Genomic DNA, 69,724 nt, shown 5'->3' with positions numbered 1-69,724 from the left:
TACTTAATGTTTCATAATAATCTATGAGTGCTTTAATCTTTTGTATTTGTGTTTTCCTGGAAATCAGAATTTTAAGATGTCTTCTGGTTGATTTCTAATGTAAAGTGATCTTTTGCCCAGTGAACATACCTTGTAAGAGCTTTAATTGTGAGCATTTTTTAAGGCTTTTTGAGTATCTATGGAAGCATTGCAGAGTACAGTTTTTGTTAAGTGAGATTAAGATAAGGTCAGCACCATTTCTGCCTCCTCTCCAGTCTGGCTCTGCAGACACTCTCTGGGCCCTAGTGGTTGCCTCCTTTGACCCGACTGAGGATGCCTGGTGGCTCTACTTAGTGACAGGCCTGACTCCTCATTTTGCTGCCTCTGTTTTCGACTCCTCTTCACAGTTCTGTATGACTGTTCTGGTGGTCCCTGTATTTTGTACCACCCAACTTCCACCCTTTATGATTACTGGTCCCGGCGCGATGTTGCCACACCCCACCGTCCACCAGGAGCCTGTCACCGCCCTCACCATCTCTGCCCTGTTCACCCTTGGCCTTGCGGGCACCGGTACGCGCATCACCACCATGACCTCACAGCACTCCGGTTTAGCTACACTTCGTGTCGCCGTGGATACCGATTTAGAGCGCCTTGAAAAATCCATCTCTCACCTCGAGGATTCGCTAACATCGGAGATTGCCCTTTAAAACCACCCAGGACTGGACTTGCTCTTTATGAAAGAGGGGGGATTGTGTGCTGCCTTGGGGGAGGAGTGTTGCTTTTATGTTAACCACAGTGGAGTGATTAAAAACTCCATGATTGAACTAGGGAAGGTTTGGAGCGGAGACACTGGCAACCTGAGTCTTCTAGCTCTGGGCGGGCCCTGCACACTCTACTTCCTTACTTGTTGCTACCCTTGAGTCCCCTGACTGCCCTTTTATTGATTGCTACAGTTGGCCCCTGCATTTTTAACCGAATTATCGCTTTTGTTAGACAACAGATAGCTTCTCTATCTACCAACCCCATATAGGTGCACTATATTCAGCCAGGCTATGGAAGATGCTAGGCTGTCACAGGCCTCCGCTGGGTCAGTTGAGCTCTCCCACCTGTCTATCGAATGGACCTTCCTGTCGCGGGAGTAGTGGCGTCGGACCCGCTCCCTGCACCCCCTTTTTTTTCTTTTTGGAGCCCGTCAGTTGCAAGGCAAAGCACTGCAAGGGATGGCCCTGTGGCCAGTTTCCGACTCCCTGAGAGGCATGCTGGGTCTGCATGGAGGTTCCTCTGTCCCTGCCTTTTTCCACAGTTCCCTTCTAGCAAGGAGAATTGAGGGATGGGCATCTCATCCTCCCCTCCACAAAACAGAGGTATTTTGCAATCTCGGGGGAACCCAGCCACTACCTCCCTGAACGAGGCTTTTATATAATATCGAAGGGGGAGATGTGGGAAGCCAAGAGCCCTCTCATAGACCCTGGCCATGGTTCCCATGTTAGGAACTGCTTGGGACAGACATTGGTGACAGTCTCCCAGGACTTCCTGATCTCAGCAGATACCTGATCTATAGCCACACATCAGGCTGACAGCTTATCTGGCCTTATCTATAGTAACCTACAGGATGCATCTACTCCCTAAGACCCTTTGATATACAAATGTAAAGCTCAGGATGCACCTACTGCCACAAGACCCTTTGATGTGCAAATGTCTACCTTGAATGTTAGGTAAAGCTCTTGTTGCTGACCTTACCGTATATGGTTATATTGCCTCTGCTCCTGACTGAGCTGCCCGGACCCTATATAAACAGCCTGTATCCCTCAATAAAGCCTGTCCCTTTTTCTCTCTGTTTCTAAACTGTACTCTGTCTCTTGTGTCTCGTGTTCATTCGGTTGGTCCCTCCTTGCACCATCGGATCAATCCTCGGGCCACCTCCGCGGGCCGGAGAGTGGTTACCGGGGCCCCCTGCAATATATGACCCAGCAACTGCCACAGTTCATGGGCTCTAATCCCATGGCTGAGGGTCCCCAGGTCTTCAAGAGGGGCACCAAGAGACTCTGGTCGGGAGCCAGTTTCAAAGATGGACTCGTGGGTAGGCAGCAAAGGCCGTTTTCTCACAACACTCAGTCCACTGGCCTCTTCCTCTCCTCCCCGCCCCTGTCTCTGCCAATTTAAGAGACAGTACAGCAGGAGGAAGCCCACATAGGCACACGTGCACACACACACACACACACACACACACACACACGGAGTCCAGGAATCCATTCGCGCACACACTTGTGAGAGATCTTTCCCAAGAAGACCCACTCGACAACCATAAGCCTCCCCTCCACTTCCAAATCAGACTACGGTGCAAGAAAACACCGAGGAAGGCACCAACAGGTGGTGTGACTCCTTCCTCGGGGTCTGAAACCAAACGGACAAAGCGAAACTCGGAAACAGCACACCAGGGAGGGCGCTGGCACCCAAACCCCACCAGGAGTGGCCCCTGAGCGCGGGGCCAGGAGGAAGCCCTGCGTCCCGCCAGGTGTGGCCTCAAGCCCAAACAAAAACAAATTACTCCTGAATGGATTCCTGGGCCCAGTGTCACTGTGAGCGTAGGGGTGTGTGCATGTGTGAGTGCGTGCCTGGACATGCAAACGTGGCTATGCGTACGTGCAGGGGTGTGCGTACATCCCTGCCCATGTGCATGTGTGCGTGTGTGTACATGTAGGGCCTTTCTCAAACCACCGCCACAGGGTTCTCCCAGACACCTGGCAACTGGCCAGCTGAGGATTCACCCATGGGGTGCGGCGCGTTCCCGGTGACCAGCTCAGGGCCCCGAGGCCACTCCAACCCCCACTTTAGATTCCCGGGGCCCGGGCAACTGACCGGGGACAAACTTTCCTGGACCCCTTTGGGTACAGGCAAATAATCAAACACCAGAAGCTTGACAAGAAAAAGAACTGCATCCTTAGCTGTGCACGGCGGCAACTCACGGGAAACGCGGCAAGACGGAGCGAGCCAAAGAGAGTGGCCGCCGGGGCTGAGGCCACTCAGGGCACAGCCAGAGGAAGCGTGCACACGCACGTGAGTGTGAGTGCACGTGGGTCCGAGTGTGTGTGCGAGGACGAGTATATGTGAGTGCACTATGGGTGTGCACGGGTGGATAAGAGTGTGTGTGACCATTTGAGAACATGTACAGGAATGTGAGTGTGTGTGTGTGTGTGTGTGTGTGTGTGTGTGTGTGTGTGACAGGGAGGGGCACCAGGAAAGGCACAAGGGGCAGTGAACGAGCACTCACCTTCCCTGCCTTAACCCCTACGTGGCCAGTTGAGGTGATGGCTCCAGCCAGAACTATCTTGGCGGTACATGGCGCACTACACGGGGCGGGCGAGGAGATTCTCCTGCACCCCTGTAAAGAGACCCTGCAAAGGCAGCCCTGCCGGCAGGCAGACAGCCCTAAGGATTGAAGCACGTCTGTTGCATGTCCCCGGCTCCATTCCATCTCTGCAGGGTCCTCTGAGCACCTCGGGGAGTCACCCCCCAAACTATTAGCTATAGGCAACGCCGCCTGGCCTTCAGAGCCCTTCCCGTGAAAGGTTATGTCAGAGGCATATTTGGGGGGCCCTGAGAGAGAACACACGGGTGAGGCACTTGCCTTGCCCACCAGGAACCCTGGTTCGATCAGCAGTGCCCCATAGGATTTCCAGAACCCGGCCAGGAGTACGTCCTGAGCACCACTGGGTGTGACCCCCAAATGAAAAATAAAAAAACCCACACGACACCCAGAGTGCAGCCCACCTGCTCAGTGCCCTGTAGGATGGAGCTGGAACCTTCAAGGGCAAACCCAACCTCCTCCGAAACCCACACCACAGCCCCGCCCCCCTCCCTCGGCACAAGGACACCCCTGACCCGAGAGGGCACCCACCGAGCAGGGCCCGGCTCCTTCCCAGCCTCTCCAGGCTTCTCCCCACCCCCCACCCGCACCCGCAACTTCACGTAGGGTAGTGAAGCGCCCACAGCTTCTGTAGCAGCCAACAAACCTTCTGTAGCAACGCACCGGGGTTGGGTACCTAAGAGTGGGGAACAGCAAGGCCGTGGGGGATGGAGAGAGAGTCCGGCACGCGGCTGGCCAAGCTCAGTCACTGGCATCCTGTACGGTCCCTGAGCACAGCTGGGTGTGGCCTAAAAGCAAATCAAAAACTAAGACTTTGGACTCAAACTCACTCTCACTGCCCTCCCGTTGTTCATTGATTTGCTCGAGCGGGCCCAGTAACGTCTCCATTGTGAGACTTGTTGTTACTGTGTTGGCTGAAGCAATAGCACAGCAGGTAGGGCGTTTGCCTTGCATGCGGCCAACACAGCCGACCCAAATTCGATTCCTCCGCCATTCTTGGAGAGCCTGGCAAGCTACCAAGGGTATCTCGCCCGCTCGGCAAAGCCTGGCAAGCTACCCGTGACGTACTCAAGATGCCAAAACCAGTAACAACAAGTCTCATAATTTGTTGTGAGACATTACTGGTGCCCGCTCGAGCAAATCAATGAACAACAGGAGGACGGTGGCAGTGACAGTGTTTGGCATATCAAATACGTCACGGGGAGCTTGCCAGGCTTTGCCATGTGGGTGAGATACTCTGGGTAGCTTGCCGGGCTCTCAGAGAGGGACAGAGGAATCGAACCCTGGTCGGCCCGGTCAGCCACGTGCAAGGCAAACGCCCTACCTGCTGTGCTATCGTCGCTCCAGCCCAAACTCAGGGGAGCACTACTTTGGACCCTCGCCTTCTCACGACAAACAGTGTTTTCTGGCTTTAATCTTGTGTTGCGTCTGTTTTTGGTTTGGGTACCTCACCAGGCAGTGCTCCGGGCCTACTCCTGGCTCTGGGCTCAGGGATCACTCCTGGCGGGGCTTGGGGACACGTGCAGAACTAGAGACCCCCACATGCAACAGACGTGCTTCAATCCAGACCCCAACCAGCGCGGCGGCCGGCAAAAGAAGTGCCTCAACCCCTGTACTTTCTCCCCAGCCCCCTGATTTTAATTTTAAATTCGCAATACAGGCTTGAAGCGAGACATCAACAACCACAGTCGTGGAGGACTTAAACACCCTCGTCTCACCAATGGAAAGACCAACTGGAAAAGAAAACCCACAATTCCTTGGATATCAACAGCCTTCGAGAAGGGCTTGAGACAGATGGGCTTCACTGACATTTGCAGGGTCCACCCCCTGAGAGAGGAATACCCGCTCTCCTCAAGCACATGTTCTACAGGAAGATTTCCCCGCCGTGCTTCATGGTGCAAATTTCTAGATACAGAGAATAGAAAAAGAACCACAGTGCAGAGAGTACAGCAAGTGAGGGCCTAGGGGCTTGTCTTGCATGTGCCAGTCAGGGTTCAATGCCCTGAGCAGAGTCCTGTAAACATCAGAGGGTGTGGCAGAAAAAATAAATAAATAAGTAAAGGCATGTAAGAATCCCAGTTGAACAATCTACACCCATCACCCTCCCAAAGCCAACATCCTGCTGTCTCGGCAGAACCCCTTTTATGGGCTCAATTTATTGCCGTCCTTTATCTCACCTGGTGACTAAAGCAGGTTCTATGCGCTTTACGGATGAGGAAAGGAGGGCCTCCCAGGGTCACCAAGTGCCCAGGAGCGTGTGCACCTGAAGCGGGCAGAGCCTGTGCCAACTGACTCACCCTGGCTGGGGCAGTGGGGGGTGAGGGGGTGGGAGTGGAGCGGGGGAAGGGAGCCGGCCTGAGCACAGAATCCCGGTGCGCCGCGTCCGTGAGACGCTTCCAACAACGTCAGCAGAACGCGAGCTGGGTGAAATCGTGGGAAAAGCAAGAGAAAGGCTTTCTGCCCCCCACCCGCCCCCCGGGGTCATCCCCGAGGAATCCGGAGATGGGAACCCCCACCTCCCCGCCCGCTGCCCCCACTGCTTCCTGGCCGGGTTAGTCACCGTTTCCTGCCCAGTCCGCCCTGCCCCCAGGAGCCCCTCTGCGCCCCGGCACGTGCCCAGGGACGAGGACCCCCGGGGAAAGCCCAGTCCCCCACCTGCGGGGCTCCCAGCGCGGGCACCGCCACCGGCCCACGCTCCCCGGCGCGCGCGTGGAAGGAAGCCCACCAAGGGTCCGCCCCGACCCCCCACGCTCCTCTCCCTCCCCCGCGGCCAGGCGGCGCGGCTCGGGGAGGGTGGTCTCGCCGCCCACACCCACACCCCGGGTCCTCGGGCGCCCGGGTGAGTCACCCGGCGGCACCGCCCCCGCCGCAGTTCCGCACGTAACCGTTGCGACGCGGCCAGCCCGCGCGGGTGCCAGCCCCGCCGGGGCACCCTCGGCACCGCCCCCCGCCCCCCAGGACGGTGGCGCCACCTTCTCCGCGCGAACGTGGCGCTGGGGGGCGGGGGCTCGCCGGGGGGCGCGGGGCCGAGCCCACCTGCTGGACCCAGAGGCGAGGTCGGCGCGCCCGAGACCCGACCCCCACGCGGCCCCGGGACGCCGTCGGGGCGCGCTCGGCTCTCCGGGACGCCCCCCGCGCTGGGCCGCGGCCGGCCCGGGTTCCGGGGCGCAGGGTGGGCGCCCCGGCGCGGCGCACACGTGTCCCGGGGGCCCCGGCCCCGCCAGCGCCTCCCGACTCCCAGGCTCTGGGCGCTTCCATCGCACCCACGGGCGGGGGGGGACGCGTCCCCGCGCGGCGGCTCGCCGGGCTCAGCGCGGCTCGGGACCCCCGCGGCCTCCCGGCGCCCGCCCGCCCGGGGGTCCGCGCCCATCGCCGGGGAGGGACCGGCGGGCATCGGGGCCCCCGCGCGCGCCCACCGCGGGCGCCGGGATCCCGCGCGCCCCCCGCGCCGCGCCGCCGCTGGTAGCGCCCGCCCGGTCGGCGCGCGGCCCGCGACCCGCCCGCGGCAGTCGGTGCCGCCGCCCGAGCCGCCGCGCAGCCCCCCGGGACCCGCGCCCGGAGCCCCCGAGCCCGGCCGCGGCGGTTGGCGCGGCGGCGCCCGCCCGGCATGTTGCAGAGCCCGCGGCGCCTGTGCTCCGCGCTGCTGCGGCCCGACGCGCCGCGCCCGCGCCGCCGCCCGCCCGCCCGCCGCCCGCCCGCCGCGAGCGCCGCCGCCCCGCCAGGTGAGCCGCGCGGCCGGGGCCGGGATGGGGGCGGCGCGCCGGGGGTCGGGGCCGGGATGGGGGCGGCGCGCCGGGGACCGGGGCCGGGATGGGGGGCGGCGCGCCGGGGACCGGGGCCGGGATGGGGGGCGGCGCGCCGGGGACCGGGGCCGGGATGGGGGGCGGCGCGCCGGGGACCGGGGCCGGGATGGGGGGCGGCGCGCCGGGGACCGGGGCCGGGATAGAGGCGGCGCGCCCCGGGCAGGGGACCGGGATGGGGAGGGCGACGTGCCGGGAACCGGGTCCAGGATGGGGGGCGGCGCGCCGGGGACCGGGACCGGGATGGGGGCGGCGCGCTGGGGGACGGGGACCGGGACCGGGTTGGAGGGCGGCGCGCCGGGGACCGGTCCAGGATGGGGGGCGGCGCGCCGGGAGCCGGGGCCGGGATGGGGGCGGCGCGCCGGGGACCGCGCGCGGGTCGGGATGAAGGGCGCCGCGCCGGGGGGACGCGGTGCGGTCCGGGCCCGGGTGGACGCGGCGTGGGCCGGATGGACGCGATCCGCCCCGGGCGGGGGACGCGGTGCGGGCCCGGGTGGACGGGCCCGGGCGGATCCCCCCTGCATCCGGGACGCTTCTGACCTTCCTTCCATCCCCGGGTCCTGCCGGGACCCTCGGGGCTTTTAGGTGGTTTCGTTTGGTTGGTTTGTAACTGATTGAGTTACATGGGGGCGAATTTTTCTTTTTAAAAATATGGGGGGAAAAATATCAGGGCCGGAGCGATGGTCCGGCGGAGAGGGCGCTTGCCTTGCACCCGGCCCACCCGGTTCGACCCCGGAGCCCCACGAGGAGGGATCCCTGAGCACTCCCGGGGTGGCGGGGAATGGGTAGAGGGGTCTTGGGGGTGGGTGCAGTGAGGCTTCCACACCGCCCGCTGAGCGGCTGAGAATCAGCGACCATGTCCTTTGCATTTTCTTCTCAAGTTCTAATGCACTCACTCGTTTGGCGTGTACGTGGTGGGGGTGAGGGTGGGTCTTGCATGCCGGTGTTTTGTTGGGGGCCACCCCTGGTGGTGCTCAGGCAAGCGCCTCTTGCTCAGTGCCCTGGGGTCTCACCCGGAGGAGTAGCGAGTTTCCTGTCTTTCTCAATGCCCAGGACACTGTATGCCCTGGGGAGTCGGTTAGGGTCTGGCCAAGGCAGGACAGCGCCCCTGTGCCCAGCCAGCTGTATGCATCATGGGCTCCCTTCCCCTGTTTTCTCCACCTCGTTTGAGGTGCAAAATTACTTTGTGGGTTACTCAGGCTCTTAAAGGTGAGAAACAGTTTCTCTTTCAGAGCCCTTAGTGGCTTGGTTGATGGGATGACACGACTGGGGGGGCGGGGGGGGGGGCAGTTGGTGGGTGTAACACCTAGGTTTGTGCTCAAGCGGAGCGTTTGCGGGGACTTTTCTAGATTATAATGGTTGCATTTTGCTCTACAATATTTGAATTCCTTTTTTATTGATGAAGACTAAGCAGCAGAAAGAGTATAAGGCACTTTTTTTTTTGCATGATAAATGTGATCATTCAAGGGGCTGGAGAGATAGTCCTGTGTGTAGGGCACTTGCCTTGCAAGCAGCCAGCCCAGGTTTGATCCCTGGCACCCCATAGGGTCTCCCATGCATCGCCAGGAGTAACCCCTGAGCATCACCGGGTGTGGTTCCCCCCAAAAAAAATAAAAATAAGAAAAACGTGAGCATTCAAAATGGAATTGAAGCGGTCACTTGGAACTGTCCAGCTGTTGGGTCTGCTGTGCGCAGCGTGAGCGGGGCCTGCCAGCTTCTATCTCAGGTTCCCCCAGGCTGAACGCACCGCAGGGGGTGTGGGATGCAGATACTGAGAGCTGCAGTCAGTGAGGTGGGCCCGCCTGATAGCCCGCCTGCCCTGAGAGGGTTGGAACGGGGAAAGTGTTTCAGCGACAGATTAAAAGAAATGGGGGGCGGGGGAGGCCTTGAAGGATCTCAAGCCACTGTAAATCCTCCCTGCAACTCCAGGCTGGCTGCTTGCGGTTCTGCTGTTTATTTTTGTTTGTTTCCACTGGCTTCGGTGCTGGGGGGGGGGGGGGTGGTTGCCGCCTGCTGTTCTTGGGGAACCCGGTGGGGCTGGCACTCTACCCCAGGCAGGGTTCGTGGAGCTGTCACCTCTCCAGCCCACCGCTGTGCCTTTAGAAGGGACTGCTCAGTCTCCAGGCCAGTTCCGGGGCATACTTAGGTTTTAGGTGCGGGCTGTTTGAGGGTTTTGTTTTGGTTCGGGGGGGCCACACCCTACGGAGCTCAGGAATTACTCCCGGCTCTGTGCTCAGGGGTCTCTCCTGGTAGGCTCCAAGGCTCAAAACCGGGCCAGCTTCATGCAAGGCACATGCCCTCTCTGCTGTGCTGTGGTTCCTGCCCCCCCGTTTGGGTGTGGTTTTTTTTGGGGGGGTCATACCTGGCGATGCACAGGGGTTACTCCTGCTTGTGCACTCAGGAATTACTCCTGGCGGTGCTCAGGGGACCATATGGGATGCTGGGAATCGAACCCGGGTTGGCCGCGTGCAAGGCAAACACCCTTCCCACTGTGCTGTCGCTCCAACCCCTTGGGTGTGTTTTTGATCTGGAGGGCAAAGACAGTGTGAAGGCGCTTACAGGGCGGCAGGGGCGGGGAAGATTCTCCGCAGGCCGTCAGTGGGTGCTTCACGACACCCCTTTTGTGCACTCAGTAGAAGCTTCCTTGGGCACTGGCTGTGCCGGTGTTTTCAGGCTGGAGTTGGACTGGGACGGAGGAGGCGAAGGTGTGTTTGGACAGCGCTGAGTGGGCGTGGGGAAGCACCTGGCGGGTTCCCTGGGCTCAGACGGGGCCTGCGAGGGACAGACCAGGCGCTTCTGTTTCCCTCCGCCCAGGAAGCAACCTCTGGATCCTTTTGGTTCGGAGCCGCACGCTGGCTCTGCACTCGGGGGTCACTCCTGGCGGGGCTCTGGGGAGTGTATGGGCTGCCGGGGCTCGAACCCGAGTTGTTTGTGTGCAGGGCCAGCGCCCTAACCCTGGACTGTCACTCCCCATTACAGTGGGTTCTGCATCATCCTTTCCCTACCCCTCACGCTCTCTGGGCTGTGGGGGGGGGGGGGGGAGGCGTCCCCCGGCCTGCACTCAGTTCCCGGGTGCCCTGACCGCAGTCCGTGTCAGGCCATTGCCCTTCACAGTGATGGAAAAGTCGCTGCTGCCTCCCGGGGTCGTGGCCTGCCCCGGGGGAAGAGTCTCGGGGAGGGGACTAGGCCTAAGTGCCCCCCAGGGAGGGGACGACACGTCAGTGCTTTTGCTTCCGCCTCCCCTGTCGTGGGAGGGCACCAAGCCCTTGAGTGACTCTCCGGGGCTGGTGGCCTCAGCCTGGCATCTCGCTGCATGCGCGGGGGCTCCTCGGGCCTGCTGCAGTTCCTTTCCGGGGCCCCTTCCTGCGGGCCCTGGCCGGTCTGATGGGGCCGCGGTTTCTGCTTCCTCCAGCTGCCACATGCGGGCACTTCTCTAATGCTGGAAAGGTGTGAGAGCCACAGGGGCCCTGCCTCCCCTGACCCACCCCTGCACCTCCAGACCCTCCCCTGCGCTGACCTCCTGACTCACCCCTGCCTCTCCCTGGACTACTCGCAGGATAGCAGGGAGAACAGCTCTCGGAGGCTCTCTGGGCTCTCCCAGCCCGAGGCCACTGCCCCCTGCGGGCCCAGTCCTCCTGCCCTCTGCCCTCGTTTCACTGCGTTCCAGGAAGCCCCCCATCCAGGCTTGGGGTTCGGAGCCTGTTCTGGGGGGTAGCTCTGCATTCTGGCCGGCGGGGACACTGGAAGAGGCCGAGTAGCAGCAGGGAAACCGAGGCCGGCAGCACCCCGAGGAGAGACAGTCCAGGGGGCCCCCACTTCATCCCTTGCAGCCCTGTGGGCCTGAGCACAACCGGCCCCCCACCCGCTGAAAGAAGAGCAGTTGCAGTACAGTGGCTGTGGGGGTCTCCTGCCGCACGGGGCCCCCACGAGGCTGATTGCTCAAAAGTGGAGAAAGCAGTGTGGCTGGGTTTGTGGGGGCCACAAGGGCGTGAGCGGGAGAGTGAAGAGGAAGGAAGAAGGCGGGCGTAGTGACACCAGGACACAGTGCTCCAGGACGGGCGCCCCCGGGGAGGAAGAGGCACTTCTAGAATCTTCCAGGAGGTTGGGTACAGCGCAGACTCCTGCTGTCCTGGTAGAAGCCTGGGGAAGTGTCCCTGTAACCAGAGACCCCAGTAACTTTGGAAAGCTGGGCCGAGGCCAGGGGGCTGGGGGTGAGGGGGGCAGGCTTTGGACCGACACGCCTCCATAGCACAGGAGAAGGTTCTGGAAGGTTCTGGAAAGTAAAGATCTGAGCTGGGAGTCAGGGTTCGGGTTGCCCTGAGCATTCACCTGAGCAGAAGTGGCCTCTCCGGCCCAGAGCACCTGGCGGGGGGGGGGGGGGGTAAGGGCGGGGCAGGGTGGGGTGGGGTGGTGCAGTGGGCCGGTGTTGGGTTTGGTCCAGGCGCTGTTACTTTATCTGCTTCCTCTTCCTCCTTTTCCCCGAGAAGCGTGACATGGGCCAGGGCTGCCAGGAAGCCCGGGTTACTGTTGCTCAGGTGACCCAGTTTAAGGACCGGGCAGGTGGTGTGGCCCGGTGTCAGCCCAGGTGTCTGTGGGTCTTGGGGCGCTTGCCACGGCGACACGGCAGCTCCTCTCCTGGGCCAGACCGGGGGGACCCAGTGCCCTGCGGGCGCCGAACCTGGGTCAGCCGCGTGCGGGCAAGGGCCTGGGCCCGCGCTCCGGCTCTGTTCCTGGGAGCTCTGTGCTGTCACCCGGCCTGCCGGAAAGGTCGCCCGTTCGTCCACACACCCAGGTGCTGGTATTTTTAGCCACCTTGGTGCCAGTGGTGACCTTCAGGGAGCTCAGGAGGGCCAGCACGTGGCTCGCTGAGCAGCTGGACATGCTGTCCGTGACAATGACGTCAGCAGCAGGACTGGACTTGGGCCTTGGCCTGACCCTGTGTCCCGGGGCCTGCCCCGGGTGCTGCCAGGCAGTGTCCACAGGATAGCCCCGGCCTCGCAGACACCCCCGCCCGGCTCTCACCCCAGCGCCCCCCGACGGCCACCACGCAGCCCAGCGCTGGCCCTGACTGAAGTGACAACCACATCACTGCAGCGTGGCCCCGAGGCCCTGTGGGAGCCGTTCTGGGGACAGGGGTGGGGGCTGCCTGGCGTCCGTCCGCCCCTCTGTCCGTCCATCCATCCCAGACCTGTACCTCGTGTCTCACCTGGGGGAATGAGCACCTCAGGGGGCCTCTTGAGGTCCCGACACCCAGCACGTGGGTGGGGGCCCCCAGGATCCTGCTGAGTGCACCGGCCAGCAGGTGGCAGTGTGGGGCTGCCGTGTCCGCAGAGCGGCGTTCTGTGTGCTGGGGGTGCAGCGGGTGGCCCCCTCAGGAGAGCCTGGGCCGGACTCCAGGTGGGGGAGCTCACGCGGGGGCTCCACGATAAGGGACTCCTGGCGGCCGTTCCCTGGACAAGTCCCCAGAGCAGCTGCAGCTTCAGCCACCCCTGGGACTGCTGGGAGCACTTGGGGGTCTGGGGAGCACTGGGGGCCTGGGCCTGGGAAGCATGCGGGGGCCTGAGCTGCTTCCCGACAGGCTGCATCTGCTGTTGCTGTGGGTCCTGTTCCAGCCACCCGGGAGTCACATGCCCACCCCAGTGGTCACCGCAGGGAGATGGTGACAGTGAGCCGAGTGTCTGAGATTGTTCGTCCGTGTGTTTGTGAGCCCGTGTGGACGCGCTTGTGTATGTGCCCGTGTGCGTGCACACTTCACACCCCTTTCAGACTCCTTCTGGCTTGAGCGGGCAGGGCCCGTGGCTGTCCCCAGCAGCTGCCCTTCCCATAGTTTCTGTGCCGTGGGCGGATGCGGGTGCCGGGGACACAGGGAGTGCTCGGTAACCACAGTCCTCAGGCACAGCCTCAGGGCCAAGCTGCCCTGCCCTGTCCCCTGTCCCCCTGTGCGATGCCCCCCTGTCCCGTTTCCCGCCGACACGGAGGAGGTGGGCAGGGGGCTCCCTCCGGGGGTCTCCTGGCCTGGCTCAGGCCGGGGAGTCGGGGCGGTGGCGGTGGGGAGGGCCCTTTGCCGTGCCCGTGGAGGGACGTGAAGGCCCCGCCGGACGTGGCCCCCGGTGACCCACTCTTCCTCTCCGCAGTCACTCCCATGGGCAGCGGCACGAGCCGCCTGTACAGCGCCCTCGCCAAGAGCCTGCCCGGCGCGGCAGCCCAGCACCCGGCCTACCTGGTGGCGCCCGAGCCGGAGCCGCCGGAGCCGCTGGAGCCGCAGGAGCTGCTGGCCGAGTGCAGGGCCGTGCTGCAGGGCCGGCCGCCCCGCTGCCGGAGGGACTTCGTGGCCGCGCGGACGGACAGGCCCAGCCGGCACCCGCCCATCCGCGTCATGCAGTGGAACATCCTGGCACAAGGTGGGCCGGGCACCGAGGGGGGCAGCCGGGCGTGGGGTCGGGCCCCCCACCCCCAGACCCTGGTCCTGAGGGCGCCGTGTGCAGTCTCTTTATGGAGAGGCTTGGCTGTCCGGGGGGAGAAGACCATTGCCTGGTCCGTGGGATCGAGGTGCAGTTGAAATCGTCTTGCTTTAAGAAAAGAGACGTTTGGGGCTGGAGCGATAGCACAGTGGGGAGGGCGTTTGCCTTGCACGCGGCTAACCCGGGTTCGATTCCCAGCATCCCATATGGTCCCCTGAGCACCTCCAGGAGTAATTCCTGAGTGTATGAGCCAGGAGTAACCACTGAGCATCACCGGTGTGACCCAAAAAACAAAACAAAACAAAAAAAGGAGACGTTTGTCGCTGCCCTGGTCGGTGCCGGGCACCACAGCACAGGAACAGGAACAGGCATCCTCTGTCCTCCTGGCTCTGAGCATCACGGTGCTCACAGGGCTTGGCCCTCCCTCAGAGACGCCGCCCCAGCTGTCCAGGCGCAGTGAGACCGTCCATGGCAGGCTAGGAGCGCTGGTCCCTCCCGTACACGGCCCCCGGCTGCCTGCGGAGAACCACGTGGGGTCCTTCAGGGTCGGGTCCCAGCAGGAGTCCCTGGAAGCCACGCCTGGGAGACACGTCAGGGGCTGCTCCCTCCAGGGAGGGGGGTGTTTGCACAGAGCCCGGGAGGTGGAGGAGGGGTCTCCGGGGCTGAGACCGCTGACCACTGTCCTGCTCTCCAGGGCTGTGGGGGCTGAGCTGTCCTGGTCCCCGGGGCCGCGGGGGCTGACCGCTGTCCCGGTCCCCGGGGCCGCGGGGGCTGACCGCTGTCCCGGTCCCCGGGGCCGCGGGGGCTGACCGCTGTCCCGGTCCCCGGGGCCCCAGGGGGCCGAGGTCGCAGGCCACCGCCCCACCCCTCCTGACGGGCCGTTCCGTTGCAGCGCTCGGGGAAGGCAAGGACAACTTCGCACAGTGCCCGCTGGAGGCGCTGCGTTGGGAGGAGCGGAAGTGCCTCATCCTGGAGGAGATCCTGGCCTACCAGCCGCACATCCTGTGCCTGCAGGAGGTCGACCACTACTTCGACACCTTCCAGCCGCTGCTCGGCCGCCTGGGCTACCAGGGCACCTTCTTCCCCAAGCCCTGGTCCCCGTGCCTGGACGTGGAGCACAACAACGGCCCCGACGGCTGCGCCCTCTTCTTCCTGCAGAGCCGCTTCCGGCTGCTGGACACGGCCAACATCCGGCTGACGGCCATGACCCTCAAGACCAACCAGGTGGCCATCGCGCAGACCCTGGAGTGCAAGGAGTCCCGGCGGCAGTTCTGCGTGGCCGTCACCCACCTGAAGGCGCGCACGGGCTGGGAGCGCTTCCGCTCGGCCCAGGGCTGCGACCTCCTGGAGAACCTGCAGGCCATCACGCAGGGGGCCAAGCTGCCACTCATCGTGTGCGGGGACTTCAACGCCGAGCCCAGCGAGGAGGTGTACCGGCACTTCGCCTCGTCCAGCCTCAACCTGGACAGCGCCTACAAGCTGCTGAGCGCCGACGGGCAGTCGGAGCCGCCCTACACCACCTGGAAGATCCGCACGTCGGGCGAGTGCCGGCACACGCTCGACTACATCTGGTACTCGCAGCAGGCCCTGAGCGTGCGGGCCGCGCTGGCCCTGCTCACCGAGGAGCAGATCGGACCCAACCGCCTGCCCTCCTTCAACTACCCCTCGGACCACCTGTCCCTGGTCTGCGACTTCAGCTTCAACGACGAGCCCAGCGGACGCCTGTAGGCGCCCGCGCCCGGCAAGACCCGCGCCTCCCTCCGGGAGCCTGGCGGGCTTGGGGGGCCCCCCCGTCAAAACCGTTGCCATTAAAGCCTCCGGCTCCTGACGCGGGCCTGGCCCTCCGGGTGTGCGTGCTTTGTGTCCTCTCTCGCGGGGCCGCCTGGGGGTCCCCGGCGGGCTCCTCCCACGCTTCGTGTGTGAGCTGCCCCCCCATCCCCCACCCCGCGTGCCGACGCCCCATCCAAAGAGGTGCCTGCCCACGTGCCCCCCACCTCAGCCCGGCCTGCCCGCGTCTCTCGGTGGGGTTGGGGAATGTCAACCAGACACGCATGGCGATATTTATTTTTTATATCCTCGTGTAAAAAATTAAAGAAACTAGCATCATGAACACTGGAGAGCCACGCGGAACCCGAGGTGCAGAGTGATCTGTGGAGGCCCGCCCGCTCTCTCCCGGGAGCTCTCTCTCAGCAGCCCCGAGCGGGCCCAGAGGGGTGCGTTTGCTCCTCCGAGGGGACTCTGTCTTGGGGTAACCTCATCTGCCTTTCCTAAGTCGTCGTCATCGTCGAGCTCAGGCACCCCCCGTGTCCACGTACGGCCACACAGATCACAGGGAATTGGGTTCCGGCCCGTGAGCGTGTACAGTCTGACACTAATAAATGACCCCTTCAAGCTCGAGCATTGAGTGTTTTGTCTGTGAGTCGGCGAATCCGGGAGCAGGTACTTCACTCAGACCTACGGGCCCTGCACCCCGGCCTCAGCGCTGAGGCGGGGACACTCTGGAAAGAGTGTGCGGACACGGTGCGCGCGCCACCCAAAGGCGCCCTCCGCGTCCTCGCCTTGACTGAGCACAAAGCAGAGACTGGCGCTGGCTGGGGAGAGATCGCGTCGGAGGAAAGGGACCCCCACGAGCCACGTTGGGGCCGGCTGCTGTGCCCCCCAGCCCTGAGCTGTTGGCAGCTTATTGGGAGAGAAACACTAAGAGGTGCTTGGTGTTGCAGACGGGTGCCCGGGCGCAGCTGCCGTGCCTCTGAATCATTTTTGAAGCATCCAGGATTTTACGATGAAGATGTCTTATCTGCCGAGGTCAGGTTGCAGGCTGTCAGACTGGATGCTAATTTTAGTAACGAGAGAGAAATGCTTGCGTGAGGCGCTGAAGTGGGTGGGGTTGGGGTAGGGGTGCGGTGCTCAGGGGACCATAGTGCGGAGCTGGGTCTTGAATTGGTGCCGGGGGTGCCAGAGCCGCTGCCCCCGCGGCAAATGCCTCACCCCATAGCATCAGTGCAACTGCATGGATTTTGTTTTGTTCCCGGGGGGCGGGGGGATGATGAGAATAACGCCCAGTTGCACTCGGGGGTCCTTTGGGGATTGAACCTGGGCCAGCCGCGTGCACGGCAAGTGTGTCACCAGCTCCAGCTCATGGGTTCTTCCTGAGTGTGCCCTAGGCAGGCTTTTTATTTCCATGGGTGAAGTGCTGAAGGGCTCAGGCCTGCTTGGCAGTGGGGAAGGACTGGGGCCCAAGTGGACACAGGGCGACAGGGACGCTTTCCACACCTCCGGCCTGTTTCCCGTCAGGCAGAGCCGCCCCTGGCCGGTGCCCCCTCTCCCCCCAGAAATGTTTATCAAGTGCCGTAAATTGTGACGCATCACTGACGTGAGCAAAGGCACACCCTGTACTTCTCTGCCTGTGGCCAGCCTCCACCCTCTCTAGGGGACCCCCCTCATCCCCAAGGAAAGAAACTCAAGGGTAGGAGGGGACCAGTCCCATCTGTCTGAGGGACCGTAAGAAAAACCCCAGGCGGACGAAGGGCATAGGATGACAATTTGCTTCCTAAACTTTTTGTGGTCGTGTACCCCGGGTCCTGCCTCTGGTCCAGATGTCCATGTTCTGTGGGGTCCACAAAGTCCCAGAAACTTTAAAAATCCCACCCAGGTACTTAACAATGCTGGAGAGAGTGGGGAAGGCGTTGGCTTTGCATGTGCACATCCGATCCCCGCATCATATACGGCTCCCTGAGCGCAGAGCCAGGAGTAAGCCCTGAGCATGACCTGAGGAGGCCCAAACACCAGAAAAATAATAAAGCAGACACAGCCAGAGGCAGGGCAGCCCCGAGGCTCAAGGAGGGGGTCACAGGTTGGCTCAGTGGCCAGACACTCCAAGCCCCACGGTAGCGCTCACCTGACCGAGTTGTCTCAGCCGGGCTGTTTTCCTTTGCCTCGTCTTCTTGGACTCGTTTCACTGGACTGGGTTACTTTCACTTATTCTTCCAACAACTTGAAATTTTTGCGAGTTACACAGGTCTAGAACGTTAGCCTAACCTGACAGGTGCTGGGCCAGAAGCGGGACCATACGCTGGTGGATTCTGGATTTGGGCGTCCGGGTCGGCAAACCTGAAGGGATCATGGGGAGACCCCGAAGCACCCACAGCCCTGGCAACACTCGGGTCATTTATTCCGAGACTATTCTTCCCTCTCCCCACACTCCTTTTTGGAGGTTGGGGCTAAAGTTTAACTGCCCGCAGGGGCCGAGTTCTGTTTCTATGTTGAGTCCAGAGTCTTGCTGAGAAGTTCTTGTTCCTAACACAAGGAACAGTGCAACGGATTCTTAAAACGGTCCAATTCTGATTTGTGCTTCAGAACCAGAGTTTGTTTCAACTGCTCCAAACCTCTTGGAACTGCTTCCCTGTACCCGGGTGGGTTTTCTAGATGTGTCTCGTCAAACTAAGTATGGCATGATTCGCATCAGTGAGCCTCAGGTGACTTGGCCATTTCTAAAACTACAATCTTCTTCTGAGCAAACTGGGGTCGATTCAGTCCGTTTAAGGCGGTAGATTGAGTGAAGGCAGATCGATCCCCAGCACCATACATGGTCCCCCCAGAAACTGCCAGGGGTCACTCCTGAACGCAAGGCCAGGAATAGCCCCTGAGCACCAGCGGGTCTGGCCTCATATAGGTTCTGTTCTGGGAAATAAGCCAGGTGTTTTTAAATGATGGCAGCACTGTTGGAACTATCGTACGGAACCTCCGCAAGCTATCTAAAGACAAGGCACAGTGATGTGGGATTTCACTAGACTCATTCCAGAGTTTCATGTGAGGGAAAAAAAGGCCAGAGTCAAGGATGGGTACAGGATGTGTTTTTAAGTCGTTGGTAGTAACACAACACTCAGTCTGAGCAGAGAAGTCGCCTGAAGTGGAGGGCCGTGCCATGCCCTGATTTAACTGGCCCAAGTACAAACTGGGCCGTGGGGGTGTGACATCTCTCTGGGGGGCCCTGGTATGCAGCAAGGTAGCCGTTCCTGTCCAACTCAGAAGCACCTTCATTGACACGGAGGGCGTTCTGGCTCCGGATCTCCTGAAAGCACCAGAAATCCGTGTTCCCGAGGACACCCAAGCTAAAAGGCTGCGGGGGTCCCAGGGGCAGCTGTGGGGGCTCAGGCTAGCACAGAGGGAGGCACGTGCTGTGGAGGGGAAACTGGTGGCCTCCACCTGGCAGTGAGGGACCCGGGGACCCCAACTCACACATTGGAAGCGCGAACAGAAAAGGAGGTGCTAGAAGGCTGTGAGGTTGGGAGCGTGGGAAATGGTACTGTGTGGGGAGTCGTGGCTTCCGCGGCGGGAGCACCTGAAGACACAGTGAGCAGAGGCCAGCTGCTGGACCCCAACAGTGTCCACAGCAGCCCCGAGGTGACGCTGCTGTCCCTGCCGCCACCTGCCCCGCACTGCTAGTCCCCAAGGAAATTTCTCCCCAAAGGCCACCTCACTTCCACTGCACTTCCCAAACCTATTTCTGAAACTTGTGTTCTGAGGCGCGGTCACCTCCAAGAGCAAACTCCAGTCCACGACAAAGAACGGTCCAGAAAGATGCACCAGCAGAGCTGGGCCGGCGAGGACTGGAAGAACAAAGGAAGCACCCCGCCCGCGTCAACTCTTGGCATCTCAGAAGGTTCCTGGGGAGGGAGGCAGCAGCCACTGTGGAGTGGCGGGCTTCAGGCAGGGGGGGCCTGGGAGAGGGTCTGAGCCACAGGCTCTGAGCTCAGGTGACCATGAGTTAGAAAAAGGTACACGGGCCGGATGCCATGTAAGACAAGCACTTTAAGCCCCGAGCTCTCTGCAGTCCTGGGAGAGGAACTTTTTTTTTTTTAAATCTCTTTTTGGGTCACATCTGGCGATGCTCAGGGGTTACTCCTGGCTCTGCACTCAGGAATTACTCCTGCTGGTGCTCAGGGGACCACATGGGATGCTGGGAATCGAACCCGAGTCGGCCGCAAGCAAGGCAAATGCCCTACCCGCTGTGCTATCTCTCCAGCCCCGAGAGGAACTAAGACTCCTGCCGTGGAACCTGGGCAAAGACTGCTGGGGAGGTTTCTAGAAGGGCCCTTGGCTGCTGATTATGTCATGTAGGAGTGATTATGTCATAAAGCAGACAAAAGATCTGAAACGGAAGGGAATTCATTTGGACACTGAGAAGAGCCAGTGGAATTCGAGAAACCCTTCCCAGAGCTTGAGTGTTAGCTGGAGGGTGGGAGACGGAGGCGGGCAGGGTGGCCGGGGGCGACCCTTGTTCCCAATCCCCAGACCCACAGCTAGAGCAGAGCCGGTCCAGTCCCCCTGACCATCACGCACACAAGACCGCCAAGGACAGCAAACTTTTGATGAGTGGGAGTTATCCTGCCAAACACAGGATCTAAATCCTCAACACATCGATTCAACACTTGGAACTATCGTCTGAGGAAGAGCCTCAAGGAGACGGCAAAGCAAAGCAGATCCCAAGAGGAGCCAGGGCCGCCAGCGCGGCGGAGAAACCGGCCTGAGACCGAGAACTCACTGGAGAGCCGGGCGGTGGGCTGGAACCGTGACCAAGGAGCCCCTAGAGGTGGACAGGAGAGCAAAGAGGACGCAAGGATGGGCCCGGAGGAAGTAGATGCTCACAGAGCGAGGGGCCTGGCTGCAGGGACGGGCAGTGGACGGGAGGTGGAGGCGCTGCAGTGGTGGCTCGACGTGGCTCTGAGGCAGATACAAGCTCACGGTCTCCAACTCGCACGGGCTGTGAGCAAACGCCCTGCCAGCTCATTGCCCATTTCTGCCAGCCAGCCAGCACAAACGGGTGAGGATGACTGACTGCAAATCGACACCTCAGGTACTTATCCGAAAGACACAAAGAAGCGTTCAGGTAGCATCGGGCCAAGCTAGGCAGGTGTGGCCGAAGCGAATCACCGCGCGTTCAATGACGTCCGCCTGGAAGTTGGCGCTTCAATTTTGAGCCACACACACAGCATGACCTAAGTTTGTAGTAACCGTTACCAGATGCGCGCAATGTCTGCGTCTCCAGGAAGGACCTCTCACACACTTGCCACTCACGCTGGCCCCGGGAGAACACCAAACCAGACCCATCGAGCGAGACTCCGGGGCTGGAACTCAGAAGTGCCACAGTGCGGGTTCAAGGTGGGCTTCTTAGGAGACCCGCTCCCCAAGAAACGCTTGAAGGACGGAGTATTTCAAGGGCTGTCGTGTATTTGTGGGCAAGAGAAAAAAAGATTACAACAGAAGTTGTTACAAACATTTTTGTTGACCCTAGAAGCTGATAAAACACACAATTCAAGGCCACAAAAACAATTTTCCTGGGAGTAGAAAGAGAATAAAGATGTGACGGTGTAGCTGGGTGTGAAATGCTCCCCACCCACGGCTACCTCTGCGCTCAGATCTGTCAAAGGGCCAAGGAGTCCTCATTCCTCCGAACCGAGAATGAAGTGATCTGACACATACGTGTAAATCAGTATGTGCAGTCAACATGCAACAGCAACTCCATCGCGAGGTGTAGGGCTGTAGAATTCGCACTAATAAGTAGAAAGAAGGCAGCAACATGGAGGGGATGTGCCTAATGTCCACGTCCTGGGCCAGAGAAACAGCTTCTACCATGGCAGCCGGCCGGACTCCTGAACCAGGCTCCCCGCTACCTCTGGAATAGTGTTAGGAATACCACCAAAGACCAAACACAAGATAAATTTCATATCTATATTTCAGAAAACCTACTTGAATACACTTTGAAACAAGAGTACAACAAAATAGAATATACTTCAAATGTTGAATATACAAACTATTATAGTTCAAATCTGAACACTGGTACTTTCCCTCTTAAACTTCAACTAAAAAAAAGAAAAAAAAACTCCAGGTATTAGAGCTATCTGACAAAAATTCATGCTGGGCCTGAACTGCTATGTCGGCACCGATGCAGGGCTGCTGAGTGACACAGGCATGTGACAGCAAAAGGCCGGAGCCAACTGTGAATTTGTCCACAATTAAGAAACCGACAGACTTAAACTACCATATAAAATGTTACATGTAAATTCTATAACAATACTGTGCTAGGTACAAGATTTTAAAATTTTTCTTTAATAAAAAAGCTTTACACAAACAAGCCATTAGCTTATTTCAAGAAAGAAAACCGAAAATTAGTCTAAGGCCTTTGTTTTAAATCAGCTTAAAAGCTATATGATAAAAAACAAAACAAAACAAACAAAAAAAAAAACCCAAAGGAAAAAAACACACTAGGTCATTTTTTGCTCTCCTCCTTCTGAAGCTTTTGGATCCGTTCTTCAATTCACATTCTACAAGAACTATATTAGCAGAGTCTTCACATAGCACCAGTTAAGTGAGTTCTGTGTGAACACAGTAAGAATTGCTGGTATGCATATAAAATGCATCGAGAATCGCTCTAGGTAACAATGCGATCGCCCGCCCCTACCCCGTGGAACTGTCCCTCTTACAGAACGTTAGTGTGCCGAGGCTTAGTGTGACTGACATTGTAGTGACTGGCTTGGTCCCTCTGAGCCTTCTGATGGACGGACGGGCTCCGCGTCCCACCGGAAGAGGCAGTTTCCGTCAGCATCTGATATGAAGTTAGTTCACTTCCCACTGAAACATGGGAAAGGTAATTGACTTCCAGTAAGATGATTTTCTCCTACGCATCAAAACGTTTAAAGTCAGTCTTCTTTGACTTTCCCCGCAGCCATCCCTTCCAAGTGTTTCCGTCAGTTCCATCACGGACAGTCTTACTTCTCACAGGTCACGAGTCCCTCCGTTTTCATGGTGACGGGAAGGGCGATGGCTGACGGCGCGCTGACCACCACGACGTGGGTGACCGTCTTGCCGCCGTCGGCGGGCTTTTCCTCCTGGGCCAGCTGCAAGGTCTTCCCGTCATGCTCTGGCCTTTTGGCCAAGGCTTCGGCCTGAGCCTCGGGCCCCTTGATGACCGCGCTGATTACCCGGGGGGGTGTCTGGCTGGAGGTCTGGGGGGCAGGCACGGAGAGTCTCATGACGGGGGTACCATGGGCGATGGAAACGGGGGTAAGTGCTCTCACGGCCAGAGGGGTGCCCACAATGTTAATGCTGCCCGAGCCAGGCAGACTGGACTTGGTCTGCAGCTGGCACTGCGCCAGCTGCGTGGCAGGGATGGTGATGATCTTGGCAGGCTGCATGGTGATTTTGTCTCCGCTCTCGGCCGCGGCAGGCACCACGGTGGGGATGGTCTGGATCACCACCTTCGGGGAGCTCGCGGTGCCGGGGCTGCTGCTGCTGACCAATGGCGCGCCCGCGTTCACAGACTGGACGGCCACCGTGGAGATTTTCTGACCCAACGATGTCATTACGACGGGGACCTGCATCGCCACACGGACTGTCCTAGATTCCAAAAAGTTTCAGTATTAGAAAACTGGTCTGGAACAGAATGAGGCACACACACCCGAACCGTGTATGGTGTTCCTAGACTTTACAAACACTCTGAGAATCCCTGAAGGGCAGAATATGAAAGATCACAAAACCACACATTTGGGAAAAGCCCACGTTAAGTTCTTAAATCGCCGTTAACAAGCAATTTCAGTGAGTTGACACATCTCCATGGAAAATCAAATACACCTACAATCAGTGGGTTCTTAAAAGGCTAACATTAAAAGAGAAACCCACCATTGCCATCAAGGAACTTTCGAGAAAGTGCACTGTCCCCAGGGCCGTCCCCTCCCTCACCGTGGAGCTGCTGGAGAGGCCACAGAAGCAGTGGCAGGTGGCGATCTGGATGAAGAGTCGTGACCAGGGGACGTGATATTCAGCACCCGCGCGACGCTCTTGTCTGTCCGGGAGCAGCTGAGCGGTGAGGCGTTCTTCCCGCCGCGCACGGACGCCGCCACCTTCAGGAGGCTTTCTGCAGACACCGACACGCGCTCCAGGGACTTGTCGTCAGAAGCCGCTGCCAACTCTTCACTGCAGGCTTCACTCTTGTCGTCATCGATGACCACGATGTTTTTGGGCATGTCCTTGAACTGGTAGACAAGCCGCTGTCCCTCGACCTTCGCCAGAATGCCCCTTTGGTAGTAGTATCTGCCAGGAAACGCACAAGTCGGTCACGTGTTACCCCCGAGCCCACCAGCTCCCAACACCGTGGGGACTAGCCGGGCCCTGCTCCCGTAAGGGTGTGAGTGCCTTCTGCCTCACCGCTGGAAAGGCGAAGCGTTTGGAGCACAAAGTTGGAACCTGGTGTCCGAGAACCTAAGTCGCTCAGAATCCTCTTTTTTGGGGGGCCGCACCCAGTGGGGCTCAGGGACACCTCCTGATAGGGCTTGGAGGAACACGGAGAAATGGGAGGGAGCCCAGGGCTCTTGCCTGCAAAGCCGTGCTCATCTCTCCAGCCTCTCACCTCCCGTAAGGAAGTCATTTTGCCTACAACCGTTTCTCTGTATTTTACAGACACTGATTTACACAGGCCCTAAGTGGCAAGCCACCTCAGCAGCTCTTCTCAGCTAGGGTGGGGGGAGGGGGGGAGGAATCCCACCCAACACTAATGACAAGCCAGACCCGTGCGAGTCTCGAGGCCTAGGAGACAGCTGTCTATCCAGACGAAAGTCACTCAACAATCTGCGAAACTAAATGCTAGGAGTTTGGAAACTCATTTGGTCTGGGTTTAGTTTTCTTCCAAGCTTTGCCACTTTGGGGAGGAGAGAGGCAGGCACTAGCCTGGCACGCGGCCAAGCCAACACCAACTAGGATAAGCTGTGAGTACGGCCAGGTGTGGCCCAACCACCACGAGGTCCGAGGAAAAGCCTTACAACTTTCTGTGTGAGAAATAAATAACTTTTAAGTGCAAAAGTGAACTTTCTGCAAAAGCACGTTTTCCAAGTAACCCCAAGAGTAGCCCCTGAGCACTGCTAGGTGTGGCCCCAAATTCTAACTCCAAAAAGCAGTGGGGCCCTAAAATATTTCCCAGACTAAAAGTTATTAAGAAACTTCTAGGGGCTGGAGCAATAGCACACAGGTAGGGCGTTTGCCTTGCATGTGGCCGACCCAGGTTTGATTCCCAGCATCCCATAGGGTCCCCCAAGCACCACCAAGAGTAATTCCTGGGTGCAGCCAGCAGTATACACTGAGCATCGCCGGGTGTGACCCAAAAAGCAATAAATAAACTTCTAACCATGTCGCTCTGAACAGCTAACATATAGTGTGAAGATCTGTCTGATCTGAAGGTTAATTTTTTGTGTTCTTACCTCAAAGCCCGTCCCATCGTTTCATAGTTCATGTCTGGCTTGTTCTTGTGCTTTCCCCAAAGCTTCGAGACAGCTTTCGAGTCCACAAGCTTAAATATGCCCTTTTCTCTCTGAGTCCACTTAATATACCGAGGACAAGTATTTTTATCTTGAAGGAGATCTAGAAGAAACTCCCACAAATAGGTTGTGTTTCCTTTGAAAACAATGATAATAAAAAAAATTATAGTAATGCAAAACTCGCTAATGTACTTAAATACAAACGCTTAATTGCACTAGCATAATTCATTAGTGACAAAAGAAAATGCCTGGCTCCTGAGTCCTGCCTGTCCCCAGCACGCGAACAGTGGCCAGCCCTCCACCCCTGCGATGCCCGTCTGCCGGTGCCCACTGCACGCCACCAGTTCCCACAGAGCTCCCGGCTCACGGGCCTTGTCTCCTTCCTTTTCATGGATTTGGCTTTTCTTGGCTGTCTTCTGATTTATTTTTGGGTTTTCTTTTTTCTTTTTTTTTTAAGTTTCTGGACCACACCTGGTGGAGCTCAGAGGACCAAATGAGATGCCAGGTTGAACCCAGGTCGCACACATGCAAATCAAGTGTCTTCCCACTACACTATGGCTCCAGCCCCATCTCTGGCTCTGGGTTCAGTAAAGGCAAGGCAGAATAATTTACTTAACAAAGTGAACCCAGATTAAACTGAATCAAAGTTACCCACGTTTGAAATCTGAATAAAATAAATTGCACCTCAAAAAAACACTAAACTGGGGCTGGAGCCATAGCACAGCGGGTAGGGCGTTTGCCTTGCACGTGGCAGACCCGGGTTCGATTTTCAACATCCCATATGGTCCCTCAAGTACCGCCAGGAGTAACTCCTATGCATCGCCAGGTGTGACCCAAAAAGAAAAAAAGAAGAAAGAAAAAAGAACCTCAAAAACCCACTAAACTTGTTTTTACATATCAGTCTAAAAGTCACACTCGACAGTGCTTGGAGGCTAGTCCTGGCTGTCTCAGGGATCATGTGGCGCTGGGGGCTGAACTAGAGTCCCCAGTGTGCACGACCAGTGCCTTAGTCCGTTTTCTCCCCAGCGCAGAGGGATTTTATGCAAGCCAACACGATGCGTTAACTAAAGGGAACACTCATCGTTTTTGTTTCTTTCCAGTCATGGGCCACATCTTTCGCCCTCGTAGATCTGAAATTGTTCCACTCCATCGATCTCCTCCCCAAGGTAGGGATCAGCAAGTGTTTTCCAGGCAGGATTTGGGAAAGACACAGAATTCAGAAAGGGAAGCCTTTTTGCTTTGCATGCAGGTGACCCTGAATTCGATCCCCAGCACCACGTAAGGTACCCAAAGCACTGTCAGAAGTGATCCCTCGAGGCCTGAGCGAGTACCGTGGGGAAGGTGCTTGCTTTGCAGGCAGCCAACCAGGGTTCAATCCCTAGCATCCCATAGGGCCCCAAAGCCGTGATTCCTGAGCGCAGATCCAACACCCTAACCTTACGCCCCAGCAGGCACCTGTCGACCAGGGCTGAATCACCATGAGGAGCCCCCTTTACCCCTAAATACCACCCAGACCTGTCCCCGCACCAAAAAGAGAAAACATCTCAAAGGGCTATAGCTTACGTTCTGTACTTGAAAAAGCCAAAACCAACTCCCAGCACCACATAACCCCCCACTGATCCCTCACCTGGCACTGCCAGGCTTGGCCCTGGTGGACCCTGAGCGCCTCTGGCCCAAGAGGTACTGTATAAACAGCCCGAGTGCTGGGCCATGTCCTGTATGAAACTCGGGAGAAACCAAAGTTAAGCTGGCACAGAACAGTGGCTCCTTCCCTGTACAAGCACCGGCACCCCCAAGGCCCCCAGATGCCTGAGCTCCGGATGAGTAAAACCAACACTTCCCAAACAACCCACCCAGTTACCTTTTCCTTCCCTGGGCTTCTTCTTTATACCTAACTCAGGAGACCCATTGGAAATTGGTGATTGCTGGGTCTTTGGTTTACGGCCAACTGGAAAAAAAAAAGGGAGGGGGTATAAGACTACATTGCAAACAAGAAAAATAAGATTATCCAACTTTGAAAGTGAACATCCATTTGCAGATTAATGTACTTTGCACATAAAAATTGCTTTTAGAGAGAGTATTGAAAACATTTCTGTATCTTAGATTACAACGGTCAGTTGGCAGGAGCATTCAGAGCTCTATGAGAAATCAGGTACGACTCATCTGTTATTTCTATGATCAGAGGCTCAATGTGCTAACCTGTTTCAACAACACAGCAATAAAAACCAGTCTCAGTATAACTTTTGTTTGTTGTTGTATAATATTGTTAGATAAATCCTTCCACTCCCTACTGCTGAGGAGCTAATAATCTAATAATCTTTTTGAGCTCAAAAAGATTGTTTCAAACATTCTAAGCCAATCAATATCCCAGATTTCAAGCATCACTGTTCAAATCCCCCCACTTTAATACAAACACACATCAAGACAGTAAAAAATGTCTTCCAAGTAATGATTTCATGGCTAATCCATGGGTGTCCGTCCCGTTCTACTCACTCCTGGCACAGACTCTCGACACATCTAGAGCAGTGAGAGGAAGCAAAGCTGCTCTACGCTGACTCCAAATCTCAAACATGGGAGTCGGCATCCGGCACTGAGGGAGGATTCTGTACTAGATCCTATTTCCAGACTAAATGGATTATTACTGATTACCTGTCACTCTATTCTGCATTAGCAAGGATTATTTAGAGCTAAATAAAGAGCTGAACTGGAGCCAGAGTGATAGTACAGTGGGGAGGACGTTTGCCTTGCATGTGGCCAGGCCGAGTTTGATCCCTGGCATTCCATATGGCTCCCAGAGCACCACCAGGAATAATTCCTAAGTGCAAGCCAGGAATAATCCCTAAGTATCTCTGGGTGTGACCCGGGGGGGGGGGGGGGAAGAGAAAGAGCTGATATAAGTGTCTATTTAAAATACAGAGCTATTATGATTTAAGATTTTATTAAGGTAATCCTGATCATCTGGAAGAATACTTTGGCAAAAATTCAAATCAAAAGCTCACTGACCTCCTTCTTAAAACAGGTTAATTTCGGGGCTGGACCGATAGCATAGCGGGTAGGGCGTTTGCCTTGCACGCAGCCAACATGACCGACACAGGTTCGATTCCCAGCACCCCATATGGTCCCCCGAGCACCGCCAGGAGCAATTCCTGAGTGCAAGAGCCAGGAGTAACCCCTGAGCATCGCCGGGTGTGACCCAAAAACCAAAAAAAAAAAAAAAAAAAAAAAAAAAAACAGGTTAATTTCTCAATTTTAAGTAACTTTTACATGTAGGAAATCAGTAAAAATGACTAACATCTTTGCCAAATCCTGATTTCAAGGATGAAAGTTTAAGGAAAAGTTAACCCTAACGGGTAAATTGTGTTTCCTATGCAGCCAGCGTTTTAACCAACAGGAGCACTGTCCTCCTGCTGTTCATCGATTTGCTCGAGCGGGCCCAGTAACATTGTGAAACTTGTAACTGTGTTTGGCATATTGAATACGCCACAGGGAGCTTGCCAGGCTCTGCCATGCGGGCGAGATACTCTGAGTAGCTTGCCGGGCCCTCCAAGAGGGGCAGAGGAATTGTACTAGGGTTGGCCATGTTGTCCGCATGCAAGGCAAACGCCCTACCTGCTGTGCCCAACCAACAGTACCGAAGTACTTAAAATTGGGAGGGGAGGGGTGCTTTGGAGTAAAATTACCCTTTTAAAATTTTTTTTTTATTTTCGGTCATACCTACATACATACACACCCAACTGTGCTAGGAAGTTTACTCCTGGCTCTGTGCTCAGGGCTAACTTCTGGAGGTGCATTACGCCCTCTGTACTCTCTTACCAGGCTAGAGCGATAGCACAGCTGGTAGGGCGTTTGCCTTGCACTCAGCCAACCAGGCCAACAGAAGTTCGATTCTTCCGCCCCTCTTGGAGAGACTGGCAAGCTACTGAGAATATCTCGCCTGGCATATTCGATATGTCAAACATAGTAACACAAGTCTCACAATGTTCCTAGGCCCACTCGGGCAAATCGATGAACAACAGGAGGACAGTGACAGTGACTCTCTTACCAATACAGTAAAACTAACTTTTGTATACTTCACGCGACACCGTCTTAAAGACACTTACTAGTCTAGACTACTAAGATTTGAAAATAGAAAGAGAAGCTGTCACCAACAAGAGCAATGGCACCTACCTAACCTTGCCCCAAGTGCACTTAACCACAGCCATAGGATGTTTTGGTGTGTGATTTTGGGTCAGTAAGCCCATCCCCATTAAGACCACTTCCCCGAACACTAAACTTGTCGCTTATCTCTTGCTTCTGGTCTCAGTTGGATCATTCACGCCAGCTTTTCTGGGTCCTTCCCTCCTTAGAAAGCTGCCACTGGAAACAGCCTTTGTCTACAAATATTTATAGAAGCAAGTCTTCTCGTTTCTTTCATTCAGAGCTCTCAGGAGACAGCCACCCTTCATGTGTTATGAAGGGTGACACTCTTCCTTTATCAGAACCCACAGCAACGGGCACAGGCCCAGGGCATAGAATACGTGAGTACTAAATTCTATCAGATTTCATTTCTTCACTCGCCAGTGCTACCTTTGCTTCAAACAGGACAAGGCCACACCACCTCCTCCGGTCCCATGGGATGCCCAGGAGCCTTGGGCCTCATTCAGGGCCCCGATGAGTACAGCTGCCAGCCAGAGTCACAGAGGCGAAACTGGTCCCTACTCACTATTTTTTCCACTTAACAGTGTCTTCCAGTTGGGGCTGGAGTGATAGCACAGTGACTAGGCACTTGTCTTGCACGCAGCCAACCTGGGTTCAATCCCCAGTACCACATATGGTGTCCTGTGGTCCCTAAGTGCAGAGCTAAGCATAGGTCCTGAGGACCACTGGGTGTGACAAAAGGAAAAAAAAAAAAACCAAGGAACAAAAACAAGCGTGTCTCAGCAATCTTGGTGCTTTAAATCCAAGGTAAGGGCTGGGAATATGGCTCTGTGTTAATAGTAACTAACAGCCTCATACACAAGCACAAGACCTAAATTCAATTCCCATGCCACAAGACAGAAACAAAACGCAAGGCACGGAGAGCGAGGAACACTGGGCTTCGTCCTGCACTCTACCTCAGGGGGCGGGGAGGGATGAGCGGGTGTTGCTTCTGGACCACAACCAGTGGAGATGGGGGCCCAGATGCGGTACCAGTGATCACCTGACTTTTTTACTTTAATGCCCACAAGAAAGGTGGGGAGATTTTAAAACCATGAAGAATATTTTGTTTTTTTAAATAACCAATACCTAAAAGGTAGAAAGTAGAAAGTTCCACACTGAATCTCTCATCTTCCTGCTGTGTGACTAACATTTTCTTTAATCTTATTTTCAGGCAAGCACTTTTATGCTCCTTTGCACAGTATAAATATGTTAAAGCACAAAATAAACCCTCAGTCTGTTGCCTTTGGAGGATCTCTCATTAAGACAACATCCTAACTTTATGTCACATATTTTCCAAGTCCCTTGATGGGGGGGGAAAAACCTCCCCCACAAAATGTGCCCGCCTTTCTAGAAAGGTCCACAAACGCCCTACCTTTTTTCTTTCTCATAGGCTCGTGGCTCTCAGGAGATGTTGGTATCGGAGAGGTGTCCATGGGCTCAGACTCCTCTGTCGACACCTCCACGACCGTTTCAGTAATGACGTCAGGTCGCATAGCAGCGTGAATAAATTCTGGAGTTGATACACAAGGAGGGACAAACACTTCCACTATAAAAAAAAGTTGAAAAATTAAAATGTCCCCACCCCTATTACTGGTTCCCAATGTGGGCAATTCAATATTCAGTAGCAGTAAGGCCTGCTAATAAGTTCTCCCCACAGGGTAAGCCGGATGCTGATTTGGTGAATGTGCAGTAGGCTCTAAAGTATGTGAGGAAATCGATACTGGATTTGGATTTGAAATCGATGCTGGATTTGAGGACACTGATAAGGTAAGGAGGTATCACAAACCGTCGATCCCTTATTCACTTGGAGGTGTTTCTCAGCTCATGAGAAAAGACTTTCAGTTATTTTGACAATTGGGAAAACGTCCACAGGCTCTTTAATGGGAACTGTCTTCAAGTACCCACCCACAGGTTTTGGGAGGGGGCCAAAGAACCACGGGGCTCCAAGCCAGGACTCCGCGGAGCCATATCCCTGACCCAGCATGATTCTTCCACTGGAAGACAGACGGACGTGAAAGTAAACACATGGAACAGTCAAAGTTCATCATCACTTTAGAATCTGAAGCAAAGGAACCCCTGCTTATTAGTAATGAGTCCAGGGACTGTTGCCTCGTGTAAAATCCGATGGGAGGGTCACAGCACAGAGTGGACCTGGCCTCTGCACAGCACCGCTCAGCATCCAGGAGACCCGAAATAATCAGGGTCTGATGTGTCTGTTTCAACACACACCGCTGCTCCATACTCTCCGAGATTAATATATTGACCAATATGCTCTCCTTTTCTTCCCAGACCCCTGAATAATACATGAGGTTCTTACTTCAACTGGGAGTCATTCTAAACCCCTTGAGAAGGGCCAATCTGACATTTATTAAGTCTAATTAGTACTAGGATATTAAAATTTGAGCAAATTAAAAAATCAGGACACAATGGCCCTCCAAGGTAGTCTTCTGGGAGGGGGCAAAGGAACAGGAGGGAGATGGCAGAAACGAGCTCATCTCCCTCCAAGCCGCCAGGGAGCCATCAACCAATGCATCAAGGATCCAGAGCTCACAGCGTAACGTCATGGGCCCACATGGGCCTCACGCAAAGGACCAACGCCAAAGGGTGGGATGGACCCAGAGTTGGGGAAATGAGGCGCACTAGCCCGACTGGCAGTCTCTCCGGAAGTGAAGTGCGGAGACTTGCAGATACAGATCAATTCTTCTTGCTACCGATGTTCATCCTCACACTCTGAGAACAGTCATCCCTCCGTTAGGAAGACACTTTCGTCCCGGACAAGTGAAGTATGTTCACGTACCGGGGCTTCTCGACTCCCGCAAGCAGGTCGGAGACTCCATGTGGAGCAGTGCTTCGGCAGCCTCGATGGTCTTGTCCATACAGTGCGCACTGCTGCCGTGAACAGACGCCTCCACTGTGGGGGGAAAAGACCCACTCAGTTACCATGCACGTGTACCGTGCGAGAAACGGACAGGAACCGCGTCACTGAGACAGACTGTCTAAAGCACGTCCAGCAAGGCCAAAGGCCCCACTGGACTGCGCACCCTTCGGCCTGAGCTGCTTAGAGGGAGACTGGCCAGCGGGGAAGGTGTTTCCTTGAAGGTGGCCACCACTCTGCCCGCCGCAGCGCCACCTACGGTCCCCAGAGCACAGCCAGGTGTCACCCAGACAGAAAAACAAAAAAGGTGGGAGGAAGGTTAATAAAGCAATCACTGAGGTTAGAAATTACAAAGACTTTTGAAATGTGAATTTTTAAGCCTAAACTAACTTGGGGCAGGCGGTGTGGGGGGGGAGGGGGGTTAGGGTTCAATCAATTACATATTTTGACAGTCACTAAAGCTCCAGAAATCCCAAGAAAAAAGACCAGTCAGAAAAACACACTCCTAAATTAATTTAATGTATCAGACTTGTCAGGCTGAGTTCTTCAGCTTGAACACTCGAGAACTTTCTTCATTACACATGGATCCTTGTAGTCTTATCAAGACCTGGCTGTCTTTGCTGAGATTCACACATAATTTACCTTGAAAAATTTGTTAGCGGGGCCAGAGCTACCGGACAGCGGGTAGGGAGTTTGCAGTGCACCCAGATTCGATCCCCGGCATCAGTTCTGATCCCCAGCACACCACCAGGAGTAAATTCAGACTGTAGGAGTCTGAATATCACTGGCTGTGACCGAAAACTAACAAAAAGAAAACCCTGCCACAAAATTGTCTGCTCCCCCCCACCTCCAGTTACCATGCAAGTTTTTTTTCTGACTCCACCTTTCCAAACTCTCCAAACACTTCCTTTATGCTTTGCTGGTTTTATCACTCTGAAACTGCAGTAACCACTTTCAAGTCTGTTGCTCAGAATCTGTTCATCTCAGTCAGCAGCCTACTTTCTTCTAAGCCTCAGTTTCCTCGCACAGGAGATTACTTAGCTCGGAGGATAAAACGATTCCCAGAAAGAAACACAGGGCCTGGCATCCTCTCAAGACTATACCCTCGGGGGTTCCGGTCACGGAGCCTGTCCCCTTAGCCTTTTGCTTGGTTTGTGATGCTCAGGGATCAGTCAGGGCCAGTCAAGCACACGGCCAGGACCCTGCTCACTGGACGCTCTCTCCGACCCACGCACTCATAATTAACTACCTCTTGTTGCAAACACTGACCCCACAGGACAGGCACCAAGATTCCTCTTCGATGCCGAAGGAGCACTAAGTGCCAAGTACCCTTCCAAGAAAACTGTCGCCCCGGCACAAACAGGATGACCTTCAGGACACATTACTTTCACATCCTAATTCATCTTATTTTTATTTGTTTTTGGGGTCACACCCAGTGATGCTCAGGGCTTATTTCTGGCAGTGCGTAGGGGACACTGCAGGGTGCCGGGAATCAAACCCAGGTCAACATTATGTGAGGCAAGCACCTAGCCCCCTACGATGGCTCGGGCCCCTCATGTCCTGATTCTAAGTGGGCAAATATTCTTCTTGGTGAGATGTTGTGAAACATGAATTTGTTTCACTTTCTAATTTGATTTTAAGAGGTGCTCTCAAAGGATTATAATGGTGTATTTATAGACACTTAATAAAATTTTCCAAACTCAAATTGCACCATGTAAGATGGAAATGTTGAAAAAGTACTCCCAGGCCACTTTTCACGGGAAAACACAAACTTGCGTGAGCCAGGCCCGTCCCCGGCAGAGGCCAGCTGGCCACCTGTCGCGCTCGCCCGCCGCTCGCCTCTCCACCAAGGTGCTGCGTCTCCAGCTGCTCTGTCCATTTAAGGCAATCTGCTCCACGCCAACGCTCCCGAGGAGGCAGCCGGCCTGAAGCCAGTCTATCTTTAGGTGACCCGGCTTATTCTCTGAACACAGGCCCCAGCACCGGCCCTTCCAGCTCGGCCCGGAGGAACGGGCGCAGGAGCACCCCACAGTGCGCTCAAGGGCCTGGAAAAAGAGCCCCTCCCAACTACGTCTGGGACACTAAAGAACTTGGGGCAAGTTTGAAAAGTTCTGTGCTCTGAACGGCTTCATCCCCTTTATAGTCTGTTATGTTGCAATTAAGCTGTAATCTTGGGGGCTATTAATAAAACTCTCTGACTAAACTCATTTATGTAATTGTGTTAAGACATATCCTAAACTCTTGTCACAGTAAAAGCTGAGCTTCAGCGATGTATTTGATATTAACAGAATAAGAGGATCCCAGGAACAATTTACCGACTAAGCTACACACAAAATGAAATCTGTCACATTACATTGGTACATATTACATTGCTTCTGCAGTATCAGGTTCACTCTCAATTCAAGATTCCACGTTAGTTATGCCTGTGGAAGTTATTACTTGCAAGAGTAATTCCCAGGCTGGAGAGATGGTTGAGCAGGTAGGGTACTTCGCTTGCATGAGGCCAGGTTCAATCCCCGGCGCCTCATAGGGTCCTCCCTGAGCACAGAGCCAGGAGTAAAGACCTAAGCACTGCCAGGAGTGGTCCGAAAACAAAAAAGTTTTGTTTCTGGGTTGGAGAGAGCACAGGAGAGAAGGCGTTTGTCTTGCATGCACCAGAGATGCAGGAGCATCTCTGCTGAGAGCCAGTAACACGGGGTGGGGGGTTGGTGCCCCCAAATTCAATTTATTTCTTTTTTGTTTGTTTTTTTTTTTTTTTGCTTTTTGGGTCACACCCAGCAATGCTCAGGGGTTACTCCTGGCTCTGCACTCAGGAATTACTCCTGGCGGTGCTTGGAGGACCATATGGGATGCCAGGGATCAAACCCAGGTCAGCCACGTGCAAGGCAAACGCCCTACCCTCGAGTTCCACCAGGAGTAATTCCTGAGTGCAGAGTCAGGAGTAACCCAAGCATTGCCGGGTGTAAGCCAAGAAGTCAAATAAATAAATAAATAAATAAAATCATGTATTCCCATTTAAATAGCTTAGGATAAGAATATTAAAGGTATCACTGTCACTGTCACCCCGTTGTTCATCTATTTGCTCGAGCGGGCCCAGGAACGCCTCCATTGCGAGATTTGTTGTTAACTGTGTCTGGCATATCATTTGCCGTGCAGGCAATATACTCTCGGTAGCTTGCCAGGCTCTCCGAGAGGGGCGGAGAAATCAATTCCAGGTCTGCAGGGTGGACCTCATGCAAGGCAAACGCCCTACCCGCTGGGCTATCGCTCCAGCCCATAAAAGGTATCAAATGCCTGTAAATTATCAAGTTTTAAAAGATCTACTCTGTTCAGGTTGGGGTGTGCTTACCCGGATGCAAGTGGAACTGCATCGCTAGCCTCACGAAGCTAAGACTTAAGATTCAGAGGATCAGACTCTCAGGACCAAACACAAGTAAAACACTTCAAAACCTGCGGGGGGCAGGAGAGAGTAGAGCAGAGAGGGTGCATGCCCCAGCACCCACGGGGTCCCCCGAACCAACCAGAGGTTCAGGAGTAAGCCCTCAGCACCCCCTGGTATGACCCCAAAACAAAAAATAACCCCCCCGAAAAAAAAAAGCGCACTGGTTCGTCATTTTCAGTTTACTTTAGTAACCTAAGCATATTCAAACAAATTAACTAAACAAATTAACTGCTAACAGAGCATTCTGAGATCACTCTCCAATAACGTGCACCTGATCATTTCCAAAAGTTGTTCGCCCACTATGTTAAGGGAACATTTTCCTCTTTCTACTTTTCTTTTGACATTAGCTAGTAACTATTTTGTTTTGGGGCCACACCTGGCAATGCTCAGGGGACCATATGGGATGCCAGGGATTAAACCCGGTGGCCACATACAAGGCAAGTGCCCTACTGCTGTACTATCATGCCAGCCCCTTAACTAGTAATGTTTTTGAACTAGTAATTTTTGATAACAGAGATGGTATTACCTCTCCTATTTACATTCCTGTTGAGATTAACAAATGTATATTCAAGTTAAACTAATATCTGGCACAAATGCGTAAGGATGAAAAGAAATTTCACAGTATACACAGTCCAAGCAAGTCCACAGCAAGCACTGAAAAGCACCAAACACTTCCTTCATATCTGGTTTGCTATCCTGGGGAGGGGAAGCAATGGAGCCCCGAGTAGCCTTACAAGTATCTTGCTAGTTTCCATCAGCAGCTAATGCTGCTGATCAATTCTCTTGGAATAAATACATCCAAATCCCAAACAATTTAATTCTAATCACGTTGCCACGCGTTCATGTTGCTTATGCCCTCCTTCACTACTGGTGCAAGTCCTCTGTTCCATTTCCAGCTTTCTAATCAACTGGTGTCTGCATGGGAGACTATTCCAGACTCACTCAACAGCTGTTAGAAAATACCAAACTTGGTAATTAAGTCTGACAAGAGACATACCCTCTCCGCGTGGCAGAAAAGACCGCTGCCATCAGATCCAGTCCCTACAGTCAAAAATAAAAATTACCAGCACTTCCACTTGAGAGCAACGAGGAAAACCGAGAAGCCCTTCCCTGCGGCAGTGGTACAGCCCTACAAGCCCTGCCATCCACAGCCACTCAAGGTCAAGGCTCTGCCATCACCTCACCCTACCTGACCAGGCCGCTAATGCCCCACGGCTGAAGCGCCGAGGGGAGCCGAAGGCCACAGATGACCGAGCGCCAGGAGACAGCGGGGAGGGCCGGGCCACAAGGCCCTGCTTTGCCCCCTGCAGAGCTTCCAATCAAAAATGGCCCTTAAGGGTACGTATGGAAAAGAGAACAGAAATAATTCTCTAAAGTAGAGCCGCCCCATTTAAGTATGTGAGCCACATAAAATTTAAAAACTTTCTAGTCCCGGGCTCGAGCCCCCAACACCAGAATGAGGAAAATCATTCCAGTTGAGGGGGGGGAAAAACACTTTCTTAAGGTAGAAAATGCGGCAAACAGTTAAGGGGGTGGCTGGACAGGAAGAGACCCCTGGCGAGGTGCGTGCACACCAGACGGGCGCCTAAGGGCGGCGGAGACACAAGGTGCTGGACACGCGACCGCGACGTGTGCTTAAACCTGTACGCCAAATCCAGTAACGCCTCAATAAACTTCCTGAAGTGGATTCCGTTCATTTAACCAGCAGGTCCAAAATTATCTCCCTTTTTTTTGGGGGGGGGGGATTGGGGCCACACCCGGAGGCGCTCAGGTCACTCATGCTGTTCTCAGGGGACCACATGAGGTGCAGATTTTGAAGTGGGTTCGCCACACGCAGAGCAAGCACCTTAATCCCTGAACACGGGCATTTTAACAACATAAAGGGGTTTTCCACTGCTTCAATCACTGAGTTAAATTAACTATTTTAGATTCCCTTTCTCAGCCGCACTTCACGTACTCAATAACTCTGCGTGGTTTGTGGCTCCAGCAATGAAAGTATAGCTGCTGAGCTATCCTCAAATTTCCGTGGTCAAATTTTTGAGGACTGCTAAGAATCTGTTCGCGTGAGTCCTAGGTATAGACGCTTTTCCTACCCGAAATTAAGATTAAAAATGAAAACGCATTTAAAACATACTGGAGACTTGCAAATACAAGTAACATATATATTTTTTTATAAGTGTTAAACCCAGCAGTTCTCGGGGCTTACTCCTGGCTCTGCAATCAGGGATCACTCCTGGCATGTCCAGGGGATCGACCACACGGGGTGGCAGGGATCAAACCAGGTCATCTGTGCGCAAGGCCAGCGCCTCACCAGCTCTGCACCATCTGGCCAGGCCCTCCACGTAATGTATTTGTAAAACCGACCTGGCAACCCGACAAGTTGGGAGCGCTTTTACGTTCTGCAAGTCGTAGTCAAAAACATAGTAGCGTCATATTTGTTTCTTCAATCTACCAAGTCTTGTAAGCCCTGGAGAATCTCTCTGAGGACTGTGAAAATGAAAAAGCAATAATGCCTTTACTCCTGTGACAGGAAACCATTCTGACTAAAAGAAACCCAGAGCAGAGTCCTGGGACTACCAGAACCATCACAGGAGAGATGTGAGAGTTTACGAACTGGCGCTCTAATTGATGATCAAATAGAACTAGTGGGACACCCAATCTTAGTGTCGGATTTCTCTTCAAAGTTTTGGTTTCTAAACGCTAACCTAAATGTGCAGATCAGAAGTTGTTCCCAGGGCTGAAGCAACAGTACAGGAGGTGAGGCAGTTGCACGCAGCAAGACAATCCCCAACACCCCACACAGTACCCCGACGGTACCCCGAACCCTGCCAGCAGTGATTGGAGAAGGCCCTGAGCACGGCCTGTAGAGCCCAAATAGGCGCCCTCCCACCAAAAAAGAGAAATTGTTTTCATAAAACTCCAACAGTATTTTGTCCACTTACACATAACGAATTTCTCAAAAGCTGTAAATATTTTCTTGCACCCCTCTGAACATTTGTTAAAAGTGAACATAAGGAGTTCAAGGAAAACTCAGAACACTCTTCTGCCTGCCTTTCTCCACCAACTCAATCTGCTCCTGAAGGGAACTGTTTCATGTTGAAATACCCCGATTAATTCTACACTGCTCTTTAGCTTACTTTTTTATATTTTCGTCCCAATGACGCAATGAATTCCTAAGAGTAATTCCTTTCTGACAAAAGCATTTGACAAAATCTTTAAAAATTAATGCCATCCTTCCATTTTTATTCCAACACATGCTTCGGCTCACATTCTAATTTTTCACCTTAATGATCTTTAAGGTTCATAACTAGATATTTTAGTTTACGGTAAATTATAAATATAAATTTCAACTCATGACCTTATAATGCACTTTGACAGACTGGACAGTGAAAAGGTTTAGACTCACTATCCAGAAAAAGAGCCCCCCTTCCACTTAATAACTGCACTGAACTAGACAAGCTCTCTGGGGGCCTGAGTTTCCAATTCTCGAATGATCACATTTCTCGATGGCTTTAAAAAAAAATCAAGAAAACTAAACTTGAGAGTTTAGTTGTTGGCAACGTCTTTTGACTTGAAGACCGCCCTGCAAGCCAGACCCTGTGTACACTTTCGCGCCAGGACAAGCAAGGGCTGGGCTGGAGCCTTCGCCCTGCAGCGACCAACACACCGCAGAGAGGGACCCTCGCGGTTCCCCTGACTACTCAGTCGCGGCTCCAGCTCCGGCGTGGGTCCAAGAGCCACCAAGAGTAACGCGTTCAAGCACCTGACGGCCGCTCTGGACAGTCCTGGGGACAGCTGAGGAAGAATTTCGCAGTCTGTCCGCTCCTGGGCACGAGCCGGACCCCTGCCGTCTCTGGAGGCACCAAGGTGGCCCACTGAAGGCGCTGTCCTGCCCCTCAGGGCCACGTGCAGCAGAAATGCCCCGCCAGAACAGGACGCAGAGGCGGTGGGGCAAAGCCCCGAGCTGGGACCTCTCCTGCAGGGTCCCACGTCATTGGCACCAGCGAGCATCTCTGAAGGCTCAAGCTCTGCACTGGACCCAACCCAGCCCACCAAGAAACCTGGTGGCGCCACACACCTATGAAGGGGGTTCAGAGTAACACACACGCCTGAAGAAATCCTGGGGGAAATAAAGCCACAGTATTCCTTAGGGTCCTTAGAAGCAGAAAGGAAACTTCGACAGAAAGGCTGTACACACCGAAGAGCAACGGGTGGAGGGGCGGGGGAGGCGATGGAAACCTTTGGAAAAAAAAAACAAACCTTGATTTTCTGTTGTTTTTAATCCACAGATTGTATGTATGCACTGGAAGTAAAAGACCTACAGGTGAGCTAAGTATTGTTGACAAACCAAAAGGCTTAGGGAGGAAATACCTTCCACCGTGAAAACTAAGCGTTCACAACGTTTGTCAAAAGCTCCAACCTCGGGGGTCCTTCTAAGGGTCTCCGGCGTGTCCACGGCCACGGGAAACATCCCAAAGAAGCGGATCTGACACCGGCCCAAACATGGCTGAGATGTCGCCCGAACAATTTCAAGCAGAGTCAAAAGATGCATCCTGTATCACCTGCTGTATGTTATCAGTGGGCTGACCACACACACGCACACACAAAACCACCTTCTCCTGGCATTGCAGGTCCATCACTAACACAAGTCCACACACACACACACACACACACAACCACCTTCTCCTGGCATTGCAGGTCCATCACCAGCACAAGTCCTCACACACACAACCCCCTTCTCCAGGTATAGCTCGTCCGTCACTAACACAAGTGCACACACACACGCGCACACACAACCACCTTCTCCTGGTACTGCACATCCGTCACTAACACAAGTCCACACACGCACAACCCCCTTCTCCAGGTAGAGCACGCCCGTCACTAACACAAGTCCTCGCTCGGGTCCGAGAACGACGGTCAGGCGTGCCTCAACGACTCGGCCACTTTCTCCGGGAAGCGCAGCGCGGCCCTGCCCAGAGCCCAGGCCTCCCTCCGCACCCACGGGTCCGCCTGAGACGCCCGGACCCGAGCCCCATCCCACGGGATCCTGAGCTCCTCCGGCCCAACTTCTCGTCAGAAGGGCAGCGCAAAGGACGGCAGGGGGGAGAGCGCGAGGGAGCGAGGGAGCGAGCGGGCGGCCGGGCGGCCGGGCGGCCGGGCCGCCTCGCCCCGTCCCCTAAGCCGGTGCCCTTCCGCCGCCGCCGCCGCCGCCGCCGCGCGCGGCGCCGCACATCCCCCACCCGGCCACTTCCGTGTTTACACTCCTCTTCCCTCCAATTCCATGCGTACCCCGGCGGCTTCACTCCCGCCCCGCGCTCATTGGCCCGCCGCGGCCCGCGGGCCCGCCCCCCGCCAGCCGCGTTCGCCTTCGGAACCTGGCGGCCCGCAGATTGGAACCCGGCGCCTGTCAATCCCGCGCGCGCTGTCCTCTCCGCGGCGCTTCCGCTCGGGTGGGAGGGAGGCGTGGGGGAGGGCGCGCGGGGGAGGGGGCGCTCCGGGCCCCGGCCCCGACTTCCCGGGGGCCCGCGCCCCCCGCCCACGGCGTGTGCAGAAATGACCCTCGTCCCCCGCCGCGCCGGCTCGGCCCCGCGTCCTTGCCCCGCCGCCCCCCAGGCGCTGCCCGCGGGGCGAGGGCGGCAGGCGCGGGCACCGGCTCCGGCTCCGGCTCCGGGCGGGCGGGCCCCGAGCGGGGCTTCGGGCAGCCCGGGCCGCCGGGACCGTTAGTCCGCGGCGTGGCGGGAGGCGGCGGCGGCGGCGGCGGGGCAGGGCAGGGCCGCCGCGGGCTTTTGGCGGGTAGCGGTCCCGGGCGGCGGACACGCGGAAGTGCGGGGCTGCGGGGGCCGCGCGCGGGGCCGGACAGCGTGGCAGGCGGCGCCGGGGACAACAGCCGCGCTCACTTCCTGGTTCCCCGGCAAGTGGGGCGCCGCGCGCGACTCGCCGCCCCCCGAGCGCCCAACTTCACTCGGGCTCGCCGCCGCCGCCGCCCGGCCCGCGGCGACAGCGCCCGGCGCGCGCGGCAGGTCCCCGGCCAAGGTGATCACTTCCTGATTCGCCGCCTCCATGCCGCCCGCCCGCCCGCCCGCCCGCCGCTCCCCCGGGACAGGGCCGGCCGCCCCGCGAGCGCCGCGCACCCCCGGCCGGGGCCCGGGCCGCCCCCCACCCGGCCCGCCCGCCCGCCGGCCCCCAGCGCGCGGCCGCGCTCACCCGCCCGGATGAGCAGATCCAGCTGGTTGGTGGGCCCCTCATGCAGAGACGTCGCCATGTTTCTCCCGGGGCTGGGGCGCCTTCACATTGACTTCCACCGCCGTGCGCGGCGCGGCGCGGCGCGGCGCGGCGCGGGGGAGGAGGCGGAACCCGCGGGCCGGGCCACGCCGCCGCCGTGCGAGCGAGCGAGCGGGCGGGCGGGCGGCGCTCACGCTCCGCGCACCGACGCCCGGATCCTTGCGCGTCCGTCCGGCCGCCCACAGGAAGCGGCGCCCGCCGGCCCGCCTCCCGCCCGCCCGCCCGCCCGCCCGGCGGCCGGCCCAGCACCGAACGGCAGGCGCAGGGGCGGCGGCGGCGGCGGCGGGGCCGCGAGCGGCGGCGCGATCCTTCCGCCCCGGCCCAGACAGGAAGTCCCGGGCGCCCGGCCCCCGAGGCGGGGACGCCCCCGGCCGGCCGCCCGGCCAGCAGGCGGGAAGCGAAGGCGGCGGCGGGGGCCGGGCGCCCCGGGCACGGGAGAGCACAATAGCGGGGTGCGGGTGGGGGACATTCCTGAGGAGGGACACCCCCCCACCACCACACACACACACACACACACGCACACGCGCCTCCACTGAGGGGCGCGAGGTGCCACGTGCGCGGAAGCCGGGCCCTGGCCCCCCACAAGCGCGCAGGGGACCGCCCCCCCCGCCCCGTGTCCGAGTGGTCAGCGGGGCCGCACCTGTTGGGCCTGTCCCCGCGGCGGACCCGGCACCCACGACCCGGCACCGCTGCCCGCTTGTCCCCCTCGAGTGGGCGGCTCGGGCCGGAGCGACAGGGACGACGGGGAGGGACGCACGCCGGACTCGGGTCGAGTCCCCCGCATCATCTCCTATGGACCCCCCCAGCCCACCACGAGTGACCCCTGCACGCGGCATGTGGTCCAAGTCCTGGGCACTGCCCGCTGCGGGCCCCCGGAACCGAACCTAAATGAACCCGGTGGGGGCAGGGCTAAGGGCGGCCCGGAAGGCAGCATCTGAACCGGACCCAAGGCAACGTCCACTCCTGCACGGAACCGGGACGGATGATGAGGCTGCCTCTCGTCCGCGGGCCACAGTGAAGCCGGGTCTAGCAGGGGACACCCCAATCTCTCGGTCCACACAGCTCTTCCCTCTGCTCCTGAGGCAGGATCCGAAGAAGCGAGTTTTGGTGTTTTTTTTTTTTTTTTGCTTTTTGGGTCACATCCGGCAGCGCACGGAGGTTACTCCTGGCTCATGCACTCAGGAATTACTCCTGGCGGTGCTCAGGGGACCATATGGGATGCTGGGAATGAACCTGGGTCAGCCACGTGCAAGGCAAACGCCCTACTCTGTGCTATCACTCCAGCCCCAGCAACGAGTGTCTACCTGCTCTGTCCGGTTCGATGCCATGTGCCTGTCAGCCTGGTACTTTTACTTCCGAGAGACCTGAAGCTGCGGGGCCCCACCTCTGACCCCGAACCCCCAACCTCACCGCTTGATGCCCAAGAGGAGGAGAGAAAGATGAGGCAGAGAGCCAGCGCAGGGGTGAGGCGCTGGCCTTGCACTGCGCCTGCCCATGTTGATCAAGTCCCTGCAGCACAGGACCCCGGAACCGCACCCCCTCCCCAAGGGAGTGATTCCTGCACACCGTCAATGTGGCCCAAACCCCACCACCCAAAAAAGCAGTGTGTAAAGGTCATGGAGCCCCAGCGGTCAATCCAGGACACGAAGTCGTCATTGTCATTCCCCCACCCCCAACATGACCAGGAGACCAGGAGCACTGAGGCTCTGAACACCACCAGGCAGTGTCCCCAAACCAAAAAACAACAAATTTTAAACCCGTTCGGTTCCTCTGCCCCTCCCAGAGAGCCCGGCAAGCGACCGAGAGTATCTCGCCCGCACGCCAAAGCCTAGCAAGCTACCCGCAGCTTTTTCGATATGCCAAACACAGTAACAAGTCTCACAATGTTACTGGGCCCACGAGAGCACATCGATGAACAACGGGAGGACAGTGACTGTGAAAGCATTTAATTTGTATTGATTCTTGTACCAATACATAATATATACACATACATGTGATATGTGAATTTAGGAAAACTAAAAATTATTCGTATATAGAGAGAGAGCCCTTGCAAAAACAAAGTTCCCTGGGTTTCCATGTTAATTCTGCACTGCTACCACAGCCAGGCTTTTAAAAGCCATCGATATGTTTTCGAGATCACTAATGCCATACTGGAAATAGCAAATAAGAGAGGCCGCTGCAGCAAATGAAACTGGAACAGACCTTCAGGGAAGTAATGTGGCATTACATTATATATCAGAAACCTAAATGGGTTCATATATTTTTAACCCAGGAATTTCACTTCCAGTGAAGTAATCAGGATAGTCAATGGATGTACTAACAATAATATTACAGAATTTTTAACACGCTCTATTATTAAAAATGTAAATGTGGGCTGGAAAGAGTACAGTGGGGAGGCATCTGCCTTGAGCACAGCCAATCTGCATTCAATCCCCAGTATCCCAGATGGTCTCCTGAGCCCAGCCAAGAGTGATCCCGGAGCACCATTGGGTGTGGCAAAAAATAAGTAAACAAGTAAAATGTAAATTTGGTAGGTTTTAAATAACTATGTCTTTCTTCCACACACAATGATTCAAATGTAGTATACAAAGGTGTGTGTCTGAGTGTTGTGTATGTGTGTGTGTAGACATACACATATCTGCATTCCAAGGCTTTAAAACTTGCAGATATTAACAAGCAGGATAAAATGTTGAATAAAAACAGGTAGGTTAGCACGATAAATAATTCAGAGCAAATTCTTATTCTGCTAATAACATCCCCTCTATTGATCGGATGGATAGCTGTGTCCAGGCAGCAAGAAGGACCACTATGCTAGGTGCTTGACCCTGTTTTTCCATTGTACCTCCCTACATAGGGCTGGAGCGATAGCACAGCAGGTAGGGCGTTTGCCTTGCGCGCTGCCAGCGCAGCCGAGCCGGGTTCGATTCCTCCGCCCCTCTCAGAAAGCCCGGCAAGCTACCGAGAGTATCTCACCCGCTCAGCAAAGCCTGGCAAGCTACCCGTGACGTATTCGATATGCCAAACACAGTAAAAACCAAGTCTCACAATGGAAACGTTACTGGGCCTGCTCGAGCAACTCGATGAACAACGGGTACAGTACTACAGTGCTACCTCTCTACATGCCAATGGAATGGACCTGCCTCACTGGTGCTGGGATGGGTGATGGGACATTGTATGACTGAAATTCAACTAGGAATTAACTTTGTAATCACACTGCCTTAATAAAAAAATTAAGGTTAAAAATAGTACCGCGGGTAGGGCATTTATCTTGCATGCGGCCGACCTGGGTTTGCTCCCCAGAATCCCAACAGGTCCCCTGAGCCAGCCAGGGGTAATTCCTGAGTGCAGTACCAGGTAATCTCTGAACACCACGGGGTGTGGCCCAAAAACTGGGGGGTGGGGAGGAAGGAGGAGATATTTCTGCATTAAACTGCTAAGTTTGGGGTGACCCGTTAAATAGCAAAAGGAAGCAGCGATGTGAACACTTCAGGCCTCTTCCCAAGCTGGGTAAAGGGAAGTCGGCAGGTTCACACTGACCTGTTACTCTCCAGTTGGGGCTCTGGGCAGTTCTCTGCACTTCTGGTCTGAATGGCTATACGTCAGCCATCAGTGCTCCCTGCTCCTGGAAGACTGACAGCTGGTCACTGCTCTGCCCACGGCAGACCAATGACCTTCCTGGGCATCGCTGGAGCCAGGCGGAGTTCCAGAGAACATGAGAAAAGTCAGTGATCTCCCTCTTTCAACTCTCTGAATTTGGTTTCTGACAACTAATTCCAAACTTAGGTTCTTGGTTATCATTAGAGAATGTGCAGTACCTTACAGATTCTAACGTAAGATTCCATAGCATGCTTATGAAGATTCGCGATGGACTTCCCCACTAAACCCAGTGACAGTGCTGTCAAATTCCATCGAATTTACTGCAAAAAGAATATTCAGATCATTGTCTGCCAACACAGGGCTTCTGCACCCTCGCCACTGGAAAGTTCTTTAAGGTTCACCTGACCAGCCTGACTTGGCCACACGTCCCCAGTCTTGATTGCCGGGGAACAAACAGGCTGTATTTTTCCCAGCTGGCAAAGCACCCATGTAACTACTGTGCAAACCCTCCCCTGTCCGAACCCCATGTACATGGCTCTGGGAGGGCGGCCCACTATGGCCCCAGTGCCCTCCAACACCTTCTCCACGCCCACAGCTGCTCACTGCCAGGACTGTCGGTCCTACCTCAGTGCCTCCGGCATGACTGTCCCAACTGGGCAAGGCCAGGAGCCATGCTCAGTTTGCAGCTCCAGACCTGGCGGCAGCCAAGCCAAAAAACAGAGTTCCTCTGAGTTTACCCAATAACTGGAGGGAGACCCAAGGCAAACACGAGATTCCATAAACTAACACAAGCAACGGTCAAGGGTTCCAGAGCCCAGGACCAACAGCAGCCACAGTTTTCTCTTTCAGACACGCATTAGTTCACTGCTCTGAACTCTGACCCCTCACCATTCTCCCCTTGACCTCTGGCCTCTCTCCACTTTCCCTTCACACCAGCACAATCCCTCCCATTGGCATGGAGCATATTCCACAGGGAATCTAGGGCACTTTTCTGAGTGTTTGTGTGTGTATGTGTTCCCAATCTCGGTGTGTGTGTGTGTGTGTGTGTGTGTGTGTGTTCCCAAATGATGCACAGTATTATTCTTTTGATTTGGGCTTAACAACACCAATGACATTATATTAAGTATGCCATTTTTAAATGTACTGTTTGGGGACCAGAGAGATGGCACTGTGGCACTGCCAACCTGGTTCGATCCAAAGCTATGCCAGAGGTGACCCCTGTGTGAAGACCAGAAGCCCTGAGCGCTACAGGGTGTGCACCCCTGCCCCGCCAGAAAAAAAAGTCTTTGAAGTTTTCGATTCCATTCACATTGGTTTCTATAACAATGCTTATATTGCTAATACATGCCAATCAGGTTGTTTCTACTTTTCACTTTTATGAATGCTGCAAAAGATATTTTGTTTGTTTGGTCTTTTTTGGGGGGAGGGAGTCATTCCCAGCGATGCACAGGGGTTACTCCTGGCTCTGCACTCAGAAATTACTTCTGGCGGTGCTCAGGGGACCATATGGGATGCTAGGAATCGAACCCGGGTCGGCCACGTGGAAGGCAAACGCTTTACCCACTGTGCTATATCTCCAGCCCCAGCAAAAGATATTTAAGTGTTCACAAGCACATATGCTAGTTTCTCCTCAGAGTGACCCGTAGAATGGATGCGTTTTTATCAGGGACTCTTTCCCAGAAACTGAAGCGGTCTGAGACCCCATGGGGAGGAACCTGCCACTGGGATGGGGGGTGGGGGATGAGTCCGTGTTAATTTGCTGGTGCTTCCCCAGAACCCAGGATAAATATTTGTCATCAACTTACTGACCTTTAACATCGCCCTTGGCCATCTTTCTGTCACACCTCATCACATTCCCAGACAGGCTTCTGGTCTAGCGACAGACAGACAGATAGGTCTTCTGACAGCCCTGGGCCGGGAGTGCTCAGGTGGGGAGCACAACAGCCCTGTCACCCATCTCCCTCCAGGCTGCAGGACAGATTCTGTCACCTATGATAACTCGCCCCATCTATTCTTTATAGTCCTTTTAATACTGTTTCCTCGACAGGGTACATTAAACGGTTTTCTGAAATAAAAAGGACACATAAGGAATTAGAAAATGTTTAGAAATGCATTACAATAAGATTTATGTGTGACATGTCAAACTGTGGACAACGCCTATAAATGTAGGAAGTCAGGAAATGAAAAGATTCAAAAATAAACAAGCTGAGCATCCACTTCAGAGATGTGGAAAGAGCAACAACATATCCAGGAGGAGGAAGCAATAAAGAACAGGAAAAGTGTGTCCAGAAAAATAATTTTAATAGAAGCATTTACAATACCAAAAGATGATTTTGAAAAAAATAAAAGTGAAATCTTGGGGGAAATTAATCAAGAAAAGACAAAGCAACTATGACAGAACAAAGGAGAGCGGTAACCACAGATACGACAGAAACAAATAAAAAGTCAGGTTAATATTATAAACAATTAGATACCAGTAAAGTTGAAACCTGGACGAACTGTATAAAAGAGACTGCGTAAAGAAGACAGAAGAGTAAATAGTAGAGAAATTAAAATGCAGTCAAGGGGCTGGAGTGATAGTACAGCAGGTAGGGCATGTGCCTTGCACGCGGCTGACCGGGGTTCGATTCCCAGCATCCCATATGGTCCCCCGAACACTGCCAGGAGTAATTTCTGAGTGCGTGAGCCAGGGGTAACCCCTGTGCATGGCCAGGTGTGACCCCAAAAGCAAAATAAATAAATTTTTTAATGGGCTGGAGCGATAGCACAGCGGGTAGGGCGTTTGCCTTGCACGCAGCCAACATGGCCGACCCGAGTTCGATTCCTCCGCCCCTCTTGGAGAGCCCGGCAAGCTACCGAGAGGATCTCGCCTGTACGGCAGAGCCTGGCAAGCTCCCCGTGACGTATTCGATATGCCAGACACAGTAACAACAAGTCTCCAATGGAGACGTTACTGGGCCCGCTCGAGCAAATCGATGAACAACAGGAGGACTGTGACCGTGAAATTTTTAAATAAATAAATAATAAAACAAAATGCAGTCCACAGTCTCCTCTTCAATAAATCCTAGGTTTAAAATCTTTTTTTTTCCATGAAGTCTTTTTAGATAAGTATTACCACATTTTAAAATTAATTTTTAAAAAGATTTTGGGGGCACACCTGGCAGTGCTCAGGGGCTGGTCCTAGCTCTGTGCATGGGGACCGCTCCTGGCAAAGCTCGGGGGACCAAATCTGGTGCCAGGGTCAGGCGAGGGTCAGCCAGCTGCAAGGCAAGCCCTTACCCACTGCACTACTGCGCTCTCTCCCTGACTCCCAACTCAACTTTTATCTTACAGAAGTTGTTGTGGAAAACAGAGGAGGAAACTCAGTGAAAGCAACCTGGCTGACGCTGCGAGCTAGGGACAACCCATTCCAAACTCTGATCAGGGTGACATGAGAGCATCTGCATCGTTCCACGTAAAAGATTTTTGGCACAAGGGCTGCGCCCAAGCCTCTTCAGCGCAAGGAGGGCTCAGCGGGCATCAGATACCACGGGCCGCACTAACAGCCGAGTCAGCAGCGGACGGCGTGTGCCATCACACAAAGCACCCCCTTCACAACACAGCTGAACAGTAAAAGTGAACCTTCGGCGGAAAGCTGAACATTCTCCCTGCAAGGCTGGGACCAAACAGCAACTCCGGATGGCATCTGTGCTTGTGCACACACCAACTTCTTGCCCGACATCCTCCGACAGGACACAGGCCGGGCCTGGGAAGGAGGGCCCGCGCCTTCTCCTCTGCTGGTCAACGCCCCTGATGTGCAGAGGGCCCCGGGGAAGAGGGGGGAGCCCAGGCCAGCTCACAGACCGGGGAAAGCAACTCCTGGCTCCTGTTTCAAGCCAACTGAGTGTGAGGTGGTTACTGGTGCAGCACGAGCCGGTGTGCGAGGGATGGGTATCTGCGACCCGGCACATGAAGAGGCTGGCGATGCCTTGCAGGAATAATGTGCAGGAGTCAGGAGCACGAGAGTAGTCACACAGAGCCCCCGCGCACAGGAGAATACTTTCCAAAGCGCAGGGCTAGTGGCGCCTCCAAAGCCAGCCTGGGGGCTGGAGAGATAGCACAGCGGGGAGGGCGTTTGCCTTGCCGCGGCAGACCCGGGTTCGATTCCCACCATCCCATATACTCCCCTGAGCTACCGCCAGAAGTAATTCCTGAGTGCAGAGCCAGGAGTAACCCCTGTGCATCACCGGGTGTGACCCAAAAAGGGGAAAAAAAAAAATACAACAAAGCCAGTCTGAAAGCACCAAGCACGGCCCAGCGGCTCTGTGGACGCCCCACATCCGGGGGGACCAGCACTGCAAACCCCCACAGTGAGCACCCGAGAAAGTGTTCATTTTTTAATGAATTAAAAAAAAATATCGAGGAGGGGGGACCACACCAGCGATGCTCACGGCTTTCTCCTGCGATGCTCAGGGGACACTCTGGGATGCTGGGATTGAAACCAGGGCAGCCGTGTATAAGGCAAGCGCCCTACCCACTGGACTACCTTTTTGGCCCCATAGATAAAAAACTGTTTCATTTTGGGGGCAACACGCAGTAGCTCTGGGACTGGGCCCGGGCACACGGCCCTTCAAGCTCTACCTTGGGGTGGCCCGGACTCAGTATTAGTCGGAAGGTCACGTTCTCGGATCCCCTGACTCGCGTGGTTCAGTCCCAGAGCTCCCCTAGATGGCGTGCCGGCTGGTCGCCGTGGAGGTGTGAGTCATCTCCGCTTCTGCTCTGAATCAGTGTGCCCAAACCCAGTGACCCTGACTCCACACTGGCCTTGGGGGCTGGAGGCAGGTGGGCTCTGGGGCACTGGCATGGGGAGGCGGCTTCTTGGTTCACTCCAAGATGCTCTGACTGTTGCTACTTTTGTTGTTGTATTTTCCTGGAAAGGCTTCAGAAATCAAATGGTTCGGAGCCTCTGTTAAAGATATTTCAAGGCTAGGTTGGTAGCTACGTGAAATTTATGATTGTATTTTCTGGATTTTTTTCTTTTAAAGGTTTAATTTTTTTTTTAATTTTCCTGCTTTTTTGGGTTACACCCGGCAATGCTCAGGGGTTATTTCTGGCTCTGCACTCAGGAATCACTCTTGGCAGTGCTCAGGAGACCATACAGAATGCTGGGAATTGAAGCTGGCTCGGCCGCATGCAAGGCAAATACCCTACCCGCTGTACTATTGCTCCAGCCGCCTAAATTCGATTTTATTCCACCCGCTTTCTTTACTTATAAAGGAGGATTTTTTTCTACCATATCTGTTTTCATTCATTTTACTTAACTGTGCTTCTAAATCTGTTGGAAACAGCAGACACGAGCCACTGAAATAGCTAGAGCCTAGCACCAGCCTGGGAGCACCCTGACCCCCAAAGAAGACTCCAGTGTGGCTATGTGAAAATCACAACTGGGGACTGTACGTGAAGTTCTCAGGTTTGGCTCATAGGCCCTGTCCCCCCCGCCCCCTCCCCTCCCCTCCCCGGCACTTTTGTCTTTTGTTCAATGGGTAAAGTTCAGTGCATCTCATAATCGCCCCTCTGCTGAGCATATGGACTGGATCCCTTTCTCTCTTATTTCAGTGAACTTGCGCTGTTTGAAATAAACGTCTCTGTTCAAAGTCCCACGGCTCCAAGCCCGGGGCCCACCGCAGTCTGTCCCCTGTGTACTACTCAGCCTTCTCTCTCTCAGCCTTAGGCTTCAACATCACCTGACCGCTTACGGAAGCCAAAGTCCAAACAATTTTGTTATGGTTCATGGTGATGCCTTCTCACTCACAATCAGCAGGTGCTCTGTTCCAAATACCTCGGTTTTCAGGCCAGAGAGTCTAGTGGGTAAGGTACCTGGCTGGCATGCAACCAAGCCGGATTCGATCCCCAGCACCTCACAGGGTCCCTTAAGCACCTGACTCCATGATCTGAGGGCGAGCAGTGTCAGGGGGTGGCCCAACCTCTGCCCCAATAAAAGCAAAATATTGGTTCTGCACAATCCCATAAACGCAGTGGACATCTCCCTGACCCTGCGGTGCCATCCAGACACACTAGAAACAAGCGCCACTATCAGCCTCAGAGAACTCTACCACCCGGAGCAAGGCACACCCGGGGTGCTCTGTCCTGGACAGCGCTCCCTGTGGGGGAGGACACACAGCAGCCACGCCATCTGGACACCTGGGTCTGGCAGGGCCCCACAGCACCCAGTTCTTCAGGCCTGGCTTGGCGGGACTAGCTCACGTTCACGTCACAAGCTGCCGGCACAAAGTCAGGAGAAGAGCAACGGGGAAGGCGTGGCTGGCGAGGGGGCGCAGAGCGGAGACGGCTCGGGGAACCTGACTGGGAAGGACAGCGGGGCCCGTGGCCTGGGTTCCACAGAGGAAGCGGCAAGTGTACAGACAGATGCACTCTGCATGCATACAGGAGTGAGTGTGCATGTGTGAGTGTGTGTGAGTGTGTAGATGTGTGCGTGCACAGGCAGCCGTGAGGCAATCCATCAGGAGAGCGTGTCAGAGCTGGCGCTCTGGAGTCCTCCTGACACAGTTCCAACCTCGCTCTCCTAAACCACTGTTTACAATTCGAAAACTCATTTAGTCTAGGGTTGCCGAGGTAGTAAATATGCTACTAGGCAAAGACCTAAGAACTACTCCTCACAATAAAGGTAGAGTTTTTGTATGGGCTGGAGCGACAGCACAGTGGTAGGGCGTTTGCCTTGCACGCAGCCAACCCGACAGACCCGGGTTCGATTCCTCCGCCCCTCTCAGGAAGCTCGGCAAGCTACCGAGAGTATCTCGCCCGCACAGCAAAGCCTGGCAAGCTCCCCGTGACGTATCCTATATGCCAAACACAGTAACAACAAGTCTCAAAAATAGAGACAATACTGGGCCCACTCGAGCAAACTGATGAACAAAAGGAGGACTGTGTTTGTGTTTTGTATGGGTAGTGTTGCTATTGTTTTTAGACAATTTGGGAGAAGCCAAATGACTGAGGTCACGTTAGAAACTCGGAATACTACCCTGAAGGCAATTAGAACTCACGAGGGGCCTTGACATAAGCAAAGTCTTAGAGAACTCCTGAGTAAAGTGTTTTATATGACAGTTTTTTGAAAAGAAAGTCTGAGCCGATGGAGAACACAGGGGCTCAGGCCACCAAGCCAGGTCGCAGCCCCAGCACGACTGATGGGCCCCCCAGAGCTGCCACGAGTGATACCTCAGCACAGAGTCGTGAAGAAGTTCTGAATACAACCTGGGATGGTCTCAAAACCAGAAATGAATTAAGAAAAATTAAATAGTAATGCAATTGTGAAAAAACTCTAGTTTTAACTGAAATTAACTGTCATACTAAAATGTGTTCATTTAGGCTAGTGATAGCACAGCGCTCAGGGCATTTGCCTTGCATGCGGCCGAGCCGGGTTCCATCCCGAGCATCCCACATGGTCCCTGAGCACCACCAGGAGTGATTCCTGAGTTCAGAGCCATGAATAATCCCTGAGCATCACTGGCTGTAACCCAAAAAGCAAAAATTAATTAATTTAAAAATTAAGTAAAAATAAAATACGTTCATCTTCCACATTCTTGGTTACTTTATATTTAAAAGCATACTTTTAAATAATACACTTAAATAATTTTTTGAAATTTAAATGTCTTCTCTTCAAAGACAGTAAAGAATTAAAATCCTGGACCCCATCAAAAAATGCAAAGAGATGAACAGAAGCTTCCTCAAAGAAGAAATACAAATGGGGGGCGGGAGCGATAGCACAGTGGGGAGGGCGTTTGCCTTGTATGCGGCCGACCCGGGTTCGATTCCCAGCATCCCATATGGTCCCCCAAGCAATTCCTGAGTGCATGAGCCAGGAGTAACCACTGCATTGCTGGGTGTGACCCAAAAAGCAGAAAAAAAAAAAAAGGCTAAAAGTAAAAGGCACATGAACAAATGCTCTTCAGGAGGCCAGAGAGACAGTACACAGGTAGGGCATTTGCCTTGCACAGAGCCGACCCGTTCGATCTGTGGCATCCCCTATGGTCCCCCGAGCACCGCCAGGCATGATTCCTGAATGCAGTCAGGAGTGACCCCTGAGCATCAACAAGTGTAACCCACCAACTTTCTAAACAATGCTCTGAACCACCAATTATCAGAGAGACGCAAATCAAAGCAACGAGCCATCATCTCTCATCTCGTGCCACAGAGACAGACACACATCAGAAAGAACAGGGACAGGAAGGAGCAGTGCAGGCCGGAGGTGGGGAGAAAGGGCCCTCACTCACTGGTCCAGCCTTTCTGGAAAACAATATGGACACTCCTAAAAAAAACTAGGAATTGAGTTTCCATTCGACCCAGCAACTGCGCCTCTTGGAAAGTTGGAAAGTGCCGAGAGCCCATAAACAAACTGGCACTCGCACCCCTATGTTCCAGCACCATCCACCGCAGCCCAACCTGGAAACAATTCAAGGGTCCGAGAATAGATGACTGGATAAAGAAACTCTGGTACATGCACACGACGGGAATATTACTCGGCCACAAGAAAAGATAAAGTCAAGCATTTGCTGCTCCAGGGAGGGACCTGGAGAGTCTTAACGCTGAGTGAAGCCGGCAGAGGGAGATTGGAGCAGGGTAAGTTCTCTCATGGGGGGGGGGGGGGGGGGGGGACAAGGAAACAGAACAAGGAAATAACGAACACCCAAAGACAAGGGAAGCGAAGACCATGAGGGCTGTATTCAACAGGGGCAGGGAGGGGGCAGGGCTCTGGTGGAGCCAGCAAGGGAGAGGCTGAAGGTGGAAAGTGCTTGATGTGTTCCCTGCAGGCACCAGTAGGTGAACACAGTGCAGCCGCTGAATCAAGGGCAAAGTGTCAACACGGTTGCTTGGTAAATCCAAGCTGAAGCCCAGCCTGTCTTCCTGGGTTCACCGTGTCACCTCAGGAGATCCCGGCCAGAAGCTCCTTGTTTCAGGCTGGATCTTCTATCGCCCTGTGGCAACAGTATTTTCTAATTAAAAGAGCCCTTTTGTGCCACAGGGAAGATTTCTGTCATCATCACGAAGTCACGTTAGCCTGGTAGAGATTCTACAAGAGCAAAGCTGGGCTCCCAAGCTCATTTTCCAAGAGAGAAATCTGGTTTTGTTTGTGAGTCACACCCTGTGGCGCTCTGAACTTACTCCTGGCTCTGTGCTCAGGGATCCCTCTTGGCAGGCTTAGGGGACGACAGTGTGGGGTGCAGTGATCAAACCCAGGTCAGCCTCCTGCAAGCCAAATGCCTCACCCCTGCAAATGCTCCAGCCCCTGGTTTTATTTATTTATTTATTTATTTAGAGAGAGAGAGAGAGAGAGAGAGAGTGTGTTTGTGTGTTTAACTACATTTTTAAATCCTAAATTTTCACTTGCTTTTCCTTTTTGTAATTCGCTGCTTGCTTACTGGGAGCCAGTTGAGAATCTTTTTCACAACCTCTAGACAAAACATTGCTGGTCACCAAGCTGCTCCACCTTTTCTTGGTGATTTTGCTAATAAGACCAAATCTTTTGTTTTCAGACCTGGTGAAAAACAGTTTTGTTCCCGGTGAGCAGGGGAAGCAGAAATCAGACCACTTTCAAGCAGCACTTGTCAGCAAGGATGAATGCAGTTTACTTGCATTACATAATAATAGCACCTAATTATGCTTAAAATGTACAATTCAGTGTGTAATTAACATGTGAAAAAGCGGTAGTTATTATCCTCTCACTGGTAAAAGGATGGGCGATTTTTCATCATTTACGTTTTGCAATATTTCCCAATTTTCCAATGAGCGTGAGTTGTTTGGTTTGGTTTGGTTTTTTTCAAATCTTGGGGGCTGGAGCCAGAGTGATAGTACAACACTAGGGTGTTTGTCTTGCACGTGGCCAACCCAGTTCGATCCCCAGCATCCCACTCGGTCCCCTAAGCACCGCTGGGTGTGACCCAAAAAGGCTGGAGAGAGAGGGTAGCGGGGAGGGGCTTGCCTCACACTCAGCCAACCAGGTTTATTCCCAGCACCCCTCCCCCAAGCCCAACAACAAGCGATTTCTGAGTGCAGAGCCAGGGGTGGTCCAAAACACAAAGCCAAAAAAATCACCTGATGGGCCAGAAAAAGAACAACTCAAAGGGCCAGTAAGTGCAAATGCTCAACCCCATGGGGCGAGCCTCAGGCAGCAAGAGGCAGGACAGCTCAGGATGCAAGGAAACAAAACAAAGAATCAGTTTTGGGCACAAGGAAGATCGATGAGAACCTGGGGTTATAAAATAAAGTGAATATGGCATGATTATGTCTTTGATAGAATATTTTGGATAACCAATTCATGTTTTCTGGATGATGACTTTTTCATAGTTTAAATAATCCCAAGGTATGCAACATTCAACGTCAAAAAATTAAATGTATTTAAGATTTTACATAGGCGCTCATTCCTGTTTAGTGTGTTTATGGGCCACACCCAGAGGTGCTCAGGGCTTACTTCCGGATTTAGACCCTGGGATCACTCCTGGCAGACTCCGGGAACTTTATGGGGTGCTGTGGATCAGCCCTGGGTCAGCTGCGCAAGGGCCACCCCCGGGCTCTATTATCTCTCCAGCACCCCCATGTGGTCCTTGATAATAGTGCAGCACTCAGGTGGGGAAAAACTCAGGTGGGGAAAACATTCAGTTTGGGCCTAAAGGATGTGTGTGTGTGTGTGTGTGTAAGTGTGTGTGTGTTGGTGTATGCAAGAGAGTGTGTGTGTATGAGTCTGAATGTGTGTTGGTGTATGCAAGTGTGTGTGTAAAACTCCGTGAAAACATTCAGTTTGGGCCTAAAGGGTGTGTGTGTGTGTGTGTGTGTGTGTGTGTGTTGGTGTATGCAAGAGAGTGTGTATGAGTCTGTGTGTGTGTTGGTGTATGCAAGAGAGTGTGTGTGTATGAGTGTGTGTGTGTGTTGGTGTATGCAAGAGTGTGTGTGTATATGAGTCTGTGTGTGTGTTGGTGTATGCAAGAGTGTGTGTGTATGAGTCTGTGCGTGTGTGTTGGTGTATGCAAGAGTGTGTGTGTATGAGTCTCTGTGTGTGTGTTGGTGTATGCAAGAGAGTGTGTGTGTATGAGTCTGTGTGTGTGTGTGTGTGTGTGTGTGTGTTGGTGTATGCAAGTGTGTGTGTAAAACTCCATGGCAGAGGGAGACCAGGAAAAGCAGCGTTAATGCAGACCACCATCCCTGGGAAGTTCCAGGCCTTGGCCTTAAAGGACAGGCAGTACCTGAACGCGTCCCGGATGGAGGGTGTATCTGAGCACAGCTCGGAAGCATAAACGCAGAGTGCATTCATGGGAGTGAGAACAGAACGAATTCAGCACTGGGTAGGACGACAGACTGGGTAGGATGGCTTCTGGATGATTCCACGGATCTGTGAATTTGGCACAGGCGTGACCTTCGAACTCCAATAAAGCATCCCTGTCCTGGGGGCTCTGAGCTCACAGACAGGCAGCACAGAGAAGGTCTGAGTGACCTGGAAGCAACAAATAGAGCAGGGGGAGGCGGGCAGGGTCTGAGCAGACCCTGGGACCAGGCCCTGGCACCACCTGCCACTCCTGCAGGCCCAGGCGACTTCGAGGGGCAGAAGCGGGAGGCAGAGCCCAGCCCCCAGCCCCGAGGCCCCCTCTAAGCCACCACAGGCTGCAGAGAAGAGCAACTCAAACCCCCAGGTTCCAGACCCCCTTGGCTAGCAGATCACTCTTCGGTGCCTCCGGATATTGCTAAAATGTAAATACCCCCTGAGGGTAACATCTTAATTCCCTCTTTGTTCTTTTCAGCTCTGAACCACAGAATTCAGCGCTTTTTCTCCTCAGGGAGATTTCCAAGTGCTCCTCCTCCTGCTCCTCTCCCCACCCCCACTTCCTGGAGCGTTAACTCCCCTCTGAGGTTTCCATAGGAACTTATCTACCTCCTAAGCCACCGCATCCAGGGAGCCTTCCGGGCTGCCATGCCTGCTCAGCCTCTGCCCTCTGCCCTCTGCCCTCTGCCCTCTTCTCCCTGCCCCTGGCCCAGCACCTGGTCAGGCAAGAGCAGCAGGCCCTGGAGGGACCCCTTGGAGACCATCAAACCTGAGCACTTCCCCGGCTCCTTCCTGCTCCCCTGGGGAAGGCCGGGGCTGCCTCAGTCTTTCTTGGGCGCTCCTGGTTCCTGTAATCCTTCCCTGGGTGTCTGCTCTCAGGGTGGGGCCAGGCACAGCCTCGTGAGGGGGGCCCTACAGCGCCCTGAAAACACCCGATGGCCTCCTCTGAGCTGCTCCTCTTCAAACCAGCACTCGGTCCCCAACTGCTCTGCCTTCCTGGACAGCCTCGCCCCCTATAACCCCTGTGCTGCTGGGGTCACTCCTGAGCATCGCCAGGTGTGCTCAACCCCCACCCCCCGCAAAAAACAAACTTTTAAACATTTTTAGTGAGTAAATTCGTGTATGACACAACCGTCATCATTGCAAGAGCTATGGAGGCCATCATGTTTGGTCCATTATCTACCTTTGGCACACATCTCCCATCCGACTCCTCAGTGTCTGTACTGCAAACCATAATGCCCCAAAGTAGAGAGAGATGATGGGAATCATGTCTGCCATGGAGGCAGGGGAGGGCGGAAAAGGGGGGTTATACAGGGGATATTGGTGGTGGGGAATGTGCACTGGTGGAGGGATGGGTGTTTGATCATTGTGTGATTGTTACCCAAACATGAAAGCTTGTAACTATCTCATGGTGATTCAATAAAATTTAAAAAAAAAAAAAAAAAAGGAGCTATGGAGGCCACAGCTGGCGCCCACCCCGCGAGCACTCGGTCCACCTGCGCGGTCAGTCCGCTATATCCCAGGCCAGCTCCCCTCGAGAGACAGAGGCCCACAGCTCCCCAGGGTGCAGCCTCACTCTTGAGCTGCTAATTACCTGCACTTCCCATTCTAAACCTTCCAGATCTTTCTGCTTCTTGAAGGTCTAATTACAAAGCCTGGAGCTCAACCCACTAGCAAACCATGACTCTTCAGGGACCCTTGCCGGTATCAGATTTCTGCTCTCTCCGAGGAAGCTGATGCCCTCATGGCCAAGTCTGAGTGCCAAGAGCGGGCAGCACCCATGCCATTTCCCCACCTGCCCATGCAGGCCCCAGCAAGCACCTCATTCGTCTCTAGGGAACACGAGGGGCACCCACACAGCACTCGGTGGGTACCGGAGCTCAGGGCACAGCAAGCACAGGCCAGGCAGGACAGCGAGCACGAACCACGTTCCCACCTGTTTGTGGACCTGCAGGTGGCAGCACCCGGCTGAGCGCAAAGGCCAGGCCTCTCCCCACTCCACTCCTTCCAAGTCTTAGTTCGGATTTTTGCCACATCACCACAAGTGCACCTGATCCCAACCTGCCGCCTTAAAGGACAGACCACACAGCAGCAGGTAGGGAGCTTGCGGGAGACGCCCTGAGCACAGAGCCAGGAGGAAGCCCCGAGCAGTACCGGGTACAGCCCAAACCTCCCCCTCCCCCCCAAAAAAAGAAAGACTGTAACCACCTTTTGCCTCATGTTTCTTGTGCCCAAAGTATAGATTTTCAGAGTTTGACCCATTTAAAGCTGCACTGAGGGCCAGAGAGCTAGTAAAGCGCTTTCCTGGCATGCATTGACTGGGTTCGATCCCCAGCACCGCAAGTGGCCCGCCAAGCACTGCCAGAGGGATTACCAAGAGCAGAGCCCGGGGGAGTCCCCCTGAGTATCATCGAGTGAGACCCAAAATGCAAAAACAGAGAGAAAGCCCTGAGCACGGCCAGGTGCAGCCCAAATACCACCCTCTCCCCCTTCCCCTCCCCTACACACAAAGGCATCAGAGGGACCAGAGAAATGCCAGGGATTAAGCACTCACCTTGCAGGCAGCCAAGCGCAGGTCTGATTCCAATCCCCAGCCAACTTGGTCCCCCGGCACCACCAGGGGTCACTCTTGGACACTGAACCAGGAAAAGTCCCCGAGCACTGCTGGGTGTGCTCCAAAGTCACCAAGTCTGTTCATTTGGTTGTCGGGTCACAGGCGGCAGTGCTCAAGGCTCACTCGGGGCTCTGCGCTCAGGGATCACTCCTGGCGGCGCAGGATGGGCTGCTGGAATGGCACCGGGTTGGCCTTACTCAAGGCCAGCACCTCATCCGCTGTACTGTCTCTTCAGATTGTTTTGTGCTCTGCCCAGTATTAAAAAATCACCCTGCCCACCAGGACAAACAGAGCTCCAACAGCCGGGAACCCCCAGAACCCGATCACCACCGTGCTCAAGGCCCATCTCCACCGGATTGGGACGAGCCTCATAAAGAGTGAATCTGTTGAAAAACTCAGGTATGTGGGTTTTGTGCCGGAAATCTCCCCCATCAGGGACGGGCAACCTCCCCCCTCCTGTTCTTCAGTCCGCAGTCCCGCCCACAAACTGCCTCTGGTGCCACATAAGCTCACATAAGCCACGATTCAGAGACTCACAAATAAATCTCAGAAGAGAGCAAAGAGCTGCAGAGATGCCTCCAGACCCCAAAGTCACCATCCAGTTAGAAATTTAACTCCTCTTAGTCATAGTCTACCGTCAAATATTTTAGGAGTATCTTTAATGTTTAGATAGTATATTAGCAGCATGCAATAATTACATCATAAATTCTCAAGCAGAGGCAGTCTATTGCAAGACCTTCTTTGCTCCCGGTTATCATAGGCTGTTTTAAGTTAGAAAACTGAACAGCAACACTGAATACTGTAGAAATGCACTTTGCTCAGTAATTCTTGAGTTGTTGCAATATCTGATTATCCATTGGTTGTTACAGAAAAAAAATTCTTAACCGTAATTGATGGTTGTTGCTGGAAAAATATATTGCCTGTATTTCTACCTCTAGTAATGGGCTTTACGTGCTAGATTTTAATATCCTTGAGCCCGGGCAAGTGCACAAGAAACATGGTTTACTTGCACAAAACTGAATCAGTTTTCAGAGATCGTTAATGCCCTTGAAGTGGTTTTTGTGGGTGTGAAACAAATGGTGAGAATTTGAATTGGTCCCTCTTATTATATAGTATTGAAATCAAGTCTACTTAATTTATCAAGTCATGTTCATGCCCTGATTTTATACTTGTATCTATCAATAAACATTGTGATACTTGAAAAAAAAAATTTTAACTCCAGCTGCAACACCCTACTTAAAATTTTAGAATTCCTAGAGCTCACGAATACATGTTTCAAGGTGAGATACAACAATCCTCATACACCTTCTTCTAAGGAAACTTTTTTTTTATCATTTTTAGCAAATCATTCATAACAAGCAATACAAAATAAAATATTTAGGGCCTGCTACTGGGGCACAGACTTGAGCGATGTTTGGGAAAATTCAAAACAATGGTGATGGGAAGGTTTAATGATGGTGGGATTGGTGTTGGAATATTGAATGTCATAAATTGTGAACAACTTTATAAAAATAAAATTTTAAAAAATTTTAAAAATAAATCACCCTGCCAATGACAGCATCTTCCTCGGACTTTTACAAGACTGAGAAAGTAAAATTCTGGGAGGAGACTATGGTCACCTCCTGGAGTGCTTCTGCCTGAACGATCTGCATGAAGGAAGCTTTGACAACAAAGTATAAGATCAATCTGATCCAGCCAACATGCTCTGGTGCTCTGACGCGACAAATACCCTAGTTTTGTACTGGAGTTTTTAATCATTCAAACAGCGGGGTCTGCGTGGCCAACGGCAGGTGAAAGGTTCTGCTGACCAAAGGAAAAGGAATGGACATGGTGGGCAAGGCTCCCAAACTGTGGGGTCCGAGAAAGCAAAGCAGGTCCGGTGCTTGCCCTGCACACAGCTGATCCAGATCGATCCCCAGACCCTCATAGGGTCTCCCAAGCCCCACCCCAGGAAGAATCCCTGAGCACTGAGCAAGGAGTAAGCCCTGAGCACCGCTAGGTGTGGGTGTGGCCCAAACCCCGAAAGAGTCTCAAATCTACCTCTTAAGTCAAGCCTTCCTTATTTTCTTAAAACATCTTCCAGACGTTTCACACAAGTTCTACATCTTTCACTCAAGCTGTGATGTTAAGAAGGTAAGTAGCGACACCCACTCAGACACATCACCCAGCACCAAACCCGAACATCTATCCATTCTTTTCCTCCTGGCCACTTGCAGCTGCCGGCAGCACCATCACCTGCCTGGGGCCGGGCACAGCCCCTCCGCCACCTGCTCGGGCCGCTGTCTTGACACTCCTGCCGCTGGACGCCGGCTACACGGCGGCACCCAGGGCACAGTCTGTCCTGTGTCCCCCCCAGCAGGCACAGCAAGAGGCTTCCCTGCCCCCTACCTCACACATGACGGGCGAGAGGACAGCCTGAGCTGGAGGTGGCTGACGGAGGGCCACAGCTCCGGACACGCCGCAAAGACACCAATGTGCCCCCCCCCCCCAACTTGCTCCTTTTACAGAACAGATCTAAGTGGTGAGGAGTGTTTATTACAGTTGGAAACCTAGCAAAGAAATTTTTTTCCTTTGTTAACCAAAAACAAAGTTTTGCAACTTTTTTTTAAAGAGCTTTTTCAAGGTTTTTGTTTATTTGTTTTGCTTTTGGGGGTCACACCCAGCAATGCAGAGTAGTTACTCCTGGCTCTTGCACTCAGGAATTGCTCCTGGTAGTGCTCAGGAGACCATATGGGATGCTGGGAATCAAACCCAGGTCGGCCGCGTGCAAGGCAAACACCCCACCCACTGTACTATCACTCCAGCCCAAGTTTTGCAACTCTAATCATAAAATAATTCTTCTAAAACTTTTATTTTAAATTTTGATCACACCCAGCAATACTCAAAGATTGCTTCTGACTCACACTCAGGAATCACTCCTGGCCATGCTAGGGGGACCACGTGAGATGGAACCTGGGCCCCACGGGCTGGAACCTGGGGCTGGGCCCCGTGCTAGGCAAACACCCGACCCGCTGGACGATCTCTCCAGCCCAACACTCCAAAGCAAAAAGGTTTCTTTAATAATCAGACATCCTAGTCCCAAATTAAATACACAGCTATCTCACAACAGAGACTAAAATGCCAAAACCTGGAGAGGACGGGAAAGAGGACTCTGGCGGATGACTGCAGGGACGCTCCTGCGGGAAGGGGCTCTCTCTGCCCCAGGCTCGGGAGACGCTCCGTCAGGGAACGGGACCATCCGATTTTTTAACTTGAAAAGTTTCTCTCCTAGACTAACCAGGTTTCAAGTCATCACTCGGCAAGATTCACGAACAAGGGCTCAGGAGGCCAGTTATGGCCCTGTAGCTCTGTCCTAGGGTCCCGGCTACAAGAGAGAGAATGACGACGGAAACCCGTATCCCGCGAGTGTCTGTGTCCCGAGGGCCGTGTGAAGGGCCGACGCCGCCCGGAGCCCTCACCTGTCTCCACGGTCTCCGTCTCCACCTCCTGCTCCTCCGCCACATCCTGCATCAGGTACGTCTCGTCGTCGTACACCAGCACCTGCGCCGCGTAGCCCTGCTCCAGCCTGGCGCTCGGGACGGGCTCCACGATCACGGCCGGGTACTCGGGCACCTTCTCGCTGTCCTACGAGAGCGGGGAAGAAGCCGTCAGGCACCTCCCAAGCCCGGCCACACCGACACGCAGAAGAAGCTCAGGCCGACGCCAGGGGCCACGGAGTCTCATGGATCCGGGACAGAAGGAAGGAGCTATCACCGCGTGCGGGGGCTGGGTGAAGTCGTTAAGACTTGCTACTTCCTGGCTCTGTGACCACACCCGGAGGGGCCCAGGCCGTCTCGGGGATCAAATCCGCTCTGACTCCCATGACATGTTTTTTACATACATATTCTTTTTGCTAGGCTGGAGCGCTGGCACAGCAGGTAGGGTGTTTGCCTTGCAAGCGGCTAACCTGGCCGACAGGAGTTCGATTCCTCCGCCCCTCTCGGAGAGCCCGGCAAGCTACCAAGAGTATCTCGTCGCACGGCAGAGCCTGGCAAGCTACCCGTGATGTACTCGATATGCCAAACACAGTAGCAAGTGTCATGATGGAGACGTTACTGGGCCCGCTCGAGCAAATCAATGAACAACAGGAGTGACAGTGACAGTAACAGTGATTCTTTCTGCTAGTCTGGAGCAATAGCACAGCAGGTAGGGCGTTTGCCTTGCACACAGCCGACTCGGGTTCAATTCCTCTGCCCGAGCCCGGCAAGCTACCGAGAGTATCTCGCCCACATGGCAAAGCCTGGCAAGCTCCCCATGACGTATTCGATATGCCAAAAACAGTAACAACAAGTCTCACAATGGAGACGTTACTAACAACGGGAGGACAATGCTACAGTGCGACAGTGCTATTCTTTCTCTATTCTTAAATGGTGTGTGTGTGTGTATGCGACTTTTTTTTAAGTATTATGCAAATTTTACTTTTAAAAAAAGTTATGGTAAGCTTGATTCTCTTTTTAAAGTGTACACTAAATATTAACATTGAGCACTGTACTCGGTAGAAGGTAAAAATTCTGAGGGCGGGGCTGGGGAGAGCAGAGCAGAAAGGGCCCTTGCCTTGCACTCAGCCGGCTCCTGTTCGGTCCCCGGCACCCCACAAGGTCCCCAAGCACTGGCCCGCATGGCCCCTGAGCACAGAGCCAGAGAGCAAGCCCTCCGGTGGCAGCAGCAAGTAAACAGAAAGAGCAGGAGAGCATGCCATGGGGGCGGGGCAGGGGGTCCAGCTCCTCTGCCGAGGCCAAGTCACAGGAAGCAGCAGGGACCCGGGTGCCGGCCTTCCATGAAACCTACTCCCGCACAACCCCGGGCACCGCAGGGCACACCCAGCAAAACTCCTGCCCCCCCAAAAAAAGAAAGAAAAAAAGTTCCAGGCTCCAAGCCTGCGAGCCAGGAAACAGCTGCTTGGGCACGTGGGAGACACTGCACGGGCCTCGTGCGCGTCCAGCATCACACTCAGCTGCCCGGTGACTCGCTTTGCCCCTTCGTGGCTTGGAAACACCCATGTTTTGGTTTTTCCGCTTTTGTGAGTTTTACTCATGCTATTTTTTTGGTGGGGAGGATCTGGGCCACACCCGGCCGTGCTCGGGGCTTACTCCTGGCTCTGCACTCAGGGATCACTCCTGGCAGGCTCGGGGGTCCATACTGGGAGCCAGAGATCCAACCTGTTCCAATCGTTTTCATGCACGCAAAGCCAAGTTCCAAGGAGGGGCAGAACTTGAAGTCTGTAGCCTCGTCCAATGATAATGCTCAGCTAATAAAATATTAACAGACATTCATAGATTCAACCTTCTAATCAGTGCCCAGAGGTGACTCGATGCTGAGATGCAGATACTGACGGCCGTGCGCTATGCACTGGAGTTAGCAATTTTTACCAGGGAAGGAGAGTGGGAAATGAAGGAATCAGCAGTCTTGGGGTTAAAATAATATAGTAAAAAAAACTTATACATCTACTAGGTTATTTTACCGAGGATTACTATAATCTTGCTCAAGTCCCCAGCGCACACACTAATTAAAATGCAAGAAAGCCAGCTCCAGAATGAGCACGCTGCACAAGATCGGAGGGTTAAAAGTAGGGAAAGGGATGTTCTGGATAACCTTTCAGTGTCAATATTGCAAATCACAGTGCTCAAAAGGAGGGGGGAGGGGAGGGGGGGAGAGAGAGACAGAGATGGGAGAGAGAGAGAGAGAGAGAGAGAGAGAGAGAGAGAAGAAAAGACCTGACATAGAGGCAGGGAGGGGGAGGGGGTAGGGATCATGGGAGGGAAACTGGGAACACTGGTGCTGGGAAATATACACTGGTGGAGGGATGGGTGTTGGAACACCGTATGAGTGAAACCCAATCATGAACAGCTTTGTAAGGATCTATCTCACAGCGATTCAATTAAAAAGTTAAATAAATAAATAAATAAATAAATAAAAAGAAGGCCTAGAGCAAGAGCTCAGCAGGTAGGGTGTTTGCCTTGCACGTGGCCGACCCAGGTTCGATTCCCAGCATCCCATATGGTCCCCCGAGCACCGCCAGGGGTAATTCCTGAGTGCGGAGCCAGGAGTAAACCCTGTGCATTGCCGGGTGTGACCCAAAAAGCAAAAAAATAACATATTAAAATAAAAAAGAAAAGAAAGAAAAGAATCCAGCTCCAGCGGGCCTGGCACGGTCTACCCCACTCTCTAGAGCAAAGGCTGTGAGCAAACAAAACATGGCAGAGCCAGTTCCATTTGAGTTCAAGACATCCAATCAAAAGAATGCCCGGGCAATGCCGGACACTGAGCCCAGGCCCCGGCGCTCCTCAGGACCACAAGCTGCAGCGGAAGCTCAGACACGCCCACTCAAGGAGTGTCTGCTCCGAGCAAGGACCACCGTGTCCCCGGCACACGAGCCCTCAGAAAGCACTCGTGGCTGGGCACGACCCCCCAGCACACACGCCAGGAAAGGGCTCTACTGCTGAGCGGTATCCCCCACCTAAAGGACGTCCTCAATGAAACATAGTGAGTGAGGAGGGGCCCGGGCAATAGCACAGTGGGGAGGGCATGCGCCTTGCATGCGGCAGATCTGGGTTCAGCTCCTGGCACCCCAAATGATCCCCCCAAGCCTCTTAGTAATCCCTAAGCATAGAGCCAGGAGTAGTAAGTCCTGCGCAGTGCTGAGTATGACGTATAAACCAAATAATAATCATTGTTATTATTATTTTTGAGGATCTGGAGAGATAGTACGGCAGATAAGATACCTGCCTTGCACACTGCTGACTTCAGTTAAATCCCCACTAGTCCAGTCCTCATCAAGAATGACCCCCTGGGCACAGCCAGGAATAGCCCCTGAGCATCACCAGGTGTGGCTCAAAATCTCCAAGAAAAAAAAACAAAAAATAAAATCCTCAAAGCCAACAGAGGTCATTTTGAGACTGTGAAAATAAATTATTTGCATATTATTACATAACAAACACCAAGCTGATGGGAATGTACTGCAACAGACCTAATTTACTTTAATCAACTTATTCTGGTCTGTTCATTGAAATAAAATGCACCTATTTAAACGTACAGCTTGCGATTTTCACAAATGTAGCACTGAACTGTAGCACTGTTCTCCCGTTGTTCATCGATTTGCTCAAGCGGGCACCAGTAACGTCTCCCATTGTGAGACTTGTTGTTACTGTTTTTGGCATATCGAATACGCCACGGGGAGCTTGCCAGGCTCTGCTGTGTGGGCAGGATACTCTCGGTAGCTTGCCGGGCTCTCTGAGGGACGGAGGAATCAAACCCAGCTCGGCCGCGTGCAAGGCAAACGCCCTACCCACTGTGCTATCGCTCCAGCCCAGCCCTTTCACAAATGCAGACCTATGAATTACATTTGTAATTACCATCACAAAAACTATCGCTATAGAAATTTGCATTGTGCCAAAGCACTCTTGTGCCCATAGAGTAGCCATCACCCACTGCCATGCGCACCCCCATTATATCTGCCTCTTCTGAACGTCTCCTGCTGAGGGGTCAGACAGTCAGTAGGGGCTGGAGGATGCTCACACTGCACGAAGCCGACTGGGTTCAATCCCCAGCATCCCATATGGTCCCCTGAGTTCCGCAAGGAGTGAACCCTGAGCACAGAGCCAGGAGGAATCCCTCAGCACTGCCACGTGTGCCCTACCCCGCCCCCCAAAAAAATTTCCCCAAAAGAATTCTTTGCAATGTTAAATCTCACACTGCATGAACAATCTGTGCCCTTTGTGAGTCCAGGTTCTTTGGGTCAGTGTGAGGTTCTGCGGCCTGGTGCCCACACCTGGTACTTCCTCTCTATCCATCACTATCCATTAGCCGTCTCCCTGCCGCTGCAACGCTCCCACCCGCGTCCCTGCTTTCTGCCGCCTTCCTGCCCATCTGCCTCCCGAGCACAAGCGCAACTCCCGGACCCTGTGATGATTAAATGGCTATCCGGGGTCCCATGGCAGGTGGCCTAGGGAGTGTGCCACACGGGGATCAAACCTGTACTCCGGCCCTCCACGCCCTCTCTCCGGGGCGCTGCAGGTGGAGCCTTACGAGGCCTGGCAGAGTCTTCACAGAGGCAGCTCTGAGAATTCTGGGCCGGAGGGACGAGGAGCGAGAACATGGCCGAGCCAGGCTCCATCCCCTGCATCCCATAAGGTTCCTGGAGGTTGCCTGGAGTGAGCCCTGAGTGCGACGCCAGAAGCACTGCCAGGCGTGACCCAAAAAACAAAAAAAACAAAAAAGGGAAAAGAAGTGACACGTGCGCGCCCCCGCTGCTCTGCATTCTCCCAGGCACAGTGCTCCCCGTTTCCCACCCTCCGGGGTACAGAGGCATCGCGCTATGCTGGACACTGCTGACTCCCGACAGTCAATACTGGACCCTTTCAAATGCTTGTCGGTAAGATTCCTTCATGCCGGGACCCCAGGGGACCATGACACTTGGAACAGGTGGGGGTGGGGGGGTGGGGAGAGGGCTGCTGACCTCTTGGCATTTCAAGCCGCCGCTGGAAAGCTCCAGAAGAGACCCTCCACTGTCCACCACGGCGGACGTCATCATGCCACCGCTGAGGAAGCTTCACTGGCCACCGACGGGCGCCACACAAGGCTCATAAGGGGAGGCCAGGGTCAGTCGTCGGCATTCCCGGGTTCTTCAAGTCAACCGCGATGGCGCAGAGCGGACGCCCGGGAATCCAGCCTTTGCACGGCAGGGCCAGAGCGCCTGGGAGAGAAGCGTTGGGAAAGTGATGAGAAACACCCGGGGGCCTCAGCAGCAGGTGTGATTTCAACATTTGCAGACGCCCAGGAGGAGGAGGAGGGCGGACGTCGCGCCAGCGCCCATCCCGCTGGCCCGGGGAGGCGGCAGACGTGGACCCCAGGCTCAGCCCGGGAGGGGCAGGACCCCCGTTGCCGCAGGAAGGTGCCCTTTCCTTCCTCGGGCATTCGGGTGGGAGTTTTCAAACCTTTCCTCTATTGAAAACAAAATGAACCGGATCGTGACAACTTCTAAAACGACCCAGCTGCTTATTTACACAAATCGAAACCTTTTGGCACATGGTCCCTTCTTCCTGAGCGCCTCTGAGCCTCACCAGTGCAGTCTGGTAGAACTGCCCCGAGCCCTGGCGACAAGCTGGCTCTAGCCCCGCACCCTGAGCCAGGGAGTGGAGAACAATCGGATCCAAGTTGCTGAGACTTTCAAATACAAGTTCACAAACAACATCATGAAACATAATGAAACTCTTTGGACATCTGGGGAAAGATTTTTTTTTTTTTCCTTTTTCTGGTTTGTTTTTCTTTTGGGGCCAACACCAAGAGGTTCTCAGGACCTACTCCCGGCTCTGGGCAGTGCACTAGATGCGGTACTGGACGGAACCCAGGTCTGGGGTGGTGGCACACAAGGCAAGTGCCTTGCCCACTGTCCTATCTTTCTCTTGGAAAGTTTTTATTTTTGGTTTTTGGGCCACACCCAGCAGTGCTCCGGCATCACGCCTGGCTCTGTGTTCAGGGACCACTCCTGGCAGGGTTCAGGGGACCATGCGAGGTGCCAGGGACAGAATGCCCATCCCACTGTACTATTTCTCTGGCCCCTGGGAAATCTTTAATCTCGCATGTTTTCCTCAATATCACTCGGCTTTTGGTCAAAATGTGACACAGCGAAGAGTTCCAGGCAAAGATAAGCAGGTTTTTCCCCTGGGAGATGACTGTCAATCCGGCGTCAATTAGATTATTCCTAAAATGCCACATTTTATTGGGGGACCAGCACAGTGGGTATGGCACTTGCCCTACACACAACTGACCTGGGATTCAGTCCCCGGCACCCCACGTGGTCCCCAAGCCCTACCAGGAGTGACCCCTGACCACACAGCAAGGAGAAAGCCCTGAGCACTGCCAGGTCTGCTTATAAACAATAACAGAAAGCTACCTTGTATTCAATTTTGTATGTCAAAGCTTTCAGACTTCTAACAGAACTTTTTTTTATATCAAAATTAAAGAACGCAGAAAAATCAAACATCTTTGAAGAGAGGGAAGAGAGACAGTTTGAGGGGCTGAGCACGGTCTTCGAATGCCGGACCCCAGATTCCTCCTAGCACCCAGGGGCCCTGCCGGGAGCAACCCCCGCAGCTCCGAGGCCGCTGTGCCCCCCCAAAAGAACCAAAACCAGCCTGAAAGGGCCAGAGAGATCGCACCGCAGGGAGGCCTTGCCTTGCATGCGGCCAACTTGGGTCCCATCCCAGCACCCCATATGGTCCCTGGAGCCTGTGAAGAGTGACCCCGAGTACAGAGCCAGGAGTAAAACCTGAGCGGCCCAGGTGTGGCCCAAGAACAAAAGAAAGGAAATACCTGGAACGCGGGCGGGTTGGTTGGTAGGCATAACCCCGCAGGCAGCGACCCCCAATTTAATCCCCAGAACCACGGGCACTGCCACCCCCAAAAGAGAAAACCCTGCAAAAGACAGTTCACCTCATTACCTAGACCCCTTTGTCATCAGGAGGTGGGGGCGGGCCCCC

At 54.3% G+C, this 69,724-nt stretch overlaps 2 protein-coding genes across 7 annotated transcripts; one reads left to right on the top strand and one right to left on the bottom strand.

Moving 5' to 3' along the window:
- Positions 1 to 5,833: 5,833 nt before the first annotated feature.
- On the top strand, positions 5,834 to 16,004 carry NOCT (nocturnin). Of its 3 annotated transcripts, none has more exons than XM_056134537.1 (3): positions 5,834 to 5,897; positions 13,281 to 13,547; positions 14,500 to 16,004. In XM_056134537.1, the coding sequence occupies exons 1-3, from the start codon at positions 5,849 to 5,851 to the stop codon at positions 15,333 to 15,335; spliced, it is 1,152 nt and encodes a 383-aa protein (XP_055990512.1). In that variant the 5' UTR covers positions 5,834 to 5,848; the 3' UTR covers positions 15,336 to 16,004. The 3 variants fall into 3 exon arrangements, with proteins under 3 accessions (XP_055990512.1, XP_055990511.1, XP_055990510.1); XM_056134536.1 differs by lacking the exon at positions 5,834 to 5,897 and adding an exon at positions 6,409 to 7,068; XM_056134535.1 differs by lacking the exon at positions 5,834 to 5,897 and adding an exon at positions 13,076 to 13,127.
- Positions 16,005 to 21,324: 5,320 nt separating this feature from the next.
- ELF2 (E74 like ETS transcription factor 2) lies at positions 21,325 to 67,859 on the bottom strand. 4 transcript variants are annotated; one of them, XM_056134530.1, is made up of 8 exons: positions 67,702 to 67,859; positions 62,666 to 62,831; positions 31,890 to 32,003; positions 30,465 to 30,638; positions 26,775 to 26,861; positions 24,857 to 25,049; positions 23,346 to 23,696; positions 21,325 to 23,003 (listed from the first exon to the last, which is right to left on the bottom strand). In XM_056134530.1, exons 1-8 carry the CDS (start codon positions 67,774 to 67,776, stop codon positions 22,376 to 22,378), a joined length of 1,788 nt encoding a protein of 595 aa, XP_055990505.1. In that variant the 5' UTR covers positions 67,777 to 67,859; the 3' UTR covers positions 21,325 to 22,375. The 4 variants fall into 4 exon arrangements, with proteins under 4 accessions (XP_055990505.1, XP_055990506.1, XP_055990507.1 ...); XM_056134531.1 differs by having other exon boundaries at positions 30,465 to 30,602; positions 67,702 to 67,836; XM_056134532.1 differs by lacking the exons at positions 62,666 to 62,831; positions 67,702 to 67,859 and adding an exon at positions 41,614 to 41,728.
- Between the last annotated feature and the right edge of the window lie 1,865 nt (positions 67,860 to 69,724).

The sequence above is a fragment of the Sorex fumeus genome, unplaced genomic scaffold (assembly GCF_029834395.1).
Source record: "Sorex fumeus unplaced genomic scaffold, SorFum_2.1 ptg000099l, whole genome shotgun sequence".
Lineage (NCBI taxonomy): Eukaryota > Metazoa > Chordata > Mammalia > Eulipotyphla > Soricidae > Sorex > Sorex fumeus.
This window is presented reverse-complemented; position numbering and strand designations above follow the sequence as displayed.

Coding starts and splice junctions, on each gene's coding strand:
- NOCT (XM_056134536.1), top strand. CDS start 6,954: ATGTTGCAGAGCCCGCGGCGCCTGTGCTCCGCGCTGCTGCGGCCCGAC. Junction 7,069..13,280: donor GAGCGCCGCCGCCCCGCCAG/GTGAGCCGCGCG, acceptor TCCTCTCCGCAG/TCACTCCCATGGGCAGCGGC. Junction 13,548..14,499: donor GTGGAACATCCTGGCACAAG/GTGGGCCGGGCA, acceptor GTTCCGTTGCAG/CGCTCGGGGAAGGCAAGGAC.
- ELF2 (XM_056134530.1), bottom strand. CDS start 67,776: ATGATGACGTCCGCCGTGGTGGACAGTGGAGGGTCTCTTCTGGAGCTT. Junction 62,832..67,701: donor GCGGCTTGAAATGCCAAGAG/GTCAGCAGCCCT, acceptor CCGCTCTCGTAG/GACAGCGAGAAGGTGCCCGA. Junction 23,004..23,345: donor GCCTCTCCAGCAGCTCCACG/GTGAGGGAGGGG, acceptor TTTGGAATCTAG/GACAGTCCGTGTGGCGATGC.